General features: G+C 41.8%; 1 protein-coding gene and 1 long non-coding RNA gene across 4 annotated transcripts; one reads left to right on the top strand and one right to left on the bottom strand.

The window, feature by feature from the left end:
- Window positions 1-12,802: 12,802 nt before the first annotated feature.
- On the bottom strand, window positions 12,803-36,470 carry CD53 (CD53 molecule). 3 transcript variants are annotated; one of them, XM_087866163.1, is made up of 9 exons: window positions 36,318-36,439; window positions 31,585-31,741; window positions 20,049-20,128; window positions 18,397-18,573; window positions 16,881-16,955; window positions 16,269-16,364; window positions 15,668-15,748; window positions 14,500-14,583; window positions 12,803-13,667 (listed from the first exon to the last, which is right to left on the bottom strand). In XM_087866163.1, exons 3-9 carry the CDS (start codon window positions 20,109-20,111, stop codon window positions 13,596-13,598), a joined length of 648 nt encoding a protein of 215 aa, XP_087722289.1. In that variant the 5' UTR covers window positions 20,112-20,128; window positions 31,585-31,741; window positions 36,318-36,439; the 3' UTR covers window positions 12,803-13,595. The 3 variants fall into 3 exon arrangements, with proteins under 3 accessions (XP_087722289.1, XP_045657490.2, XP_045657491.2); XM_045801534.2 differs by lacking the exon at window positions 31,585-31,741 and having other exon boundaries at window positions 36,318-36,470; XM_045801535.2 differs by lacking the exons at window positions 31,585-31,741; window positions 36,318-36,439 and adding an exon at window positions 33,427-33,582.
- A 5,719-nt stretch (window positions 36,471-42,189) lies between these two features.
- On the top strand, window positions 42,190-54,471 carry LOC148109202 (uncharacterized). Its single transcript, XR_015726389.1, has 3 exons — window positions 42,190-42,434; window positions 50,606-51,588; window positions 52,543-54,471. It is a non-coding gene; the product is annotated as an uncharacterized LOC148109202 (long non-coding RNA).
- The last annotated feature ends 485 nt before the right edge of the window (window positions 54,472-54,956 follow it).

Raw genomic sequence — 54,956 nt, 5'->3', positions numbered from 1 at the left:
TTTGAATAAAGTGGAATAACAACTTTATCATATAGCAGGTGTCCATATGTGTGTGGACTTATCTTCCTTGTCTTTTCTTAGGTTCCATTGGTATATCTATGTCTCCGTGAATGCTGTGTTTTGATTACAATAGCTTTGATATAAATCTTAGCAAGTACTCTATTTTACTCCTCTTTATCAAAAGTGTCTTTGAATTCTAAAACAAAAAGTATCTTTGAATTCTTGATCTTTTTCATTTTAATATATATTTTAGAATTATCTTATTGAATTCCGTAATGCAATATGTTGGGCAGGTATTGGGGTCGAATGGAATCAATAGAATATTTTGAAGATAATTGACACGTATACAATGTTGATAGATACAATCTCTAAGCATGGTACTTTTGAGTTTTCCGTAATGCCTTTCAATTGAGTTGTTTTTTTTTCTTCCAGAAAAAGTTTTATTGGAGCTGGTACAGAGTTTAAATGGATAGATACAAATAACACCAACAACTTAACTACAGATATTTGAAAATATGTTTTCAAATACAGATCAGATTCTGCCATTTATGTTCCAAATATAATTTCCAAAGGGAAACAGTATAGTGAATTTTCCTGTTACAGAAACTGAAATAATAAAAAATGGCTAATTTTATTGGAGGATTATATATACAGCATTTTCCTGTATATTTCTTTTTTATAATTTTTTATTATGTTATATTAGTCACCATACAGTATACCCTTAGTTTTTGATGTAGTGTTCCATGATTCATTATTTGCATATAACACCCAGTGCTCCATGCAATACGTGCCCTCCTTAATACCCATCACTGGCCTATCCCAATCTCCTACCCCCTCCCCTCTGAAGCCCTCAGTTTGTTTCCCAGAGTCCATAGTCTCTCATGGTTCATTCTCCCTTCTGTTTACCCCCTTTATTCTTCCCTTCCTTCTCCTACCGATCTTCCTGCTATTTCTTATGTTCCGTAAATGAGTGAAACCATATGATAATTGGCCATATGGACCCCAATGTTCATAGCAGCGTTGTCCAGAATAGCTAAACTGTGGAAGGAGCTGAGAAGCCCTTCAACAGATGACTGGATTAAGATGGGGTCCATATATACAGTGGAATATTACTCAGCCATCAGAAAGAACGGTTACCCAACATTTGCAGCAACATGGACGGCACTGGAGGAGATTATGCTAAGTGAAAGAAGTCAAGCATTTTCATATGCCTCAAATTGTGAAATGTTCATGATGAACATGAATTGCAAATTGCACCTTTACAATAAATCTGTTACTTTGAGAAGAAAAAAAAAAGCAGTCAAGCAGAGAAAGACAATTATCAATTGAGTTTTAAAATATTTTCTAACAAGATGTTGCACAACTTTTTGAAGATTTATTTCTAAATAATAATTTTGATATATTAAAAATGGTAATTAACAATATTTTTTAGTATGATATATACCACTCTAAAAGTGCTTAAAGGAATGATACTGTATGTATTCATCAGTGTGCTGCCTTTTCACTCAATATTATATTTTAAAGATTCAACCATTAGTTCATTCGTCTTCATTGCCATGTGATAGGTCATCGTATGTATGTACCAGAACTTATCCATTCTTTTGTTGATAGACATAGGGCTTTCCCCAGTGTTGGGCTGTTGCAGAGAATGCTTCTATAAAACAAATTTGTATTTGTGTCCTTGTGCGTGTAAGCGTGCTTTTGGTAGGACTTATCTAAGAAGGGAATTACTACATCATAAAAAATGTCATGTTGTTGTAAAGAGATTGTATTAATTTATATGCTCATCAGCAGTTTATAAGAGTTCCCAATATTCCACATTTTGTCCAACACAGGAACTAGTTAGTTCATTTGTTTTTTTATCCAAAGTGATATATCTAGGGGCACCTAGGTGGCTCAGTCGTTAAGCGTCTGCCTTCGGCTCAGGGCGTGATCCCAGAGTCCTGGGATCGAGCCCCACATCAGGCTCCTCTGCTGGGAGCCTGCTTCTTCCTCTCCCACTCCCCCTGCCTGTGTTCCCTATCTCGCTGGCTGTCTCTCTCTCTGTCAAAAATAAATAAATAAAATCTTTAAAACAACAACAACAACAAAGTGATATATCTATATATCTATATCTAGCTCTATCTGTATCTATACAGAGATATACATAGTGGTATCTTATTTCCTTGATTCCTAATGAGTTTGAGTAATTTATCATATGTTTAGTGGTCATTTGAATTTCCTTTTTGTGAAGTGCCATTTCAAGTCTTTTGCCTATTTTCTGTAGAGAGATTTTCTTGATTCTATAGACATTCTATAGATTGTATTTTTCTTGTCATTTGTAGGAATTCTTTCTATATTCTGAATATGAGATTTTTGTTCACTATATGTGATGCAAATATTTTCTCTTCCTCTGTAGTTTGTGTATTCAGTATTTGGGGATTTTTTTCATAGGTAGAATGTGATCAAATTCATCAGTCGTTTCCTTTCGCACTTATTGAGCCGTATTTCTAAAAGTCCTTATCTCCTCCAAGGTCATGAAGACATTTTTCTGTATTATCTTTTAAAAACTTTATGATTTTTCCTTTCACAGTTGGGTAATATTTCACCTTATCATGAAGTGATCTTCATATGGGTATATTTCTTTATTTTCATACTGATACTCAAATGTCACATCACCATAGTAAGAAATCCATCATTTCTCCATGTTCTCTAGCACATCTGTTATATATCAAATTTCCATATGAGCATGAGTGTTTCTGTGTTTTGTCTTCTATTCCATTGGTCTAGCTATCCCTATACTGATACTGTGTTGTCTTCATTACCCTAACATTACAATGTCTTTTGTAGTTGAAGTATGGGTTGACACACAATGTTATGCTAGCTTCAAGTGTACAGCATAGTGATTCAACTTTATATATTATGCCACACTCACCACAAATATAGTTACCATCTGTCACCATACAATGCTATTACAATGCCATTGACTATATTCACTACGCTGTACCTTTCATCCTCATAACTTATGTATTCCATAACTGGAAGCCTATACTTCCCACTCTCCTTCATCCATCTTGACCAGCCTCCTCCCTCCCCAGCAAACACTAGGTTGTTATCTGTATTTATGGGTCTTTTTTGTCTGTTTTGTTGGTTTTTTAGATTCCCCGTACAAGTGATATCATATAGCATTTGTCTTTCTCTGATTTATTTTACTTAGTGTAATACCCTCTAGATCCATCCAGGTTGTTGCAAATGACAAAAATCCCATTCTTTTTTATGACTGAATAATATTTCATTATATATGTACGTGTGTGTATCACAATTTCTTTATTCATTCATATGTTTTTTATGTTTTATTTAAATTCCAGTTAACACACAGTGTAATATCAGTTTCATGTGTGCAATATAGTGATTCAACACTTCCATACAACACCTGGTGCTCATCACAAGTGTGCTCCTTAATCCTCATCGCCTATTTAACCCATCCCTCCACCCACCTCCATTCTGATAACTATCAGTTTGTTCTCTATAGTTGAGACTGTTTCTTGGTTTTCTCTCTCTCCTTTTTCCCACTTTGTTCATTTGTTTTGTTTCTTAAATTCTACAAATCAGTGAAAGCATATGGTGTTTGTCTTTCTCTGACTGACTTATCTTGCCTAGCATAATACTCTCTAGCTCCATCCCTGTCATTGCAATTGACAAGTCTTCATTCTTTTCGATGGCTGAGTAATATTCCATTGTATATATGAACCACATCTTCTTTATCCATTCATCTGTTGAAGGATATCTTGGCTCCTTCCACAGTTTGGCTATTGTGGACATTGCTGCTATGAACATTGGGGTGCGGGTGCCTCTTCTTTTCACTACATCTGTACCTTTGGAGTAAATACCCAGTAGTGCAGTTTTTGGGTCATAGGATGGCTATATTTTTAACTTCTTGAGGAACCTCCATACTGTTTTCCAGAGTGGTTGTACCATCTTGCATTCCCACCAACAGTATAAGAGGGTTCCCCTTTCTCCAATTTGTTGTTTCCTGTCTTGTTAATTTTTGCCATTCTAACTGGTGTAAGGTGGTATCTCATTGTGGTTTTGATTTATATTTCCCTGATGGCTAGGGATGTTGAACATTTTTTCATGAGTCTGTCAGCCATTTGTATGTCTTCTCTGGAGAAGTGTCTGTTCCTTCTTCTGCCCATTTCTTCACTGGATTATTTATTTTTTGGGCATTGAGATTGATAAATTTTTTTACAGATCTTGGATACCAGCTCTTTATCAGTAATGTCATTTGCAAATACCTTCTCCCATTCCGTGGGTTGCTTCTTAGTTTTGTTGACTGTTTCCTTTGCTGCGCAAAAGCTTTTATCTTGGTGAAGTCCCAGTAGTTCATTTTTGCTTTTGTTTCCCTTGCCTTTAGAGTTCCCTAGGCTCATAATGCCTTGTTTTCTCATATTTTTAGTGAATTTTAATTGTGAGTAGTTCAATTTAATTAAAAATTTGCTTTTTGAGATTCATGGAGACTTAGTATTATTATTATTATTATTATTATTATTATTATTATTATTATTATTATTATTTTCCAAGTTTTTATTTAAATTCCAGTTAGTTAACGTACACTATAATATTAGTGTCAGGTGTAGAGTTTACTGACTCATCACTTATATAAAATACCCAGTGTTCATCACAACAGACCTGATATTATTGTGGGCTCATTCAGAAAGTGTGTGCATTTTGCTTCTGCCAGAGCCTGAGATAACATTGTTTGGGACTACTTCAGACTAAATTTTAGTTTGAGAGTTTGAAGATCACTCAGACACTTTAAGTTTGCACTTTAAGTCTACATAATAGCCAGATTATAGATTCCACTTTTTAGGAACGTTGCCTTCCCTTGCTAAATTGCCAAGTTGCAGACAGATTTCCATGTAATCTTTTGTGAAAGTGAGTAGTATTTCTAGTTTACTCTTATACTTAGGTATAGCACTTTGGTGCCTCTGACTTAAAAGAGGAAAGATCTCTACTTAGACTCTCCACCTTAGACCCTGAAATTTGCCATGTACCCCCTGTGCCATGAAAACTGAAATCCAAGTTCACCTAGCTTGGTAAATCCTCAAATTCCTCTTGCCTCTCTGGTTCCCGTCAACACAAAATCTCTGGCTTAAGAATGCCTTACTTCCATTCCAGCTGGACAGTGCTCTTAATAAAATATTTTAAAGCTTTTATCTAGCACATTAGTTGTCTATAAAGTTTAATATAGTAATATTGTTTATCTTATCAGAAACAGAAATCTTCTTTTTCTGGAGGAGCGGTTAAGATGGCGGAGGAGTAGGAGACACCTTTTTCAGCCGGTCCCCCGAGTCGAGCTGGATAGGTACCAGACCAGCCTAAACAACCACGGAACCAGCCTGAGACGCAGGAAGATGCATCTGGATCTCTACAAATGAACATCTCCAGTGCTGAGTATTGAGGTACGAAGCGGGGAGCCATGAAACCGTGCACGGATATCGGAAGATAAACGGAAGGGGGAGGGAGCCGCTGGGTTCGGGCGCCGGGAAGCGGTAGCCACTTGCACGGGGGAGCGGGCGGACTTGTGGTCGGCACCGCAAACAGCAGACTAAGACCCTGAACCGGGTGTGTGCGCCACCAGGCTTTTCACAGAACTCCAGAATCCCGGTGCGCTCACCAGGCATAGACTGAGACCGGGAGCTCCGGGAGTGCGGGGGCGGCGGGCAGCTGGCGGCGTTAGAAACACAAAGGACAGAGACGCGCCGGCCCTGGAAGTGAGGGCTGGGACGCCGGGTGTGGGGCGCACATCCCGGGACGCTGCGGAGTTGAGCAGCACCAACAGTAACAGAGTTAAAGTGGCCAGAACATCAGTGGAGAACGGGCCGCAATCCCTCTGTTCTGTGACAGAGGCTGAAATTCGGCCGCTGCTGCTCTGACTCTCAGAAGAGCCACAGCAAACCGCCAGGGAAAGCCGCCAGAGAGCAAACGCCTGGAAATACCGGCTCAGGGAGTGCCCATCCCCATCCCCCCTCGCAGGGGACGCGGAGACTCTACCCAAACAGGGCTGCCTGAGTATCGGCGCGGCAGGCCCCTCCCCCAGAACACAGAAGGCAGGCTGAAAAATCAAGAAGCCCACAACCCGGGGCACCTGAGTGGCGCAGTCATTGAGCGCCTGCCTTCGGCTTAGGGCGTGATCCCGGCGTTCCGGAAAGGAGTCCCTCATCGGGCTCCTCCGCTGGGAGCCTGCTTCTTCCTCTCCCACTCCCCTGCTTCTGTTCCCTCTTTCGCTGATTGGCTCTCTGCCACATATAAATAAATAAAATCTTTAAACAAGAAGCCTACATCCCCAAGATCCCTATAAAACAAGGGGCATGGCCTGGGACCCAGTCAATAATTTGGGCTCTGGACAACCACGCAACCTCTCCTCATCAGAATGACAAGAAGGAGAAGCCCCCCCACCCCAGCAAAGAAAAGACAGTGAGTCTGTGGCCTCTGCCACAGAAATAATGGATATCAATGTAACCAAATTATCAGAAATGGAATTCAGAGTAACGATGGTCAAAATGATGAGTACAATTGAAAAAAGTATTAACGAAAAGGTTACTGAGAATATAGAATCCCTAAGGTCAGAAATGAGAGCAAATTTGACAGAAATTAAAAATTCTATGAGCCAAATGCAGGCAAAACCAGAGGCTCTGACGGCCAGGTCACCAAAACAGAAGAACGTATTAGTGAATTGGAGGATGTGTTAATAGAGGAAAAAACGAAAATAGAAGCTGGTCTTAAAAAAATCCACGCCCACGAATGTAGGTTACGGGAGATTACTGACTCAATGAAATGATCCAATGTCAGAATCATCGGCATCCCCGAGGGGGTGGAGAAAAACAGAGGTCTAGAAGAGATATTTGAACAAATTGTAGCTGAAAGCGTCCCTAATCTAGCGAGGGAAACAAACATTCGTGTCCAAGAGGCAGAGAGGACCCCTCCCAAGCTCAACCACGACAAACCTACGCCACGTCACGTCATAGTGCAATTCGCAAATATTAGATCCAAGGATACAGTATTGAAAGCAGCCAGGGCAAAGAAATTTCTCACGTACCAAGGCAAAAGCATCAGAATTACGTCAGACCTGTCTACACAGACCTGGAATGAGAGAAAGGGTTGGGGGGGCATTTTTAAAGATCTTTCAGAGAAAAACATGCAGCCAAGGATCCTTTATCCAGCAAGGCTGTCATTCAGAATTGATGGAGAAATAAAGACATTTCAGAATCGCCAGTCATTAACCAATTTCATAACCATGAAACCCGCCCTACAGGAGATATTAAGGGGGGTTCTATAAAGGTAAAAAGGCCCCAAGAGTGATACAGAGAAGAAAGTCACAACCGATACAAACAAAGACTTTACTGGCAACATTGCATCATTAAAATCATATCTCTCAGTACTCAGTCTTAATATTAAATGGCTTAAGTGCTTCCATAATGCGCCACAGGGTTGCAGATTGGATAAAAAAAATGACCCATCCATTTGCTGTCTACAAGAGACTCATATCGAACCCAAAGATGCATTCAGACTGACAGTAAGGGGATGGAGTACCATCTTTCACGCAAATGGACCTCAAAAGAAAGCTGAGGTAGCAATTCTCATATCAGATAGATTGGATTTTAAATTAGAGACTATAGTTAGAGATGCAGAAGGACACTATATTATTTGTAAGGGAAGTATTCAACAAGTGGATATGACGATTATAAATATATATGCCCCCAACAGGGGAGCAGCAAGATACACAAGCCAACTCTTAACCAGAATAAAAAGACATATAGATAAAAATACATTAATAGGAGGGGACCTCAACACTCCACTATCAGAAATAGACAGAACACCCTGGCAAAGACTAAGCAAAGAATCAAAGGCTTTGAATGCCATACTTGACGAGTTGGACCTCATAGATATATATAGAACACTACACCCCAGAACCAAAGAATACTCATTCTATTCTAATGCCCATGGAACATTCTCAAGAATAGACCATGTTCTGGGACACAAAACAGGTCTCAGCCGATACCAAAAGACTGAAATTATCCCCTACATATTCTCAGACCACAACGCTTCCAAATTGGAACTCAACCACAAGGGAAAATTTGGAAGAAACTCAAACACTTGGAGACTAAGAACCATCCTGCTCAGGAATGACTTGATAAACCAGGAAATCAAAAATCAACTTAAACAATTTATGGAGACCAACGAGAATGAAAACACAACTGTCCAAAACCTATGGGATACTGCAAAGGCAGTCCTAAGGGGGAAATACATAGCCATCCAAGCCTCACTCAAAAGAATAGAAAAATCTAAAATGCAGTTTTTATATTCTCACCTCAAGAAGCTGGAACAGCAACAGAGGGACAGGCCTAATCCACTCACGAGGAAGCAGTTGACAAAGATGAGAGCAGAAATCAATGAATTAGAAACCAGAAGTACAGTAGAGCAGATCAACAGGACTAGAAGCTAGTTCTTTGAGAGAATCAATAAAATTGACAGACCACTGGCAAGACTTATCCAGAGAAAAGATAAAGGACCCAAATTATTAAAATTATGAATGAAAAAGGAGAGATCATGACCAACACCAATGAAATTGGAAGGATTATTAGAAACTATTATCAACAGGTATATGCCAAAAAACTGAGCAATCTGGAAGAGATGGAGGCCTTCCTGGAAACCTATAAACTACCAAGATTGAAACAGGAAGAAATTGATTTCTTAAACAGGCCAATTAATTATGAAGAGATTGAGTCAGTGATAAACAACCTTCCAAATAACAAAACTCCAGGCCTGGATGGTTTTCCTGGGGAATTCTACCAAACATTCAAAGAAGAAATAATACCTATTCTCCTAAAGCTATTTCAAAAAATAGAAACAGAAGGAAAGCTACCAAACTCATCCTATGAGGCCAATATTACCTTGATCCCCAAACCAGGCAAAGACCCCATCAAAAAGGAGAATTACAGACCAATTTCCCTAATGAATATAGACGCCAAAATCCTCAACAAGATCCTGGCTAATAGAATCCAACAGTACATTAAAAGGATTATCCATCACGACCAAGTGGGATTCATACCTGGGATGCAAGCGTGGTTCAACATTCGCAAATCGATCAGCGTGATACATCATATCAACAAGAAAAGACTCAGGAACCATATGATCCTCCCAATTGATGCCGAAAAAGCATTTGACAAAATACAGCATCCTTTCCTGATTAAAACCCTTCGGAGTGTAGGAATAGAGGGTACATTTCTCAATCTCATAAAAGCCATCTATGAAAAGTCTACAGCAAATATTATTCTCAGTGGAGAAAAGCTGGAAGCCTTTCTCTTAAGATCAGGAACACGACAAGGATGCCCACTCTCGCCACTATTATTCAACATAGTACTAGAAGTCCTTGCAACAGCAATCAGACAACAAAAAGGGATCAAAGGTATTCAAATCAGCAGAGAAGAAGTCAAAATGTCTCTCTTTGCAGATGACATGATACTCTATATGGAAAACCCAAAAGAATCCACTCCCAAACTATTAGAAGTTATAGAGCAATTCAGTAATGTGGCGGGATACAAAATCAATACTCAGAAATCAGTTGCATTTCTATACACGAATAACGAGACTGAAGAAAGAGAAATTAGGGAATCCATCCCATTTACAATAGCACCAAAAACCATACATTACCTTGGAATTAACTTAACCAGAGACATAAAGGACCTATATTGTAGAAACTATAAATCACTCTTGAAAGACATTGAGGAAGACATAAAAAGATGGAAAAATATTCCATGCTCATGGATCAGAAGAATTAACATAGTTAAAATGTCCATGCTACCCAGAGCAATCTACACTTTCAATGCTATCCCGATCAAAATACTGATGACATTTTTGAAAGAACTGGAACAAATAGTCCTTAAATTTGTATGGAAACAGAAAAGGCCCCGAATCTCCAAGGAACTGTTGAAAAGGAAAAACAAAGCTGGGGGCATCACAATGCCGGATTTCGAGCTGTACTGCAAAGCTGTGATCACAAAGACAGCATGGTACTGGCACAGAAACAGACACATAGACCAATGGAACAGAATAGAGAGCCCAGAAATGGACCCTCAGCTCTTTGGGCAACTAATCTTTGATAAAGCAGGAAAAAACATCTGGTGGGAAAAAGACAGTCTCTTCAATAAATGGTGCTGGGAAAATTGGACAGCTACATGCAAAAGAATGAAACTTGACCACTATCTCACACCATACACAAAAATAAACTCCAAATGGATGAAAGACCTCGAGGTGAGACAGGAATCCATCAAAATCCTAGAGGAGAACATAGGCAGCAACCTCTATGACATCGGCCAAAGCAACCTTTTTCATGACACATCCCCAAAGGCAAGAGAAACAAAAGATAAAATGAACTTATGGGACTTCATCAAGATAAAAAGCTCCTGCACAGCCAAGGAAACAGTCAATAAAACTAAGAGGCAGCCCACGGAATGGGAGAATATATTTGCAAATGACACTACAGATAAAGGACTGGTATCCAAGATCTACAAAGAACTTCTCAAACTCAATACACGAGAAACAAATAAACAAATAAAAAAATGGGCAGAAGATATGAACAGACACTTTTCCAATGAAGACATACAAATGGCTAACAGACACATGAAAAAATGTTCAAAATCATTAGCCATCAAGGAAATTCAAATCAAAACCACACTGAGATACCACCTTACGCCAGTTAGAATGGCAAAAATAGACAAGGCAGGAGACAACAACTGTTGTAGAGGATGTGGAGAAAGGGGATCCCTCCTACATTGTTGGTGGGAATGCAAGTTGGTACAGCCACTCTGGAAAACAGTGTGGAGGTCCCTTAAAAAGTTAAAAATTGAGCTACCCTATGATCCAGCCATTGCACTACTGGGTGTTTACCCCAAAGATACAGACGTAGTGAAGAGAAGGGCCATATGCACCCCAATGTTCATAGCAGCAATGTCCACAATAGCTAAATTGTGGAAGGAGCCGAGATGCCCTTCAACAGATGACTGGATTAAGACGTTGTGGTCCATATATACAATGGGATATTACTCAGCTATCAGAAAGACGAATTCTCAACATTTGCTGCAACATGGACGGTACTGGAAGAGATAATGCTAAGTGAAATCAGTCAAGCAGAGAAAGACAACTATCATATGATTTCTCTCATCTATGGAACATAAGAACTAGGAAGATCAGTAGGGGAAGAAAGGGATAAAGAAAGGGGGAGTAATCAGAAGGGGGAATGAAACATGAGAGACTGTGGACTATGAGAAACAAACTGAGGGCCTCAGAGGGGAGGGGGGTGGGGGAATGGGATAGACCGGTGATGGGTAGTAAGGAGGGCACGTGTTGCATGGTGCACTGGGTGTTATATGCAACTAATGAATCATCGAGCTTTACATTGGAAACTGGGGATGTACTGTATGGTGACTAACATAATATAATAAAAAATCATTAATAAAAAAAATAAAAAATAAAAAAATAAAAATAAAAAAATAAAAAATAAAGTAAAACACAAAGCTAAATCAACTACACTATAAAGTAAATCATAGATGATGTCTAAAATGGATAAATCAATAACTTGCAAATGAATTATTTTAAAATATGGAGAAAGGCATCCGTAAGTATCACACTTAACAGCTAAGCCCACGGAAAGGGACTGCATCGGGGAAATGGATTGCATTAGCCCTGGGGTGCGGGCACATGGGAAGGAATTGGTTAAAAGACTCCTGCTTTCATTATAAGCCTTTTTTAGAACTATTTGAATTTTCATTTTTTATTTTAACTATCCATATGTATTACTTTAATAAAGAATGCAAATTAATTAAAAGAAAAAAAATCTAGATACAGTAAAAAAAAAAAAAGAGTAGGACATATCATGTAAGTCCTGGTCGACATAATAAGGAATCTGACTTTTATCTGAAGAGAAGCATAGTATCAAATGTTCCCCTATAGCTACCTCTAAACTGACCAATTTTCCTTAAAGGGAGGTGGGAAATCCTACACAAAGCTTCAGGAACAAAACCCAATTCTTCTCTCCTTTTCTCTGCCTTCTCTACATTTGGTTCTGTATTAGATATGTTCTGATTTTATGATTTATTACATATGGTTATTAGATCATTTAATTTAGCTTATAAACAATCCAATTAAGCTTTTCTTGGCCCAAAAGACATGTGGTTGGCAACCTCGAAGATGGCCCCCAGCGATTTCCGCTCCCTGGTATTCACACCCAGTGTAACCTTATGCCCTTGGGTGTGGACTGAACTTTTTGACTCATTTCTAAGGGATATAATATGGCAGGATTGATGTGATGGCACTTCTGAGTTGGGTTATAAAAGAATTATGGCTTGTTTGGGGTACTGTATTTCATGTTCTCTCTTGGATGTTTTGTAATGGGGGAAACCAACTGTAAGGTCATAAGGCAACCTTGTGGAAAGTTGCATGTGGCGAAGAACTGAGGCCCACTGAGAGGCGCATGGAAGATCTTGAAAGTAGATCCTTTTCCGGTTGAGCCTTCAGATAAATGCAGCCCTAGCTGACACGCTGTAGTCATATGAGAGACTATGATCCAGAATCACGCAGCTCAGCTGCTCCCAGATTCATCGCTCACAAAAAATGTGAGATAATACATGTATGTTTTCAGCCATTAAGTTTTGGGATAATTTGTTATGCAACAATGGATAACTAATATACCTGGCTTGCTGGCAGGGCAATCAGTCTGAGTCACAGAAAATATATTTGAAATATAGGAATGAGAATGTAATGATTGAGATCATAAGCTATTTTATTTATTGAAGAGATAAAATAGTACATTAACAAAACCTTATTTGATAGAAAAATAACACCAGAACTCTTACGAATGTGATTATCAGCTAAACCACCAGAGATACTGGTCCTGTTGAATTCTTCCATAGCTATGTAACTCAAAGGCTAAGAGATTGGCTGAAGTCAGGATATGAAACACTGGACAGTTTCTTCTGGAAGGACAGAATGAATCAATAAGACCCTTAAATAAGGAAGTTGCAAGAAACCTTACCCTTTGGAGAAAAAGTACTCTGTCATTCCAGGGCCCAGGCCCAGCCAAAAGGAAGCAGAGGGTTGTGACAATGATCCAATGAGTCTGGCCTCAGAGCTCCCTTCAGCTTGTCTTTTGCTTGGCTTTGGAGAGTGGACTGGGCATGCTTTAGAGGCTAGAGCCTTATTTGACAATAAGAAGATACAAAAATGTAAGTCCCAGGCCCATCCTTTGATCTTGAACCATTAGTGCTGCAGTTTCTCTTGGCTTCTCATGTCCAAAAAATGCTCAGGTATTAGTGTCACCACCTTGAAGGGCATAGCTGCCCCACGAGTGGGTGAATTCTTGTTCTGGTGCCTGAGATGGGAAATGCCTGGCTAATACCCTCCTTTCTGGTTCTATGATACAGGGACCAAAACAGGGAAAAGATGAGAGGGGGACAAAGACACCAGGCCAACAGGTGATCATTTAGGGCTTCATGTGAATAACTGATTTTGGGTTTCCAGAGATGAAATAAGCCTCTCCAGCACAAGGCAGTATCATGTCACAGCCCTAGGGCCTGGCTGGTTTTATCAATCTGGCAGTTCAAGGTCAGCGCAAAGGACATCCCCAACACCTGAGAAAAGAGTTGAGAAAATGTGAGGTCTTAATAGTCGGAGCCATCTCTCCCACACCCCTGGGATTAGCCCCAGAGAAAAAGAAAGTATCCATCACACTGGAACCACCCTTCCTGCCATTACTTCCAATTCCTTCTCTATTCTCTCCTTTAGCTTTAGAATGGTAGTGGGGGTGATGGTGTCAAAACAGTAGAGGATAGAGTGTTGGGACATTTTTGTCTCCTTAAGAAGTCACTTGTATAGTCAAGCACTGCACGAGTCAACACTTTGTGCAATGAGTCTCTCTCCCTGTGCCCTGAAACTCCTTAGTTTCTAAGCAGAGAAAAATGATTTCACTCCGAGCTTCTTGATTAAATCTGAGCTATTCTGTGACATACCCAAAATACTTGGGTATAAAAATAGTAGAAATGTCACACAATAAAAAAGAACACAGAACTATCGGCAATTCGCCCCTGACTTATCATGCTAAGCAGAGAAACAAGGAGGAAATGGATGATTTTTATCATCAGCTCCTGCTTGGCACACAAGGCCAATTTTTCACATAGATTGTTTACCCATCACAAGCTTTTCCATACCAGCTGAGTGAATGACTGAAGTCGGGGTCTGCTTGATGACTTTTAATTTGATTATAAAGCACTCATATTTCTTAGGGATAAGTTGACCAGATAGATCTTGCACCATATTTTCTGTATGCTTTAAATTGGTAATGACATCATTCCCCACATGACTGAGGAAATACGTATTTATTGAGCATGTACCTGGTACTGTTCTAAAACGTTACCCGACTTACCTACTTTAATCTTCACAATAGTTCCATGATTAAGGTCTTACCTGGATCACGCATACACAGATAGTGATGATTCCAATGTGCAGGAAGTTGGAGTGAAACCACAGTTTTGCTTTCGCATAGCAACCCTAGAAAAAATTACAAGTACAAAGGATACCGCTACATTATTCAACTTTATCAGGAAGCTAATTTCAGAAGATAGTTTATATTTTGCCTTATGCCAAGAGACTTAGGCCACTTTGTTTTCTTTCTACGGATGAAGAAACAGGCATAAAGTAGAGAATATTAGACTACAGACTTTTCTGGTGGCGTTGTCATCGCAGTGGCACCTACTGTGGAAATCCTAGATTTCTACACACAGTTAAACTAGCTCCCGAGAGGCATTTCACCAATAGATGTCCTTACGTTCTTTAAACATCCACTGCTGACTTGGGACAAATAAATGGGGAGATAGCCTATGCAATTCTAGGATTCGTTGCATTTCAGCTTCTGCTGAAACCTGAATCTATCATGGCCCTACCAAGCTCCAGGGAAGGGCTAGTTGATGACTGTCTCATTCTTTCTTCATAGACCTCAACATTTCTGGAGATTTTCAAACAATCCCAAGGTGAATAACACCAGGTAACAGAATTTAGGAACTTAATCTCGTTGGGATACAATCTTGGCTTCTTCTCTGGGCCTAGGCTGGAGGTCTGAATTAAGTGGGCAGGCTGTTTGAACAGTTCTACCAACTCTCTCTCCCTCAACTCCAGACTCCTTTACTTATGATTCATTTCACCAAGGGGCTGGATGTTGACATTTCCAAGGAAGAAGAGCAGAGAAACAGGAAGAGGGGGAAGTTTTCTACCTCAACTTTACAATTTTCACTTTCAACCATAAGACCTACCTCTTGCTCAAGAAAAATGTAGATATAATCCTAGGCCACTATCACATAAACTTTTCCCCTCTAATGTAATAGTTTAGGGTAGCAAGATTTGTGATGGCATCTCTAGACTAATGAGCTTGTTTCTTTTTTTTTTCTTCCTTTTCTTTAGTTGTCTGGACAACTTTTGTCTAATTTGTCTAGTTACTTGGGTTTTCTCCCTGGCTTCTATTCTATCCAAGGTTCCTTGCTTCTGGTTGGGAGGACTAAGACCTGTATGACTGGAGTTTCTAAGATAATTGAAAGTTTAACCAAAGGGGCTAATAACAGAAAAGTTGCCAAAAAATTACCTGAACTTGTGGATCTGAGGGGCAAGATGCTGGTGGGTGACCGGCCCAATCACTCGTGCCATTTACACCACAACATTGCAGCTAAAAGCCAACCCCCCCCCCAAAAAACATAATGGTTAGAAAGTCAACAGAAGGAAAACTGGAACTTGGAGAAAAGGTGGGCCCTTCATATCTGACTCTAGTGGAAAATACAGAATTGGTTTAACCACTATGGCTCCTTAGAACAAAATATTTTCAAATCCATTATACCATTTCATTCACATAAGACTCCTTGAAGTAGAAAGGGCATGTTTAACTTATTTACATTTTACAGATGAAAAATGAAGCACACAGGGGATTCAGTCTGACATTTGGGTCCTCCTTAGATCTTAGTAGGGCTTAGACAATGAGCCTACCTGAGAACGCGAAGGATGAGAGAATGTAGAGAACTTTGTACCAATCAGACTGATCCCTGTTTGTGACTGTTAAACATTATTTTGGACCTAGGGGCTGCAGACCCTAGATTCTGGACCCTTCGGAAAGGAAGTCCCTTTAGCCTCTAGGCACTGAGGTTGGAAAATTAAGTCTGGGCTGAGCTGAGGAGGATTCCGTCTGTACTCACAAACGACTGGATGGAATCCCATGCTGCCTTGGTGCTGTTGTCCGAGTGGTATCGCTGGATGCTGTCAGTCAGGCTCTTAGACACATAACTATTCAACTGGGAGGGGCATATTCCAGCAGAGAAGACATTACAAAAAGCAAGTGAGTTCAAGGACAAGCAATTTCTAATAATGGCTGGTGGTTCCATTTCTCCTCCCTCCCAAATGATCTCCTCAGAGCTAAGGAAGCGAGGAGAGGGAGTTTATTTACAGGGAGAAGTGCCGAGACTGAGATAGCATTCTAGGAAGAAGTACATAGTAGTCTTTTGTCCTTCCAGAACTCTGGTGTTTCAGTGGAAGACAATCAAACCATGGGCTCTCTTGGGCATGGAGACAGACATTTTCTACTGCCAAATACATGGAGAAAAGGAAGTAGGAGGAAGATAAACTTGTTTTTACTGCTCTTCCCCTTCATCTTTCAAAGCATGATTAAATTGCAATCTTTCATGAAATTTTTACCCTCCCCATTTACAATTACTGTCTTTCTTCCGTTCTTCCACTTTGCCTCTAACTCTATTACAGGACTTCTTCTCTACGGTCAGAAACACAACAATGAGTTGCTCTTTATCGCTTACCTTCTGTTCATACACAAAGAGCAGGATGGCCATGGTCACCTCAGCAAGGAGGATAATCAGCAGCAGGATAAAGAACTGAGGCAAAGCAGAGACATGCTCATAGCACTGATCCTAGTTCTTCCCTCACTCCCTCTCCACCCTGGGAGCATCTAGGTGTGTCTCCACCCATGGACAGAAGTTCCTAGTCCTGCTTGCTCAGACCTTCATAAGCGTCTTGTTTAGTGAGGTCTATGTGCTGTTTTTCTACAACTAGACTTCAAGTCCCTAGAGGGTGGATCAGCTGTCTTCTAACTTCTCCCCTTCTCATGTGCCTATACAGCTCCATGCTCATAATGAGTATGCAATATTATTTGTTGACTCAGTGAAGCAATTTTGGCATGAGCTTTTTGAAACAGTTGAGCAAAAGAGCAGAAACTATGTGTCTTTAGAGTTTGGGGCCTGTCCTTTCTGCAAGATCAGGGCTAGTTTGGGGTCTGGGACAGGTGATGGTGGAAGTTGAGCCCTGTACAGATGGGGAGAAGAGGTATTCTAATCACGGTCCTAACCCTTATTTATCTCCAACTGTAGACGCTTACTCCCTTTATGCTAATCACACACAGCAGAAAACACATTTCCTCTTAATCTCCTTCATCTTTTTATCCCGACATGAATTTTGACTGCTTCAACCTGTTTAACATTTTCCCTCTATCATCTCCCACCTTTTGCCATTAATCTGGGAACAGAGAACAGGAACTTTTTTTATTCCACGTCTTGGCTCCAGTTGAAGAGTTGATCCATAAGGGAAAGAAGATTAACCAAATGACTTAAGGAAGAACCAAGGTGACTGGGAACCCTTACTATGGATGGAGTGGCACTGTTATATCAAGCCCTGTTCTGGGTGCACTTAGAGATCATAGAGCTTACAGATAAAACCCAAGCCTAAAGGTGCTCTTCAGGACACTCAACTGACAGGGAACAACGGAGAAGCTCTAGCATCTCTCATGTGAGATCACAGTGGCTGCCACCTAGGTCCTCGCTTAGGTCAGGTCATCACATCATGGGAAGCACAACATGTATCTTGTGCAGATTTGAGGTAGAGAAGCATCTTCTGCCATTTTAGGAGGGTCACGGTACTCAGAAGAATCTAGAGACTAGATTTTCCATCAGTTAGTGACTCTGACTCAGATCCTAAAAATACATACTAATGTGAAAAGCATTTAGGCAGATGGATGACACATGATTCCAACCAGACATGAAGAGATAACATGCCATGAAGGGAAATTATGACAAAGGTCATTATTAACACTGTACAATGAATCCCAAGGAGGATAGCAATGTCTTCTTCCACCTATCCCTGGGACCCCAGTCAGAAACATAATACTATTGGTCTGGACAGATCTGGCTGGCCTGAAGTGCCAGTCCTATGTTCTTATGATTTCCCTGTGCCCATAGGTTAGCCACCAGGGAACATCTTGCCTGGGGCTTAAGGCATCATGTCGCTCTACTTAGGGTACCCCGTCTACTGCAAGAGACTCACCGACATAAGCAGACACTTGTTCTCCTTGATGGAGCCCATGCAGCCCAGGAAGGCCACCACCATGATAATGGAGCCCACGATGATAAGCACATTGCCCAATGTGAGGGAGGGGAGTAGGCTGAAGTTGTTGTGGATCAAGAGATAGATCCCAAAGCCCAAAATGACGCAGCCACAGAACTGAAAGAAAGAATCCCACAGCACTCTTGAATATCTGCTCACATTCTCATTTGAGATTGGGGTGGGGGGATGGGGTAACCGGGTGATGGGTATTAAGGAGGCACGTGTTGTGATAAGCACTGGGTGTTATACAAAACTAATGAATCATTGAACACTACATCAAAAACTTATGATGTACTACATGCTGGCTAAATGAACATAAAAAATTTTTTAAAATGAAGAAGTTTTGCCACCAATGAATCAAAAAAAAAATCACATCTTTCCATTGGCTCTAGCAAGACTCTCATGAACAACCTCTTTACCCAGCTTTCCCCATGCACCTAGAAAAGAGGTGATCCTACTCTCCTCCTGTGATGTCCCACTCCTGCTTCGTCCTACCCGTATCAGATACCAGGAGAAGCTCATTGTGAGTAATATAGTATCTTCATGCTTCAGATCCGCTACTCCTTGTTCCCACAACATCTTACACATGGTCTTCCCTTTGGAAACCACACCATGTAGAGGGGATGCCCTGGTTGAGCAGTTTATCTTGCTAGGCAGAACACTAGAGAAGCCAAACTTTTAAGAATCTTCCATGAGCGTATGAGTGCAAAGTGATTCTGTATTTGAAATTCGATAGCTAAATTTCATACTGTGAAACCTTCCCAGAAAAGTAGACATTCCTTTCAATTCATCAAGGGATTAGGGGGAGGAGGGACCAAGAAAGTGTTATTTATACACAGAATGTGGAGTCTCAGGTTTCTCACCCATAGATGTCAGCAGTGAGCAATAGTAGCCTGAAATCCTCAGAGAGAGAAATAGCATGCCTATAGATAGCTGCGCTGGATAGAGAAGATGTGGTCATATATACAGCGGAATATTACTCAGCCATCAGAAAGGATGATTACCCAACATTTGCATCAACATGGATGGAACTGGAGGGGATTATAAGTGAAATAAGCCAAGCAGAGAAAGACAATTATCATATAGTTTCACTCATACGTGGAACATAAGGAAGAGCATGGAAGACCAGAGGGGAAGGGAGGGAAAACTGAAGGGGGGGAATCAGAGAGGGAGACAAACCATGAGAGACTCTGGACTCCGGGAAACAAACTAAGGGTTTCAGAGGGGAGGGGTGTGGGGAGATGGGGTAGCCGGATGATGGGTATTAAGGAGGGCACGTGTTGTGATGAGCACTGGGTGTTACACGCAACTATTGAATCATTGAACACTACATCAAAAATTAATGAGGTACTATATGGTGGCTAACTGAACATAATAAAAAAAAGATAACTGCACTGGTACTTTTCAATTTTACAGACTTATACAATGGCAGGATGGGAAGAGGGGAAATTATTATTCCCTTGTTGTAAGCTGGGCATGCCATTCAGACATGCATGGGTTGCTCTCCATACCAGGCTCTTCTGCAGAGGAGAGAGAAATAGAGTGTAGCTGGGAGGAGATGGGCTCCTCATGGTCAGAAGAGGCACACTTACCCAAAAGAGCAAGTTGAAGAAAAACAGAACGTACTTCAGCAATTTCAAGCCACTCATGCCCATGCTGGGATATTCTTACCCTAAAAAGTCAAAGGAAAAAAAAGAGGAAGTAAGTCACCTGGCTCTGTACGGTGGCACCAGTGCACAGACGGCATAAATGCTCAGGGTTCAATATCTCCAGCATCACTTTGGGTTTGAGCTGTGACCCTCCTCTGGGAAGTTTCCTCAAACTCCATGTTTTCCCAGACTCTGAACTCAGGTACCAATTGGTTATCTTGGACACTCACTTTTGCTCCAATTCAGCAAGCCAAGAATTCTTCTCACTGAATTAAGCACTGTAAAGAAAAGCAATAGGGCTGCTCTTGGAGGAGAGTCCCAGTAACACACACTAGACCGATGCTCAGAGACTAGTACTTGGGTATTTACTCAAGAAGGCAGCCCAGGGGTCAGGAATTAATCAGCTGCGGACCTCAGCGACTTGATCAGCCAGTTCCTTAAATGCCTGAGATGCATGTAAATACTACATTTGGTCTATAAACCACTCCACATGAAAATGGGGGAACACACCTATGTATGATTCATTCTTTTACTGAAGAAACATTTAAGATGTCTTTTGCTCTAGATATTGTGGGAGATATAACTGTGACTACGCAGCAGCTATCTTTCCGGAGATGTCAATCTTACAGAAGAGATAAAACGAGCTATCAAATATCCAATGGAGAAATGAAAAAAGATAGCAATGGGAGCTTGGTTTAAAAAATATATAATTTCATTTTCTCAGCAAGAACATTAATGTGCAAGGCCTTGTCCTCAGTTCCAGCGATCTGGAAACACCATTCTGAGTTTTCTCTCAGACATGATTGGGTTCTATAGAGTAACTTATATTTTAAAACCACACATAAGACGGCTATATCAAGCAGAATTTCATTTTATTGGGTTTTTTTCCCATTAGAACTATGCCTTTTTTAGTATACAGATTGCTTGTCCAATCCATTGCCTGTACCCTCTTAACAGTATCAAGGTATCCAGAAATCAGGAGCGCCTGGGTGGCTCAGTCGTTAAGCATCTGCTTTCGGCTCAGGTCATGATCCTGGGGTCCTGGGATTGAGCCCCGCGTAGGGCTCCCTGCTCAGCGGGAGGCCTGCTTCTCCCTCTCCCACTCCCCCTGCTTGTATTTGCACTCTTGCTGCCTCTCTCTCTCTGTCAAATAAATAAATAAATAAATAAATAAATAAATAAATCTTAAAAAAAAGAAAGGTATCCAGAAACCAGATGGTCTCAAGGGATAGGTCATCTAGGCTGTTGATAAGCCTGATGAGCTATTTGTGTTCCCCAATAGAATAATCTCTGTTGAAAAGACCAAATATATATATTTATCTCATATTACTTTCCTTTTCCCTATTTTGTCCTTCTCGTTCCCTTTCTCCTTCTTGTTTTGACACTCGGGATTATTCTTAATTCGTCATCAATAGGTTAGCTGAGTTAGAATAAAATTGACTATAAGTGTGTTCGTATATACTTAGGAGGTTAAAAAAAAAGTACGATGATTTACTACATAGGCTTTGAGGCCACACTTGAATTCAACTCTCACACATGCCACTAAACAGCTATGTGAGATTTGGAAACTTATTTAACATTTCTAGTCACAATTTATTCCTATGTAAAATGGGGGTAATACTTACACCTCCTACAGTGGATGTGAAGATTAAATGATCTTACAACAGAGACTGATATATGACCATACTCAGTAAATGGAACCCATGATTATTTAGTCTTAAAGGAACTCTCTGGGAAGGGAGGAATGGAAGGATACTCTAAGGTTCTATTATGTGGTGTGATAATGCTACTTGAAGATAGACTGTGATGAATTAAAGATGTACAGTATAAACCATAAGGTGGCCTCCAAAATAGCAAAACGAAAAATTATAATTAATAAGTCAGCAAAGGATAAGTAAATAAAACCTTTAAAAAATAAGCCAGCAATGGAATATTACTCAGCCATCAGAAAGAACGATTATACAACATTTGCAGCAACATGGACGGGACTGGAGGAGATTATGCTAAGTGACATAAGTCAAGCAGAGAAAGACAATTATCATATGGTTTCACTCATTTATGGAACATAAGAAATAGGAAGATCGGTAGGAGAAGGAAGGAAAGAATGGAGGGGGAGTAAACAGAAGGGGGAATGAACCATGAGAGACTGTGGACTCTGGGAAACAAACTGAGGGCTTCAGAGGGGAGGGGGGTGGGGGAATGGGATAGGCCGGTGATGGGTAGTAAGGAGGGCACGTATTGCATGGTGCACTGGGTGTTACACGCAAGTAATGAATCATCGAGCCTTACATCGGAAACCGGGGATGTACTGTATGGTGACTAACATAACATAATAAAAAATTATCATAAAAAAAGCCAACAAAGGAGATAATTTTTTTTTTAAAATACTGGATTATTTGAAAGAAGTCTGAAAAAAAAAGAGTAAAAAGAAACTGCTATGGTCTGAATGTTTGTGTCTTCACAACATTTATATGTTGGAATCCTAATGCCCGTGATGGTGTAAGGAGGTAGGGCCTTTGGGAGGCAATTAGGTCATGAGGGTGGAACCCTCCTAAATGAGATTCGAGGTCTTATAAAAGAGACCCCAGAAAGCTTCCTGCTCCTTCCATCTTGTGAGGGCACAACAAAAAGTATGCAGCCCAAAAGGGTGGCCTCACCTGACCATGTTAGCACCCTGATCTTGGACTTCCAGTCTCCAGAACTGGGAGAGATAGATTTCTGTGGTTTGTAAATTACCCAGTCTGTCGTATTGTGTTATAGCAACCTGCGCAGACTAAGACAAAAACCGAGAACAGATGGGGAAAATAGAAAACAAACAGGAAGATGGGACAAAGAGAAAACAAATATGCTCAACTCTAACCGTATTAATAGCAAGTAAATGAAATGGTCTAAGGTCTCCAGGTATGTCCCAATTGGGTCAAAGAACATTTAGTAATGAATTATCAGAAAAAGTAGAAAACAGTCCCATTTAAAATTGCATGAATAAGAAGAAAATGCTTAGGAATAAGTTTAACCAAAGTGGTAAAAGATCTAGACACTGAAAACAAGACATTGATGAAAGAAATGTTAAGAAGACACAAATAAATGGAAAGATAGTCCGTGTTCCTGGATTGGAAGAAATAATATTGTTAAAATGTCTACACTACCCAAAGTGATCCACAGATTGAATGCAATACCTATAAACATTTCAGTGGCATTTTTCACAGATACAGAAGAAACAATCTTAAAATTTATGTGGAACCACAGAGGACCCTGAATAGCCAAAGGAAGAAAAACAAAACTACACTTCCTGATTTCAAATTATATTATATTACAAAGCTATGGTAATAAAAAATAAATAAATCCATGCATATACAGTTAATTTATTTATAGCGAAGAAGCCAAGAACATACAATGGGGAAAAGACAGTCTCTTCAATAAATGGTGTTGGGAAAACGGGTCAGCTGCAAACAAATGAATGAAGTAAGACCACTACCTTACACCAGTTACAAAAATAAAATAAAAATGGATTATAGACTTGATACAAAAATAGTGATTCAAAGGGGCACATGTACCCCAATGTTTATAGCAGCAATGTCCACAATAGCCAAAATATGGAAAGATCCCAAATGTCCATCTACAGATGAATGGATAAAGGTGTGGGAGATATATAATGGAATATTACCCAGCCATCAAAAAGACTGAAATCTTACTGTGTGCAACAATGTGAATGGAACTAGAGGATATTATGCTAGGTGATATAAGTCAGTCAAAGATAAATACCATATGGTTTCACTTTCATATGGAATTTAAGAAACAAAACAGATGAACATAGGTGAAGGGAAAGAAAAATAAGATAAAAACAGAGAGGGAAGCAAACCATAAGAGATGCTGAACTCTAGGAAACCAACTGAGGGTTCCTGGAGGGGAGGTAAGTGGGAGGATGGGATAATTCAGGATGGGAATTAGGGAGGGCACTTGATGTAATGAGCACCGGGTGTTATATGCAGCTGATGAATGACTAAATTCTACACCTGAAACTAATGCACTATATGTTACCTAACTGAATTTAAATAAAGAATTAAAAAATGGATTATAGACTTGAATGTAAGACTTGAAACCTTGACATTGGCCTTGGCAAAGATTTCTTGGATATGACACCAGAAACAAAGGCAAAAAATGCAAAGATAAATGAGTGGGTCTGCACAGCAAAGGAAACCATCAACAAAATGAACAGGCAACCTACTTAGTGGGAGAAAATATTTGCATCATATATCTGATAAGAGATTAATATTCACAATATATAAAGAACTCATACAATTCAATAGCAAGAAACAAAAACAAAAATCTGATTTACAAATGGCCAGAGGAAGTGAATAGACATTTTTCCAAAAAAGACATACAAGTGGCCAGCAGGTATAAAAAAAGCAGCTCGACATTACTAATCATCAAGATGGAAAATGCAAATCAAAACTGCAGTGAGAGGGGCGCCTGGTGGCACAGTGGTTAAGCGTCTGCCTTCGGCTCAGGGCATGATCCCGGCGTTGTGGGATCGAGCCCCGCATCAGGCTCTTCCGCTGTGAGCCTGCTTCTTCCTCTCCCACTCCCCCTGCTTGTGTTCCCTCTCTCGCTGGCTATCTCTATCTCTATCGAATAAATAAATAAAATCTTTAAAAAAAAACTGCAGTGAGATATCACCTCATATCTGTTACAAGATCATCATCAAAAAGACAAGATACAACAACTGGTGAGAGGATATAGAGAAAGACAGCCCTCGTGAATCATTCATGGGACTGTAATTTGGTTACAGCCACCATGAAAAACAGCATGGAGGTTTCTCAGAAAATTAAAAATAGAACTACTATACAATCCAGCAATTCCACTTCTGGGTATATATCAAAGGAAAGGAAATCATGGTCTCAAAGAGATATCTGCACCCCCACATTCAGCTCAGGGCGTGATCCCGGTGTTATGGGATCGAGCCCCACATCAGGCTCTTCCGCTATGAGCCTGCTTCTTCCTCTCCCACTCCCCCTGCTTGTGTTCCCTCTCTCGCTGGCTGTCTCTATATCTGTTGAATACATAAATAAAATCTTAAAAAAAATAAAAATTAAAAAATTAAAAAATGTGGTCTAGGAATGCTTGGGTGGCTTGGTTGGTTGGGCATCTGCCTTTGGCTCTGGTCGTGTTCCCGGGATCCTGGGATTGAGTCCTGCATTGGGCTCCTTGCTCAGTGGGGAGCCTGCTTCTCCCTCTGCCTCTGCTCCCCCTGCTTGTGCTCTCTCTCTAACAAATAAATAAAATCTTATAAAAATGTGGTATAAATATATAAAAGTATTATTCAGCCATGAGAAAGAAGGAAATCCTACCATTTGTGACAACAAGGTGGACTTTGAGGGCATTCTCTCAAAATTCAGAAGGCAAACAATCCAATGTGAAAATGGACAAAAGAAAAAAAATGGACAAAAGATCTGAACACATAGTTCACCAAAGAAGATACATGGATGGAAAATATGTACATGAAAAAGTACTCTACTTCATTAATCATTAGGGAAATATAAATTAAAAGCAACATGGACAGCACTGGAGGAGATAATGCTAATAAGTGAAATAAGTCAAGCAGAGAAAGACAATTATCATATGGCTTCTCTCATCTATGGAACATAAGAACTAGGAAGATCGGTAGGAGAAGAAAGGGATAAAGAAAGGGGGGCTAATCAGAAGGGGGAATGAAGCATGAGAGACTATGGACTCTGAGAAACAAACTGAGGGCTTCAGAGGGGAGGGGGGTGGGGGAATGGGATAGGCCGGTGATGGGTAGTAAGGAGGGCACGTATTGCATGGTGCACTGGGTGTTATACGCAACTAATGAATCATCGAACCTGACATCAAAAACCAGGGATGTACTGTATGGTGACTAACATAATATAATAAAAAATATTATTATAAAAAAATTATTGGGGATAGAGGCAGAGGAAAGTGGTGGTGGTACGGGAATTAGGTAAATAAAAGGAGAATAGGGACAGTCAGGAAAAGGCAAAAGACCATGAATAATCTTTTAGAAGTGATGAATGTTTGTTATTTTAATGTAGTGATTTTTTTTAATGTATGAGACATCTATCATGTTCTAGTTATGTAAACCATCTGATGTTTAAAAATAATTATGGAATACAGCACTTTTAGATAAATTACAATATATGGTGATTTTTTAAAAGATTTTATTTATTTATTTGACAGAGAGATAGAGAGCACAAGTAGGCAGAGCGGTAGGCAGAGGAAGAGGGAGAAGCAGGCTCTCCACTGAGCAGGGAGCCCAACGTGGGGCTTGATCCCAGGACACTGGGATCATGACCTGAGCCGAAGGCAGATGCTTAACCGACTGAGCCACCCAGGCACCCCTTGATGTAGTGATGGTTTTATGTGTGTATGTGCATGTCAAAAAGTCCTTCCTAATTTGCCCCTGTCCATCTCTCCAAATTGATGGCAACATCCCCTGGCTGATATTTTATTTTTTATTTAATTTATAAAAGCCCTTTAGATATGAATGATATGTAAAAATACTTTTCATACCAACATATACAACTCGATGAGTCTGGGATAAGTGTACACTCATGAAACCATCACAACCATCAAAACCATAGACATATCCATAATTTCCGGAAGTTTCCTCCCATCCCCACTCTTGTTATTTTTATTTTTTGTGATATTAATATTTAATAGAAGATCTACTCTCTTAGAAAATTTTGAAGGTACAATACTGCATCGTTAGCTATAGTCACTATGCTGTATAGTAGATTTCAGAACTTATTTATTTTGTGCAACTGAAACTTTGTACCCTTTGACTGTCACCTCCCTATTTACCTTTATCCCACGCTGGTAGCAACCACCATTTGACCCTATGCTTCCATGAGTTTGACTATCTTATATCCCGCATATAAGTGACACTATACAGTATTTGTCTTTCTCTGTCATGCTTATTTCACTTAGCATAAAGTCCTCCAGGTCTCTCCGTGATGTCACAAATGTCAAGAATTCCTTCTTTTTTAAGGTTAAATAATATTCCATTGTATGTACCACATTTTCTCTATTCATTCATGTGTTGATGAACATTTAGATTTATTATCATATGGTTTCTCTCATCTATGAGATGAGAGGTTTCATATCTTGGCTTTTGTGAATAATGCTGCAAAATGGGAATGCAGGTATCTCTTCGAGATCCTGATTTCAATTCACTTGAGTATATACCCAGAAGTGGGATTCCTGGATCATATGGTAGTTCTAGTTTGAACTTTTTGAGGTACCTCTATAGTGCTTTCCATAAGGGCTGTACCAACTTATATTTCTACCAACAGTGCACCAGGTTTCGTTTTCTCCACATCCTTGTCAACACTTTTTTTTTTCAATTATTCATTTGTTTATTTATGGTGGGAGAAGAACGATCATTATTTTTGTTTGTTTGCATCAAGTTTTTATTTAAATTCTAGTTAATTAACATATAGTGTAATATTGTTTTCAGGAGTAGAATTTAGTGATTCATCACTCACAACACTCAAGGCTCATCACAAGTGCCCTCCTTAATGCCCATCCCCCATCTAGCCCATCCCCACCCCCCCTTCCCTCCATCAACTTTCAGTTTGCTCTCTGTAGTTAAGACTCTCTTATGGTTTGCCTCCCTCTCTTTTTTTTCCTTCCTTCCTCTATGTTCACCTGTTTCATTTCTTAAATTCCATGTGAGTGAAATCATACATTCTAGCTCTATCCAAGTCGTTGCAAATGGCAAGATTTCATTCTTTTTTTAAAATATATTTTTTATTTAAATTCAATTAGCCAACATATAGTACATTCGTTTTAGATGCAGAGTTCAGTTATTCATCAGTTGCAAATAACACCAGGTGCTCATCACATCACATGCCCTCCTTAGTGCCCATCACCCCAGAGATTTCATCTTTCTGATGGCTGAGTAATATTCCATTGTACATCTATACCACATCTTCTTTATCCAGTCATCAGCCGATGGACACATGGGTTCTTTCCTTATTTGGCTACCGTTGATAATGCTGCTGTTTAAAATCTAGCAATCGACATTGACTACTTATCTCAGTGCCTCCTTTTTTACCTGTGCTCATGGGGTTCTTTGCTGGAATTTGCTGCTTTCTCTCCCTCTAACCCTTTAGTTTGGTTAGCCACTATTCATCCTGACACTCAACGCCACTGTCACTCTTCCAGGAAGGCCTCTCTGATTGTATCTATTTCTCTGCACCCAACCCACAAGGAGTGCCCGTAATACCCACACATCTTGGTTATTGTACTAGCCTCTTTGTTTTATAATATCTCTTTCCTCTCTAGAATGTGAATTCCTTGAGGGTGGGAGTTTATTCGTCTTTGAATCCTTGAGATCTAACACAGTCTAAGACTGTTCAGTAAGCCTTTGTCAATTAAAGAATCTGGTTTGGTGGAACCAACATGACACTGCAGCATCAGAAGCCCCGGGCTTGAGATTTATTCCTCCAATAGACTAATCTTTTGGATGTGGGCAGATAACTTACACAGAAGATTGGGCCAGATGCCTCCTAGGGTCACCGCCACCCCAACATCCTGGGAACCCGTGATCGCTGCTTCAGGCCCCTGTAATCAAATGGTCCACAGAACACTAACGAATGAAGCACTATCCCTACTGATTTTTCCCCTCACAGATGGGAAGAAGCACCTCTTCTTTCTCCTTCCCTGATTTGCCATGTGCTCAGACTCCCACTGGTTGAAGGAGAAAGCAGCCCATTTGGTGAAGATTGTCACTGCTTCTACCACGTGCGTGGCCCCAGTTCTCTTATTAACCCAGACAGAATGACATTCCGTTTCCCCTTCCTTTCTTCATTGTGGCCGCATCAGCTCTTGGGCTCCTGCCCCTTCCAACCCAACGGTCTGGAAGAACTGACACAATGAATCATGGAACGCTACCCCAAAAGCTAATGATGTACTGTGTGGTGACTAACGTATCATCATAATAAAAACAAATTAAAAAGAAAAAAGAACTAGCGCCTCTGCAGTCAGACTCTGCGGCATGACTCATGGCTCGGTGAAGAAAGTCCCTGACGTCAGCTGCCAGGAAACCCCTGTGACCAAACTCCAGTTAACTGTGGCCAGGGATGAAGTTCACTTTTCAGTTCCCTCCAAGCAAAGATCCTGGGCTAGTAAACTGTCGTGTGGATTTCTACTTCAATCACTCCTTTTTTTTTTTTTTGGCCCATTTTTGCAGGGCCATCATATCTAGTCCTGAATTCAATCAAGAAGTAGCTAAGTTTGGGACAGAAGCTTCAAGAAGCTATCGATTCCACCCAGCCTCGTGTGATCCAATCTTGGAGCCACGACAAGACAGGTCTGGTGTTATGCAGACTATTATATTTATGAGGTGTTAATTCGTGTTCCCCAAACGGAAACAAGCAAACAAACAAAACCCTGGGAATGAAAGGAATCCGTGGTAAAATCATTTTGAAAGTAAATAGGATTAAATAAATATAAAAGAAAAAGCAATAAAGAGTTCTTTTGATGAATGACTTCCGAGAAACTCAATATATGCTAATGTAGATTGTTACAGCAAACTTATTCTTTGTTTTTTTAAGATTTTATTTATTTATTTGACAGAGAGAGACAGCGAGAGAGGGAAGACAAGCAGGGGGAGAAGCAGGCTTCCCGCTGAGCAGGGAGCCCGATGTGGGGCTCGATCCCAGGACCCTGGGACTGTGACCTGAGCCAAAGGCAGATGCTTAATGACTGAGCCACCCAGGAGCCCCACTGCAAACTTATTCTTATTTTGAAGATTACTTATAACCGCTCAGAGAACACAGTGTTCTACGGAATACAGTTTGATAAACACTAGTAATGGAATCAGACAGATCTAGTTGGCATTCTGGCAGTGCTACATGCCAGAAATGTGGGCTTGGGCAACTCGTGTAACCTCTCTTTCACAATTTCCTCATCTTTAAAATGGTGATATTCACATGCAGTTCACACGTGGTTCAAGGGGTTAAATGAGAACATTTCCTGGATGGCTCAGCATCAGAGTGCCTGGTTCAGGGAACACTGTCTAAAAGATCCAGTTTAGAGCTTCCCTACCACTCCATTCATATGGCCAACCCTGGGCTTTCTGCTAGATTTTCAGGAGTAAAATACATTAGGGGCCAGAAGGCCTTTAATGATTTTTTGCTTGTTTCATTTTTTGGTAAATACCAAAAAAAAAAAAAAAAAAAGGTTTTGGGCACCCTCTGTAAAAAAAAATCCAAACAATAGAGAAAGTACAAAGTCGAAAGCATAAAATCTTCTGAACTCTCATGTCCCAGAGATAACCATCATTGACATTTTTGGTGTACAGCTTTCCAGACATTTCTCGATATACGGATCTATTTGCCCACTTACATAGAAAAACAAGGTATTCAGTCAGGTGACTACTGGCTTCCTATCCCCTTCTTCACAGAGCCTGTGAAGGTTTTTGGTTCATCAGTGAAGAACGGTGGGACCTTGATTAACAAAAGATTTTTCTAGGGGCGCCTGGGTGGCACAGCGGTTAAGCGTCTGCCTTCGGCTCAGGGCGTGATCCCGGCGTTATGGGATCGAGCCCCACATCAGGCTCCTCCGCTGGGAGCCTGCTTCTTCCTCTCCCACTCCCCCTGCTTGTGTTCCCTCTCTCGCTGGCTGTCTCTAGCTCTGTCGAATAAATAAATAAAATCTTTAAAAAAAAAAAGAGTTTCTAAATAGGAATGAAAATCTGTTCTCTATGAGAGTCCCCCAAATAAGGGCAAAATAAATTTAAATAGATGATGGAGTTCACCGAAGCCTGCAAAATGCTGAATGCTTCATGAACGTATCTTATTTATAATCTTCCTATCAACCGCTAACGTAGGTGTGTCAACAGCCCCGCTTTGCAAACAGGAAATCCAAGGCTCAGGCAGCCCATGTAACGGGCACAAGTTCGCCCAGCTAACGCACAGCAAACACAGGGCACGAGGCAAGGTCCCCCAGGCTCGCAGCCCACCTTCCTTCCGCTGCCCCAGGTTCCATTTTATGCCTCTCGCTTCCCAGCCTGACTCACCCCCTGCAGTGTGATGCGCCTCGGAGGCCTCCTTCCGTCTTTCAGAGTGAACCCCTTGGAGCAGAGGCTGAGGAGAAATGGGGGTGATGCAGGTATGTCTCTCTGAGGGAGTAATAAGCAATCACAAGGAGAGAGGTGATACCAAAAGCAAACCAAACCAAACCATCAACGTTTATGCATTAGTTTCCTCTCATCTCTCCATCCCTTGGTCAAAGGAATGTGTTTGTCAGCTTAGTCCTCCCCCAAATTGTGATCTGATGAAAGCTTTTTCCTTTTCAAAGATGGTATCAGGGAGAGAAACTGGCGATTTGTAGAAGAAGAGAGAAAGAAGAAAGAAACAAAGAAGAGAGAAAAAATGAGGAAAGACAAATCCAGATGATGTTGGAAGCTCATTTCCTAGAGGTTCTCTTTCCTTACCCTAAAAAGATGTAGAATGTTGCCGTGGAGGGTGCCTGTCCTGGAGACCCATCTGTGGTTCGTTCAGGCGAGCTATGTCCAGCATGAGCGAGGCTCTCTGTGGGCTAATAAAAGCCACTTCTGAAGTATTCCCATCAAAAGTCTGAATAACCTGAATCTAGGCATGAAGAAATATGAGACAAGCCAGATAGAGAGACGTTCTAGAAAATAGCTTGCCTGTCGCTTCAAGAATTTCAATCTCATGAAACACAAGGAAAGACTCAGGAACTGTTCCAGGTAGAAGGAGACTAAAGAAACAGGATGGTTAAAAGCAAGGTATGTTTAGAGATTTCCAGTCACTATAAAGATACCAATGGGCAACTGATAGAATCGGAATAAAATCTATAAATTGATAACAGTATTGTATCAGTGTCAATTTCCTGATTTTGATCATTATAAAGTGGTATGTAAGAGAACGTTTGTGTTCATAGGAAATACACAGTCCAGGGGCGCCTGGGTGGCTCAGTCGGTTAAGCGTCTGCCTTCAGCTCAGGTCATGATCTCAGGGTCCTGGGATCGAGTCCCAGGTAGGGCTGTCTGTTCAGCAGGGAGTCTGCTTCTCTCTCTCCCTGTGCCCCTCCCCCCCTCACGCTCTCTCTGTTTCTCTCTGTCTCTCTCACTCTCGCTCTGCACTCTCTCTCTCTCTCAAATAAATAAATAAAATCTTAAAAAAAATACACAGTAAAGCACTCTGTGGGAAAGGATATCATGCCAACAATTACTCCCAAATGAGAAAGCCAAGGAAGGATAAAGAAAATGTGATACACTGTTAATATTTGGGAAATCTAGGTGAAGGGGAGGGTTCAGAAATTCTTGGTACTAGTTTTGCAAGTTTTCTGTAAGTCTGAATTGAGAGACAGAGAGAACGTTGAATATGAGTAGATGATCTAAGGAATTCTGATCTTTAAGTCATTCCATCATGACCCCTGATGGCATAGATACTGAGATTCCACGAGCTGTTTTTAGAAGAACACACCACGGGACAATTCTTTAAGGCCTCTATTTTGCTCCTGTTAGAGAGTGAGTATTAAGCCACGAGTTCAAATTGAAAAGAGGTGAGGTATCAAAATAATTTCCCACTCCCATTCCTCAATCTAGTTCTTCTGAAATATAAGACGGCAAACTAACGTGTGACAAATTAAATATATTTCAAATATTTCATTGGCTAGCATATTAACTTCAGGTCAGTTGGATTTATGATTAAATTGTATTTTTTAATGTTTGTTTATGTTAAAATGCACTGGAAATTTATGTAAACAAAGAACACAGTCTACCGATGTCTATTTAATAGGAAGTTTATAAGAAAAGGAGTATAGTGTGTAATGGGGAGGGAAGAGCATTCCACAGAGAATCAGGAATTACTATTTAACTAGTTTTATGACTGCAGACAAGTTTCACCTGACCTGGAAAATAAGCAGTTTGGAATGTTCTAAGAATAGCTAATATTTACTGGGCTCTCACTACGAGTTGAACACAGTATTTGAACCTAAGTAATCCCGAATTGCATTTAAGTAACAACATTCTAACACTTGGACAACAGGGCTCTTATTTTAAATGACGATAGAAATGTATCCTTGCGGCCCCTTTTCCTTTACAACAGTTCTTGGCCACAGCTGTGAGGTGCTGAGGTTCCTGTTTGGGAAGGTGCGGTTGTGGGTGCTGGTGACCTGGGGAATGAAGATGACTTGGCTCTATATTCCAACACAGAGATCCATGGCCTCCACTCTGGGAGCGCCCCCCAATGGCCTTGGAAAGGGCTTCCTTCCTCTCAAAGCCTGCGCCCCAACAGCTCCCCACACTCACCCTCCAGTAGCAGTCCTTGCCTCCACTGGCCCAGCCTCCATCCCCGGAGGCCCACTCTGTGTAGTGGTCTCGTCTCTCTGACCCTCTGCTTCGGTGCTCTGTCCCTGCAGTGACAGCTGGGCCCCCAAGCCTGCTGCGGCAGGCACCCAGTCTGCAGGCCCAGGGAGATCTGCACACACTAGGCGCTCACTCGGTACAGGAAGTACTGGGGGAGGACTAACGTAGGAACACAAACCAAACCACTGTAACTAAATCAACACAGCGTTTCCTGGAACAGAAGCTGAGAGGCAGTGGCCATAACCTCGCAAAGAGCCCCAAACTTTGCCCTAACTAGGGGGAAATCAAGATTAAGGAGTAAGAGACCTGCCCCTTCACGCTCATTTCAAGCCACAGCGCATCAAGTCTGATGTCTCAGGCACAGCCACGGCCCGGTCTAGACCTCGGACCTGCCGGGGTTGTTGACTCTCCCCTCTCACTTTCAGGGGCTGGGTTCTAGAACCCAGTAGGAGAGAGATTTCCACTTCCTGTGCTCCTGCTCCCTTGCTTACTCTCATCTCAAATGCGTCCGGGGGGCGGGTCACACCCTTGGAGTGTGCACGTGTTGTGCTCCATCTGGAACGCTGTTACCCCCAGTCTCCAAAGCAAACCCGTACTTCTCTGAAAATGAACCCAAGCGGTCACCTCCCCTCCGAGGCCTGCTCCTTCCTACACTCCTCCCACGTTGTGTGCACGCTCTTCCCCCAGTAGAGAAAAGATCACATTGTGCTTTGTGCTGTGTCGGTGTGCTGTGTCTATACCCCACGCCAGAATCCACAAACACTTTGAGGTTGATAAGTGTGTCAGTTATTCCCGTGTGCCCGGGATTTAGCACCATGCCTCGCCCTTCGTAAGCTGTGGGGTGGGACTGAAAAAGGGGAAGAGGCTTCAGATGGGCAGTCTGAAGCCCTCTGGGTGGTCAGAGGTCAACCTGAGGACTCCAGAAACCAAAGACCAGTGGAGTTTGACCTTGCCCGTTTGTGCCGGTCAATTATCAAGGGTGAAGTGGCTTCGGCAGCTGTGGGGGGGGGGAGGGAGGCGTGGGCTTTGAATCATTCCCTGTGGGCATAAAGGCGCCCGATCCTTTCATTTAAAAGCCGAGTGCTCTTAATTTGGCCCACACAGAAAATAACACAGGAAATCAAGCTTCAGTTCAGTCTCTGTTCCAAACCAACCGCAATTTCAAAACAGTGCAGAATCCGGTGGAGATTGAGAAAGCAAAACTTCTTTGTTTAGCCAGCCGCTAGGACTGCGTTTGCTCAGTTCTCTTCCTGGGCACCGGTATGTCTTAAGGGCAGGACTATTTTCAGGACAAATCTCTACCATGCTATTTTTGTCTCCCCACCAGAATCTTCCAAAGCACGGTGCCTGGCCCCAGGAGGCGCTTAATATAAGATTATTAAATGAAGTCATTAAAAAGTCTGGTCTTGGGGCGCCTGGCTGGCTCAGTCGGTAGAGCCCGCGACTCTTGATGTCGAGGTTGTAAGTTCGAACTCCACATTGGGCGTAGAGATTACTTAAAACTAAGATCTTGCGCCTGGGTGGCCCAGTTGGTTAAACTTCTAACTCTTGGTTTCAGCTCAGGTCATGATCTCGCAGTTGTGGGATCAAGCCCTGCCTCAGGCTCTGTGCACAGTGCCTGCTTAAGATTCTCTCCCTCTGCTCCTCCACCCCTCCCTCCTTCTCCCACCCCCAACCCCCCCCCCCCCGCCCTGCCCCACCCACACACTCTCTCTCTCAAATAAATAAATACATAAAATCTTTTTTAAAATCTTAAAAAAAATAAAATAAAAAATCTGGTCTTTATTTTTAAATTCATGGCTCAGTGGCCCCTGAGGTGCTTTGGGAATCAAGAGCCCTTGGTGGCCTTGCCATTCCTCATTGTTAGGTTGGTAAGTAATGGTCCTTGAGGGTTTTCCTCTTCCCCTAGGGCATAATCAGTGGAGATTCCTGCAGGTCTTAGAAGGAGAAAGCTCTGATTGAGTGTTTCCTGTGGTCTCCTCACCTCCAGTCATGACTACGGTGATCACAGAAAGCCAGGACCAAAGCTTGACTTTGAGTTTCTGAGTCCCTGAGACCGCAGGCACTCGTTACAGGGCATGAATTAGAAATCATTACAATATCAAATGTTGTTGGTTGGTGCATGTCGTATTATATTTATCAATAGTTACGTTTTGTACACCAAGGACAAGTTTATTCGGCAGAACCCTGAGGACCACAACGTTCTTCCTGCTGTTTGAAAACAATCAATCAAAGCAACTCGTAGGGGTGTCCAGCTTTTACCTCTTGATATACAGGCAGTGAGCATGCCCTGTGTTCCTGACTCTGAGCTACGTATTGTCATTTGTAGCTGTCCTTCTATTTAGTGGCTTTGAGGAATCGCAGTGAGAGTCATGAAAATTGGTCGAATTAAGAACTGCCGTCTCCCAGCTGCCATTCTAAAGGGCTCTGGCCGTCGGTTCCCTCCTCACTCTAAAATCACAAGATTAATCTTTTAAGAGACCTGAGCATGTATGAAATCTCCCCAGCGTCATGTCCCACAGAAGGCTCCAGGCACCGGAAATGACTACATACAGAAATTCAAGTTCGGAAGCATGTAAGCCCATGAATGCCCTGACCCAAAGAGGTATCAGAAAATGGGAACCTGGTTAGCGAAAAGTCTTTATGGCCTGCTTGTCTTTTGAGAGGTGCCAGCATCTCTGATCTTTTTAATTTCCTGCACTAAATATTTGTGAAATGGAAGTTGCAGGAGATTTTAGGCTTACTGAAGAGGTGTACGGACAATCCTAGAAACCCTATCCCACATAACATGGTTCAGGTCTGGTCAAGCCAGATTAAAATGTCACCAAGCTTACCTTTCGCAGGCACTCTTCCTCAGTCCTTTAGGCAGGATCGGTGATTATCCTTGAGGTGGTCACAACGAGGCTGGTAACACGGATGTCCGGGGCTATTTGTGTAAAAGGAGAAGTGAAGGGAAAATAAATGTGTTCACACTGTGACAACAGGAAGCTCAGTTGACGAGAGGGAGGAAGTGAGGCTGGGCCTGCTCTCTTTAGCCTTAGAGATGCAATCCTTCCCCTGTGGCTTTTTAGACACCTACTCCCATGACCCACCCAAATATGTAAGCTTGTTTCTATGAAACACAGGAGAAGTCAAAGACCAAGCTGGTCCAGGCACTCACCAGTGAGCCCTGGCAGGTTCTGGGGTGATTTCGGGGTTGATTTCTGCCAAGAAAAAGTTAGTGCTTCTCAGTCGAGGGGGCATCTCAGAATTACGTGCGGATCTGTTCCAGAATAAGTATGCCTGCACACCCCCCCCCCCCGTTGGTAGATGGACACTGGAGTAGAACCCAAGAACAATTATTTTTAAAAATTTTCTAAGACTGAGACAGGAGTGTCTCTTAAGCCACTTGGCCTTCTCCCCACCCTCCCTTCAGCTGCCTTCCAGAACATCTCTAGTTTCCTGGTGGATTGGGATGCCATTTTCAGACTTCTGTGTCTCAGAAGCTGGACTTTCCTTGTGTAAGGATGTCGTAAGGGTAAACCCCAAGGCACAATCCAAGCGACACTGGCTGAAATGGTTTGGTTAGTAAAGGGAGCCCCAGGTTTAGAACCCAAAGTTCTGAGTTTCAATCCCAGCTTTATCCCTATTAGCTCTGTGGTACTGAGCAAATTTCAATCTCTCAGCTTCAGTTTATTAATAGTAACATCTAATAACAATCCTGCTAGATAGTTACTGCTATTTCCCCATTAGTAGATGAGAAAACAGAGGCTCAAAGAGGCTACATATTTAGCCCAAGATTATACAGTTAAGAAATAGCAGTTGGGGGGTGCCTGGGTGGCCCAATCAGTTGTGTGACACACTCTTGATTTCAGCTCGGGTCATGATCTCAGCATCCTGGGATTGAGCCCCACATCAGGCTCCCTGCTCCGTGGGAAGCCTGCTTCTCCCTCTCACACTCCCCTTGCTTATGTTCCCTCTCTCGCTGTCAAATAAATAAATAAAATCTTAAAAAAAAAAAAAGAATCTGCTTATCCCTCTCCCTCTGCACCTCCCCCTGCTTGTGCTTTCTTTCTCTCCATCTCTCTCTCTCTTTAAAAATAAATAAATAAAATCTTCAAGAAAAAGTAAAAAAAAATAATAATTTAAAAAAAAGGAATAGCAGTTGGGACTCAAATTCAAAGTCACAGAGAATGCTATTTTAGAAACCCTACCACCACTAGATTTTGAAAATTTTACTTCCAGTTTTCTCTCTACTGTGTCTACTGGGATTTTCTTAGCTTGAAACAGTTAGTGACTAAGTGGTAACCCCAACACATCCCTAGCCAGCTGTGAAATGTGGGACCTACCACTGAGCCATAATTTTTTTTAATCTGATAAAGGAAGAAATGGACATTCTCCCCAGTGCTCGACTTAGAAACATTGTCTGGGAAGGCTAGCTTTCTTGTCTTCCTTCACCCTGACACATTCAGATTCTGGAATCACTTCTGACCAGGGCTGGCTTGTGGAAAATGCTGAGTTAAAGAGAAAATAGATCTTGACTGTGGAACGTGTCAGTCCTTCATATCCTCTAAGCGCACAGATTTTTTCCAAACATGTGATCGTGGAACAGCATGTGTGTGTGGGCGTGGGTGTACGGTTTTTTCAGGGAACAGTTTTTCAGCATCACTGCACCATAGGAAATGCTGTTGTCAATTCTCCTCTCCTCGTCTGGCATCAGTCAGAGGAGTCGGTGCCCCTCACTCGGGTCTGCTGTCACCATGCGGCAGTCGAGGCGCTGAGAAAAAGACTTCTTGCTTGGCTCCCATTTTCTGTGGCTTCCATTACTCTTTGTGCCAAAGATTCACAATCCGAGTTCTCACTGAGCTCCACGCAGGTCCCTGAAGTCCAGTAGACAACATTCAGCTTAGGAAGCTGGGCATTCGCCTGTGGAAGGCTGCTCCTCTCCTGTATTCACCATCTCAGGGAAAGGCCCCACTCACCACCCTGTTGCCCAAGTCAGGCGCCCTCTAGGGCTACCCTCTGCCCCACATCGCGGCATATTATCACCCACCAAGTCCTGGAAATTGTACCTTTGCCTCAATATTTCTCCAATCAGGCAACTTCTCTCCAACTCCAGAACCACACGCTGGTCCTTCTCTCTCACCTGTTTCATGGCACGCCAGCCTCCTTCCAGATCAGCTTGGATGTTTTCTCACTCAGCCCTGACATAGAAAGCCTTCCAAAACTGATCATTTAATCATGTCATTCCCCAGCTTACAACTCTTCAATGGTTTCCCCTTAGGTGTTTGGTTTTTTTTTTTTTTTTTAAATATTTTATTTATTTATTCGTCAGAGAGAGAGAGACAGCCAGCGAGAGAGGGAACACAAGCAGGGGGAGTGGGAGAGGAAGAAGCAGGCTCATAGCGGAGGAGCCTGATGTGGGGCTCGATCCCAGAACGCCGGGATCACGCCCTGAGCCGAAGGCAGACGCTTAACTGCTGTGCCACCCAGGCGCCCCTAGGTGTTTGGTTTTGTTTGGTTTTTGTTAAGTAAGCCCTACACGCAATGCATAAGAAGTGGTCCCCTTGTGCCAAAGACTCTACCTTCCACAAGAAAGTTATGACTGTCTTGTTAAGATTCTATCTTCCTCCAGCTCAAGTGGGGATGGATATGTGAGACCCCAAGATGGTATGGGGCAAAAATGAAATAGGATTTCTTGCCCTCCTGCCTGAGCTCAGAGAGAACAGGGTGACAGATCTCTCTGCAAATACAGTTACTCTCTGTGTCGTCTAAAGCGGCTATGAATTCCTCTCCTGAGCTCCTCATCCAGCCTTGACTGGACATCGACATCCCCTCCCATCCATCAGCAAGGACGGCCCTGCCCTGGGACAAGAATCGGGACCTTCTAGATCATTGTGTATCATCCCCTTCACTTCTCCTCAGAAGGGATCTAAAGCAGGGTGACAAGAGGCTGCTTTCCAGGCCAATTCACTCCTAAGTCTCAAGGAACAAACATGTCAGGGTGTGGCCATGCTAACTTGGGGTATCCAGTGCCCCACAAGCACGGGCACCCTAGATAAGCCTGGGGACGTCATGGGCAAGTGTTGGTTTGAGACCTGACTTATGGGTGACTATATGGGTCAGCTATAGAGATTTAGAGGGTTAAAAAATACCATGCAGATAACTGCGACACAAAATCACCCATGGAAGCCGGGCAACCCAGAAGCTGGGGCTTTCTCTAAATATTCCCTCCTTGTTCTCTTCTGTCAGGGCACGCCAAGTGTCCTCCGCCTTACAGGGCATAAATTAATGCAACTGTGAGCTCCTTGTTTTTGTGTATCTTTCCAGCAGAGAGAGGAAGGGAAGCTAAATTGAAAAGGTCTAGTTAAAAAAAAAAAGGTGGTGCGTGTGAATGTGTGAGTATATGTATATAGTAGCAAAACTCTTCATTCAAATAAAGCTTAAAATGGAACAGCCATAACTAAGATAGAAGAAAGCAGAACTGCTCAGAGAACACAGGGGTGGGGCTCATTCTCCCCCCTCCGTCCCTTTAGTGCCTTCTTGGCTTCTTTGCCCAGCCCTAAGGATCGAAGAGCACTGGTCCAGGGTGCCTGGCTCCTGGTTCCCTTGCCAGTGTTGGGGTTGGTTTTCAGTCGTGGGCCCACCGGTCTTGCAGCCCTCACTAGCTTGGAAAAAGTTTCATTGCCATGGCTCAGTGGACATAGGAAGCCAGTTCCACACCCTACAGCTCCTCTTCCCCCTTTGGGGGGCTGGGAGTTGTGGCTTCCTGCAGAAAGGATAATGGGGAAAGGTTTTTCTCAGCAATTGTACTGGCCACAAACACCCTGAGGCTTCCTTACCAGATTTGAGGCTGTGAACTCATAGCAGGTACCATGTGGGGCTTGGGGCTGGTGTGGGGTATCACCACTCTGTGCACCGGGATACACGCTCTCCTAGCCAAGAATAGCAAAATGGTGGTCCTACAGGCAATTCGGGCATATACCGGCGGAGCTGCTTCTGGTCCCTGGGCAAGGAGAACAGCCAGAGATGTTTTAGGTGGTGCGGTATAGGGGGAGAGAGGCCTGGACTCAGAAACAGAAGTGCTGGATTCTAGTCTTTGTTCTATAATTACTCAGGGAAAGTCCACTTAATCTCCTAAGGGCTCACTTCCCTGTCTGTGAAAGAAAATAGACCAGGCAATCCACACATTCTCTCTGGGCCTTGAACATTCGGAACATTTATTACTTCATAATCACAAAAATGAATTCCTAAAATATAGTTATTTGGGTAGCATCTGGTGCCAAAGGCGGAACCTTCTAGTTCTTATCTAGCCTTCCTCTTCTTATGTAGCAGCAGCATGGAATAAGCGTGGCATTTCCTCCTGTATCAGAGAAAGGCTAGGATCGGTGAGTTCAGGTCACTTGCCCAAAGCATACTGCTAGAAAGTGGCAGAGCCAAAACGACAAATTTGCCTGTGACACCAAAGCCTGCTCTCCTCTCCAGCTCTCCAGCTTCCCCGCAGAGCTAATCTGACCTTCTAATACGTGTTGCAATTTTGGATAATTGAAAACTTACAATGTTTCCTTTCATCAGGAAGACGGTAAGGTGATCTCTCAATTCTTTCCAGGTTTATTAAAGAGGGGCAAGAAGAGGGGCAAGAAGAGGGCAATTCTTCCTTCATAAAGCAAAGCCTGAGAATGTTTTCAGACGCCCAGGACAGGCTCCTACGTGCTGTTTCCCAGCCAGGGTTTTCAGTAACCTCCATGAATGGTGAACATAATCTCTGCTTAAGTCAGAAAAAAAAAAAAAACAACCCAAAACGCTTCAAGAGAAAGGTATAGGCAAGACCTATTTGCATTGGGGGAACATAATCTGAGGAGCCAGAGGCAGGCAGCGCCTGAGGGCGTGTTGCTGACCTCAGTTTTTCTACTCTGAAGTCAGCTCAGCTCTTTAGAGTTATATGGAGCCAAGAGCTAAGACATGCCCACCACACCCTATGTTCTAAGTACTGAGAGCACATGCCAGGAGGAAGGGGAGTGAGCGTGGGCAAGAGCCTGGCAGGGGGCCTGGCAAGAGGAGGTGGCCCTCGAAACAGAGCCCCAGCTCCCGGCTGAGCCTGCTGCTAGGGCAGCACCGGAGATGGAGCGCTGCGGGGATTTTTGCGGGTGCTTTGCCAAGCCGCATCTCCCCAAACCTTGACCTCCCACCGGGAAGTTCTCGACTGCAAGGGATTAGAAAATGCTCTGCCTCGACTAAATCTACTCCAGAGAAGGAAACCGAAGCTCCAAATTCTCGATGGATAATTGATATCTTATAATTAGAGCTATTATTATTTTAAAATAAGTTTATTTTTGAAGTCTTTTAAGGTTCTTGGCAAAATTGAGCGTAAAGTACGGAAAGCTCTTATGTATCCCCGGCCGCTGTGAGAATTAGAAGGAAACCTTGTTTAGAATGGAGTCAGGAGGCCAGCAGGGGGAGCTCTCACACACTACCTCTCTTGGTCAATTGCGGCCCCAACAGAAAAGTTGGATACTTGTTTGGATGCTTTTTTACTATCCCCGCGGAAAGAAAAAAAAAGGCTCTCCCCTCGCCTGGCAACAGCCCGCCCAATGAGAGACCGTCACAACTCAGCCAATGAAAAGTCACTACACTTCCAACTCCCAGTTTATCCCAATGAATGTTCCGTTTAGAACAGCCTTCCCGACTTCCCACTTTCCTCTATAAAAGAGCCTTCCTCTCCTTCGTTCTCCTGACCTTCTGTGGTTTTGCTGCCTCCTGGTTGTGGGAGATTGCAATTCTCCGCTAGTCTCAAACTCGTTTTTGTTGGCAAGATAACTGACAGTTTTCTAGTTAAGGTTAACACTACTTGGTGATCTGAAGAGGGATCCAGAGGAGACCCCCAGCTCTGAGGCTGGTTCGCGAACAGGTTCCTGTACCCGCGGATCCAGCTGAGCTCCCTGCTTTCTTGCCCCGCCCCCGTGACTTAGAGGGTAAGTCTTCTCCTAGATTTCAACTTCGTTCTCTTTTGTGTTTGAGCTCCGCAGGCCTGTCACCAGGATGCCGTGAAGGCGCACACACAGGAGTTGGGTCTTCCCACAATGTCAGCTTTATTCAGTCGTAACACAAGGTTAACAGAGCTGTAAGGCAGGTTCAGGAGTCCAAACTCAGTGACATCACACTAGGCACCTAACGACTTGATACATGCCACACAAAGCAAAGCCCAATACGGAGTCACACGACAAACAAGCTCCAATAAGGGGGAAGAGTTAACGAACCGCAGGTGGAGTCAGTCCCGGAGCGGGCAGTTGAGCCATCTGTTGAGTCTGGGTCAACCCTTGGCACTTACAGCTTATGTTCAGGCAGTGGAGGCTCGGCTATCGTCAGAGACCAATCGGGCAGAGTCTTTGGCCGCAGGTGCCTTTCTGATGTGGGCAGACATGGACGAGTCAGCATTTGGAGAGTCTGACAGTTGGCTGCAGAAGTCCTCCTTTTTTAAAGGGGTCTATTCACTCTTGGGGCTTTGCAGGTCTCTTCCGGTTCTAGTGATTCTCAACTCCCAGTTCTTCCAGGTTCTCTTGCCTTTGCTGGTGATCAGGTCTGGATGCCGTAGGCCTGTGCTGGTTTCGGTGATACCTGGTCTTAGCTGCAACACCCCTGGCTGCTTATGTCAGTCACTGTTTGACAGGGGTGACTCCATCTTGCTCTCTACATTGCACCCGGTGATTCCTCATGACTACTCTGTCAGGGTCATTCAGGGATCAAGTATATCTTTAACCAGGGCAGCACGTGGTTTTATTAAGGAAAATTGAAGTCATCCAATCATGGTTCCAATCACACAAAATCAAATCAATCTCAAATCGTATGAAATGTCAACTGACATCATCAAATGAAAATCACACCAAATAAAACAAGTTCGATTGAATTCGATAAAGGTAAATCACTTTAGAGTAAAGCAAAATTAATTATTAAATCAAATATCAATCAAATCAGGTTACAAAGTCAAATCAGAATCAAAACTCAAACCCAAAGTCACATTTAATAAGAAGTCAAGTATAAAAAAGCCAACCTAAATCTGAATTTAATTAAGTCATCAACAGAGCAATCAAATCAAATGAAAATCATACTATTAAGTACAAGTAGATAGAAGCCCAAAAATACATATGGAGGCTTCAACATGGGCTCTTGTGCATACAGAAAAGAATGCAAGGGTTAATCATAGTTATTTCTGTAATTTTCCCTTCTTAAGCCTGAGGATGCATACCATTCAAATAGCATGTTTAATAAGATATGGAACATACGTAATAGCTAAAAACAGGAGAAGAATTTCCTTAATGGATTCCCTAATGTGAGTAGAGAAATAGTTCCATCCCATCTTTAAGTATTTTAAAAGGTTGTAGTCAGGCCATAAGCCAGAACAAATCACATGTTTGAAAGGTTTTGTTAGCAATTCTAGAAAGGAACATTCTTAAGCAAATTTTGTGTGTCTGTCTACTGCAGCTACGCTGGTGTTGATGAGTGCCAAGGCCATGCGAGTAGCCTGCACAGCCTGTTCAAAGTGGGTTAGCTTGTGGGTCAAGGTTTCTTGGGTTGCTTTGAGCCCTTCTAAGCTTTCATCTAAACGTTTTTCAATTCTCTCAGTTTTTACCCAAGGTAGTTCTGTTATTTAAATATGATAGGATGTTGGAATATCTTTATATGAATATTCTGAGGTAAAAGTACCCATATTGGTAACATCACTAAATATCACATTAATAGCATATAATAAATATATTAATGCACTCACTGTCCATGGTGATGGACATCCCTCATCCTCGTGTGATTAAAGCACATGACCTCCGAGAAGTTCTCAGCATAAATTATCCAGTTAAACTGTCCCATGTCTAAGAATAAATTCTCCATGGATGTTCTTGTTAAAGGATAAAGATTAGCATTAATTTCTAATTCGTGGCAGGCATGATAAATGTCATTAGACCATTGAAATATCATCTCTTTGGGTAGCAAATATCCATCAATCCGTAAGAGTGTGTGGGTTGCCAAAAGAGCTGTGTTGACGTACTTGTCAATTGTGTATGTGTCATATGCTAATAGACTTTGACCCCCTCCCAAGTCTTAACAATGAAAGTTTACATTGGCGTCTATTGTCAATACCATGATGGTCTGAAGGTGTCTCACTGAAAGGGAGACTCTGTCCGGTCCAAAGAATACATTTTGCCTGTTATAATGTTTCTGATATCATTCTATGCTCTCTCCAGTAGGTTATTGATTCTGTAGCAACAATTTTTAGATTGTTCCCTTATGTAGAAGTTTCTAAGATTGAGTACATTCTGCTGGAAGGCCTGGACCTTATGGTCAGTGTCACAGCTAAAGTCTGGTTGGTAGGCACGGTAACCATGCATAGTTGAGAAAATAGGATGTAGGGGCGCCTGGTGGCTCAGTAGTTGCGCGTCTGCCTTCGGCCCAGGGTGTGATCCCACGGTTCTGGGATCGAGCCCGGCATCGGGCTCCTTGCTCCACTGGGAGCCTGCTTCTTCCTCTCCCACTCCCCCTGCTGGTGTTCCCTCTCTTGCTGGCTGTCTCTCTGTCAAATAAATAAATAAAGTCTAAAAAAAAAAAAAAAAAAAAAAGAATGTAGTTCTCTGAACACTGGAGAGATTTTGGGACCTGAATTTCCTACTGCATTAAGTAGGGGTTCCCATGGTTTTTTAAAAATGTAAATAGCTCCTGTTTAATGGCTTGGATTTCTGTTTCTTGAATTCCAGAAATAATTTAGAGAGATGCCTATTCCTCCCAGGATTGTAGGGATATTCTAAATCTAATCGTGTCAGTGGGTGGTAAATCAGTCAATTCCTGGATGGCTACTCCCAGTTGTGCTGCATAAATCTTACATTAAGACTATATATGGAACAAGTTGAATTGTTCCTTTTGGAAGGTTATTTGAACTCTCTGTGGCATAGGCTTGTATGCAGTTCTCATAGGGTTAAGTAATATAGGTCCAAACATATTTGGTTTGAGAATTTTTGGTGTTGGGTTGGTAATGCCATGTGTGCATTATGGTTTCCAATGGAAAGTTCTCATACAGTGTGTAGTATTCCAACAACCCCTCTCAATAATACATGGGCCTGAACTATTGGGTGATACATCCCATCGGTCAAGGGTAATTCCTTTAGCTGTGTAATTTGGTATTGATGAATCAGTTCTGGTTATATTCTCATAGTTAGGGTGCTGTGCCGACCATGTGTGTTCTATCCATTGTGCATCTGATGTTGGATCAATGAAAAGACATATTTTTGCATACCTGAATCAATCTGTGTCACTAGGTCTGCATTAAAATCAATTCCTAATGTTTCCCACCATGCCCATGATCTTCCTTGTATAACTGAGGTTTTATTAACCAAAGGATAGTAAAAATATATTGAATCTAACTGTTCTAATGGACATACCAGTATGATCACTTCCTTTGTTATGTTATATAAATTGATATTAAGGTAGCATTAGAGTGTTGGCAATTGAGTTGTGTCTTATACTAGGTAGGTGTGAAAGGACCCAAAGTGGCTGGAGTCATAGGTCCAAAGCTATTAAAATTGTCTAGAGTATGATCGCAGGTAAAGACTGTATTACCCCATTTACCTCTCATGTGCTGAAACTTATTTAAGTATGATTGTATAGGTGTCATAGACAGTATTGGGAAACGTTTGGCCTTAACTACAGGGTGACCAGATTTCCCACAATTAGTTATATCAGCTGGTAGTTTGTAAGTTGTGACGTTAGCTTGCAGTAGGGGACTCCATAACAGGTAATCCCTAAAGCCATAAATATTATCTCTAGAAATATTCTACTATATAACATTGCATTCAATTTTTGATAAGCCTGGATTATATCTGAAAGTGCTATCACTGGAAGAGATGTCAGTTCTATGAGGGTGTGACACGATAATGATATATTCCATGAGGATGTCTTCAAGGATGGAGGTGTTGCGTGGCGTCCTTGTGTAACCTTTGTTTGTGTCATCGTTCCTTATTTACTATATTCTGTGTTATTGAAGTGTAACTTAAATTCAGCTACCCCATTAAAAGGGAGTTGCCCAATCATGGTATTGTTCAAGAGTTTTGATTCCGTTCCATTATGATTTGGTATGCAGAAAGTTTCAAAGACTGACTTTGAGGTTATCTTTCCTGCTCTAGTGCAATTTATCCTACCGGGTAATGCCCGTGCCCTGTAAACCAGTTTTAAAGTGTGAATTGTTCCAAATCGTTGGTTAGTTTAGGTGCTGGTTTTCTGAGTATTCTGCATAAGAGTGTCCCATCATGTGTGCTGTAAGGTTCGATTGAAAGCACTCACGAATTGGTTTTAAAGCATTGGTCTTGGGACACCTGGGTGGCTCAGTCAGTTAAGCATCTACCTTCGGCTCAGGTCATGATCCCAGGGTCCTGGGATCAAGACCCACATTGGGCTCCTTGCTCAGCGGGGAGCCTGCTTCTCCCTCTGCCTGCTTTGCTTGCTGCTCCCCCTGCTTGTGCTCTGTCCCAGTGACAAATAAATAAATTAAATCTTTAAAAAAATAAAATAAATAAATAAAATCATTGGTCTTGTAGCATTGTCCCTGTGTCAGTGTGTGGTAAAATTACCTTTAAAGCCCCTTGGGCATGCCAATGTCCAATTATGGCATAATGGTTTCATTTAATAATGTGCGTTTTTTGGTACATGTAAATCAGGTCTGGCTTGATGTTTGAAGTTGTCATCCAGCTGGGTAAGCAAGGTTGGTCCTATTTTTAATTTCCAATCTAATTCTGTAGGTGCAAATGTTCCATTTCCTCTTTTCTAAAATTCTTCAGATGTTAAGTAGGTTGATGAAGCCTTGGGGTACCAGTGCCATGTGTGGTGTCGTTGCATTGTGTATCTTTAGGTCTCACACAAAAACTGCCAAAAAATGGGAAGTCTGGAAAATCTGTTAAATAATAGTCATAATATGTAATGTTTTCATTTGTGGATATGATGTGATCCTTTGGGTATCTGGTTGGCCTTGGAACCTTGTCTAGGGGTGGGTTAAAGTATGGAAAGTGGTATAATGAGGGTTGAGTAGTAATAGTACTTTCAGGATATTCACATTTGTCTTGTTCATTAATACTAGTAGTATTTTCAGGATATTTATATTCATCATATATATCTTGTTGTCCCATACCTGGTTGGTCCCCAAATTCATACCATGTGTTGACAAAAGATTTGTGCGACTGTATTATAAGGCTAGTGCATGTGACGTCTGCACATCCTGCAGTGTGTACGGCTCTATGTTGGGTACCTATGCTTGTGTGGTGAGATAATGTAGGATGGGACTAATGTTTTTATTTTTTAATTTTTTTCTGATTTCTGAACATTTTATTTTCTTTCAAGGATATTTTCAAAATTATTTTTTAGAAGAGGGTATGTCCATCCCTTTTTGTTTCCAGTAAGAATTTTCTTTTTTTAAGCTTTATTTAAATTCCAGTTAGTTAACATAGTATAATATTAGTTTCAGGTGTACAGTTTAGTGATTCAACACTTATATGCAATACCCAGTGCTCATCACAAGTGCACCCCTTAATCCCTATCACCTATTTAACCCAGCCCCCCACCCACCTCTCCTCTAGTAGCCATCAGTTTAAGAGTCTATTTCTTGGTGTGCCCTACCTTTTTTTCTTTGCTAATTTGTTTTCTTTCTTTCTTTTTTTTTTGGCCAGGCAAACACTAATTTATTTATTTATTTCTACTATTTTATTTTATTTTATTTTATCTATTTTATTTTATTTTATTTTTTTATAATAGTATTTTTTATTATGTTAGTCACCATACAGTACATCCCTGGTTTTTGATGTAAAGTTCCATGATTCATTAGTTGCGTATAACACCCAGTGCACCATGCAATACGTGCCCTCCTTACTACCCATCACCAGCCTATCCCATTCCCCTGCCCCCCTCCCCTCTGAAGCCCTCAGTTTGTTTCTCAGAGTCCATAGTCTCTCATGCTTCATTCCCCCTTCTGATTACCCCCTCTTTCTTTATCCCTTTCTTCTCCTACCTATCTTCTTACTTCTTATGTTCCATAGATGAGAGAAACCATGTGATAATTGTCTTTCTCTGCTTGACTTATTTCACTTAGCATTATCTCCTCCAGTGCCGTCCATGTTGCAGCAAATGTTGAGAAATCGTTCTTTTTGATAGCTGAGTAATATTCCACTGTATATATGGACCACGTCTTCTTAATCCAGTCATCTGTTGAAGGGCATCTCGGCTCCTTCCATGATTTAGCTATTGTGGACAATGCTGCTATGAACATTGGGGTGCATCTGGCCCTTCTCTTCACTACGTCTGTATCTTTGGGGTAAATACCCAGTAGTGCAATGGCTGGGTCATAGGGTAGCTCAATTTTTAACTTTTTAAGGGACCTCCACACTGTTTTCCAGAGTGGCTGTACCAACTTGCATTCCCACCAACAATGTAGGAGGGATCCCCTTTCTCCCCCTCCTCTCCAACAATTGTTGTTTCTTGCCTTGTCAATTTTTGCCATTCTAACTGGCGTAAGGTGGTATCTCAGTGTGGTTTTGATTTGAATTTCCCTGACGACTAATGATTTTGAATATTTTTTCATGTGTCTGTTAGCCATTTGTATGTCTTCATTGGAAAAGTGTTTTGTTTCTTAAATTCCACATATGAGGGGCGCCTGGGTGGCTCAGTCGTTAAGCGTCTGCCTTTGGCTCAGGGCGTGATCCCAGGGTCCTGGGATCGAGCCCTGCATTGAGCTCTCTGCTCCACTGGGAAACCTGCTTCTTCCTCTCCCACTCCCCCTTCTTGTGTTCCCTCCCTTGCTGGCTGTCTCTCTCTCTGTCAAATAAATAAATAAAATCTTTAAAAAAAAAATTCCACATATGAGTGAAATCATATGGTATTTGTCTTTCTCTGACTGGCTTATTTTGCTTAGCATAATACTCTCTAGCTCCATCCATGTGCTTGCAGAAGGCAAGATTTCATTCTTTTTTATGACTCAGTAGTATTTCATTATATGTGTGTGTGTGTGTATTGTGTGTATGTATACATTTTATATATATGTATATATATATATACATTATATGTAAATAATGTATATATAGTGGTGTGTATATATGATATATAATACAGAAATATAATGTATAAATTATACATAATATATATGGTGTGCATGTAATATATAAATTACTATATATATGTGTGTATGTATATATATATGTTATATAATATTATATACACACACCACATCTTCTTTATCCATTCATCAGTTGATGGACACGGGCTGTTTCCATAATTTGACTATTGTAGATAATGCTGCTTATAAACATGGGGGTGTTCAATTAGTATTTTTGTATTCTTTGGGTAAATACCTAGTAGAGAAATTGCTGGATCATAGGGTAGCTCTACTTTTAACTTTTTGAGGAACCTCCATCCTGCACCAGCTTGCATCCCCACCAACAGTGCAGGAGGGTTCCCCTTTCCTCACATCCTCGCCAACATCTGTTGTTTCTTGTGTTGTTGATTGTAGCCGTTCTGACAGGTGTGAGGTGATATTGTAGTACAAACGAAAAGAAAATGGGAGAAGATATTCGCAAATGACTTCTCTGAGGAAGGATTAGTATCTAAAATATATAAGGAACTTATAAAACTCAACACCCCTCCAAAAATGGTACTAATGTTTTCTTAATTTAATGGATGTGGTTAATTCCATGTTTTTGCTTAAAATTTTCTTGTTTATAATGTGAGTAGTATATTGGTTTGAGACATTAAAGGCTACATTGAATGAGCATAATTTTGTCTGCAATTATCTAGCGTGTGATTTGTTTTTTATGTGGCTTGGTAAAGGTGTGCAGTTTGTAAGCTGGAGTGAAAATTTTGTTGATAAACCTTAATGTCATTGGTATAAGTGCACAAGCATCTTGGGCCTGGGTGGCTCAGTCAGTTAAGCGTCTGCCTTCAGCTCAGGTCATGATCCCAGGATCCTGGGATTGAGTCCCACATCAGGCTCCCTGCTCCACAGGGGAGCCTGCTTCTCCCTCTGTCTCTGACTTTCTCTCTCTCTCTCTCTCTTCCTCTCTCTCTCATGAATAAATCTTTCAAAAAAGTGTCTTTTTTAAAGATTTTTTTTTTATTTATTTAACAGAGAGAGACAGCAGCCAGAGAGGGAACACAAGCAGGGGAAGTGGGAGAGGAAGAAGGAGGCTCCTAGCGGAAGAGCCTGACGTGGGGCTCGATCCCAGAACGCCGGGATCACGCCCTGAGCCGAAGGCAGACGCTTAATGACTGCACCACCCAGGCGCCCCCAAAAAAGTGTCTTAAAGCTGCCTTTTGAGCTTCAGTAGAATTAAGCATGTGAGTGATCAATTTTTTTTAAGAATTTACTTATTTGAGAGAGGGAGAGAACAAGCAGAAGGAGGGGCAGAAGGAGAGGGACAAACAGACTCCCTGCTGAGCAGGGAGCCTGATGTGGGGCTTGATCCTAGGTCCCTGAGATCATGACCTGAACCAAAGGCAGATACTTAATTGACTGAGCCACTGGGTGCCACATAAGTGATCAGTTTTGAGAAAGGGGTAATATTATTGGATAAGATACAGCCTGGTATGTGTTCAGGCAATCCTGGTATGGTTGGGGCATAATTTGAAAAATTGAATTTAAGTATGGGCTGGTTTTGTGGTGTAGGGAAGTTTACCTGGTATTCAGGGGCTAAAGTGTTAGTGGTATCTCTCATACTCGTTGGGATATTAACCATACCTATGATTACAATGCAGAGGACTGGCCACCAAATCTTGACAGTCACTTGGTAAGATGGGTATGTTTGCAGACAGAACGATGTCCTCCATTATTTCTCTGATCAGTCATTGTATATGTTGACAATAATAGTATGGTAAAAGCCAACAAATATCAATGAAGTCATCTGTGTATGTGACCTCCACTAGTGCTTGTAAAGTTCCTAGTGCAGCTGCTAGTTCCGTTAAGAAAAGTCATTAAAATAAGGATTGCCTCATAGGAGTCAGTGCATCTCGGTGCTCAAAACAGTCCCATGTACCTGCAGTAACCAGCCATCATCATCTGACACGCCTTCAAGAAGTCTAAGAGATCTTTCCCGGGCTGCTTCCAGCAACGAGGTAATTTCCCAGTCATCTCCCCGTGTGATTTGTGCCAAGTCTAGATCATTGTCAGGAGATTCTGAGAAGTGTGGTATAGTAGAGTCCGGTATTTGGTGCTTCACTCTTAGGCCTCTAATGTGAAAAATCTTATTTTAATACTGTGATAATTAGGCACATAGTGTAGTTAGCTAAGTTTCTGCACAGTGATTGGGTCCTGTTACCACTGTGGCAATTTCTGCAATAGCAATAAATGAACTATCTGGTTAATTTCGTAGGACAAAAATCAGGAGAATATTGGTAATTATAAGGAGTATTTTTCCCAGTAGCGTTGTTGGCAGGAAACTAGATGGACACTGTGTGTTCGTATCCTATTGATGGTGTGATTGAATATGCCTGTGTTTCACTTGTCTTATAACGACAAGCAGACAGGTGGCCACTGCACCAGTGAGCAGGGGCATAAGGATTGGATACGGTATATAACAATTTGCTAACCTTTAGTGTGAAGAATATTGTATTTTACATGTTTTTGCTGTGCTCGTGTAATATAATGTGCATCTGAGCGTGCTGGCTATTAGCCAAAGTAAAACACAGTAGGCGTAGTATGATCCTAGCTGGTATGTAATTCTCTTCCAGTTATTCTTGAAGTATGCCCATGGGGAAAAGATCCTGGATTTTTTAAAGTTTTAGCTGTCCTCCAGCCCCTGTGGTCTAAGAAGTCTTCCCATGTTCATGAGCAACAATATTCTGTCATGTCAAACTGAACTGTCCCTCGGTTTTGTTGTTACCTTACATGGAAGTTCGGGTATGTCTCCTGGTGCCTTTTTCCTATATCTGGGGCAGAAGCGTTTAACATATGAGGACTATCTTTTTGTAATCTGTCTCTTTGATTTGGCATCAAGCAAGCCACGCCCAGCACCTGTTGGAAACTGCCTGTCAATTGTAATTGTCTTTTTCATAATCCATTAAATCTAGCTATGGGTCCCGCAGCTGGAGGTTACAAGCTAGATGGCAAGTCTATTGTAAGTCTCACGGATCTGAGCTGAAGCAGCCGTGAGGTGAGTTCCCTGGGCGCTTTCTACTACTGTTGGTGCCCCAAGCAAGAAGCTCTTGCTTGCTGTTGCATGGGCTGAGGGGCTAGATGCAGCCAGAGCTGTCCCCAATCTCAATATTTGTCTATCGTGATGGTGGCATACTTCTGTTGATTTGACAGTCCTCTGAAATCTATTTGTGTTAGAAAACAAAATGTGGTAGATTTGTATGTGGCTGTTGGTGTAGTTTGCCTGCAGTTGTCTATCAGCTGTTTACATCTCTGTAATGCTCTTTTAAGGGAACCTTGAGATTTCTTTCTGCGAACCACTTGTCTAAGGCATATGCTCCTGTGTGATCTCTCTGCGTATGTATTACCATAATTGTGGACGGAGTTAGTCGTACTTGCTGTTTCCTTATTTATGTGATATTGGTCTCTTCTCTTTCTAGTTTTAATGGTGGTACTCTAGGTAACTTATGTTAGTTTCAGGGGTACAATATTGTGATTCAACACCTCCATACAACACCCGGTGCTCATCATAACAGGTGCACCCGTTATGCACCTGTTATCCCCATCACCTATTTCACCCTTCCCCCCCACCGCCCCTCTGGTAACTACCAGGTTGTTCTCTATTGTTAAGAGTCTATTTCTTTGTTTGCCTCTCTCTTTTTTTCCCCTTTGCTTATTTGTTTTGTTTCTTAGATTCCACATAGAGTGAAATCATATGGTATTTGTCATTCTCTGACTGACTTATTTTGCTTAGCATAACACTCTCTAGCTCCATCCATGTCCTTGCAAATGGCAAGGTTTCATTCTTTTTGATGGCTGAGTAATATTCCATTTTAGATATATACCACATCTTCTTTATCCACTCATCTGTCGCTGGGCTTTTTCCATATTTTGGCTGTTGTGGACATTGCTGCTATTAACATTGGGGTGCATGTGCCCCTTTGAATCACTGTTTTTTTATCCTTTGGATAAATACCTAGTGGTACAATTGCTGGGTCATAGGGTAGCTCTATTTTCAACTTTTTGAGGAACCTCCATACTGTTTTCCAGAGTGGCTATACCAGCTCGCATTCCCACCAACAGTTAAGAGGGTTCCCCTTTCTCTGCATCCTCGCCAACATCTGTTTCCTGAGTTGTTCACTTTAACCATTCCAACCGGTGTGAGGTGGTATCTCATTGTGGTTTTGGTTTGTATTTCCCTGATACCGAACGATGTGGAGCATTTTTTCATGTGTCTGTTGGCCATTTGTATGCATTGTTTGGAAAAATGTCTTCTGCACATTCATGTCTTCTACACATTTCTTGACTGGATTTCTTGTTTTTTTGGGTGTTGGGTTTGATAAGTTCTTTACAGATTTTGGATACTAGCCCTTTATCTGATATGTCCTTTGTGAATATCTTCTCCCACTCAGTTGGTTGCCTTTTAGTTCTGCCGATTGTTTCCTTTGCTGTGCAAAAGCTTCTTACCCTGATGAAGTCCCAGTGGTTCATTTTTGCTTTTGTTTCCCTTGCCTCTGGAGACGTGTCTAGCAAGGAGTTGCTGTGGCCAAGGTCAAAGAGGTTGCTGCCTGTGTTCTTCTCTAGGATTTTGATGGATTCTTGTCTCACATTTAGGTCTTTTATCCATTTTGAATTTTTTGTGTGTATGGTGTAAGGAAATGGTCCAGTTTCAGTCTTCTGCATGTGGCTGTCCAGTTTTCCCAACACCATTTGTTGAAGAGACTGTCTTTTTCCCATTGAATATTCTTTCCTGCTTTGTTGAAGATTAGTTGACCATAGAGTTGAGGGTCCATTTCTGGGCTCTCTATTCTGTTCCATTGATCCATATATCTGTGTTTGTGCCCGTACCGTACTGTCTTGATGATTACAGCTTTGTTTTTTTTTTTTAAAGATTTTATTTATTTATTTGACAGAGATAGAGACAGCCAGCGAGAGAGGGAACACAAGCAGGGGGAGTGGGAGAGGAAGAAGCAGGCTCATAGCGGAGGAGCCTGATGTGGGGCTCGATCCCAGAACACCGGGATCACGTCCTGAGCCGAAGGCAGATGCTTTAACCGCTGTGCCACCCAGGCGCCCCTGATTACAGCTTTGTAATATAACTTGAAGTCTGGAATTGTGATGCCTTCAGCTTTGGTTTTCATTTTCTTTTCTTTTCTTTTTTTTTTTTTTTTAAAGATTTTATTTATTTATGTGACAGAGAGACAGCCAGCGAGAGAGGGAACACAGCAGGCAAGTGAGAGAGGAAGAAGCAGGCTCCTAGCCGAGGAGCCCGATGTGGGACTCGATCCCGGAACGCCGGGATCACGCCCTGAGCCGAAGGCAGACGCTTTAACGACTGCGCTACCCAGGC

Source organism: Ursus americanus, chromosome 12, assembly GCF_024610735.1.
Source record: "Ursus americanus isolate L20-20 chromosome 12, mUrsAme1.1.p, whole genome shotgun sequence".
Classification (NCBI taxonomy): Eukaryota; Metazoa; Chordata; class Mammalia; order Carnivora; family Ursidae; genus Ursus; species Ursus americanus.
The sequence above is the reverse complement of the archived record's forward strand: the minus strand, read 5'-3'. Positions and strand labels throughout refer to the sequence as shown.

Coding starts and splice junctions, on each gene's coding strand:
- CD53 (XM_045801534.2), bottom strand. CDS start 20,111: ATGGGCATGAGTGGCTTGAAATTGCTGAAGTACGTTCTGTTTTTCTTC. Junction 16,956..18,396: donor ACAAGTGTCTGCTTATGTCG/GTGAGTCTCTTG, acceptor GCTTTGCCTCAG/TTCTTTATCCTGCTGCTGAT. Junction 13,668..14,499: donor TCTGTGTATGCGTGATCCAG/GTAAGACCTTAA, acceptor CTCTTTTCTCAG/GTGTTGGGGATGTCCTTTGC.